The sequence below is a fragment of the Triticum urartu genome, chromosome 1 (assembly GCF_003073215.2).
Source record: "Triticum urartu cultivar G1812 chromosome 1, Tu2.1, whole genome shotgun sequence".
NCBI lineage: Eukaryota > Viridiplantae > Streptophyta > Magnoliopsida > Poales > Poaceae > Triticum > Triticum urartu.
The window spans coordinates 536,373,972-536,446,060 of NC_053022.1; the positions used below are offsets into that span (position 1 = coordinate 536,373,972).

The following is a 72,089-nucleotide window of genomic DNA, read 5'->3' on the forward strand; positions in this document are numbered from 1 at the left end:
CCCTCCGGTTTATATAGACACCGGATAGGGTTAGGGTTACATAAAGTCGGTTACAATGGTAGGAGATCTTGAATATCCGCATCGCCAAGCTTGCCTTCCACGCCAAGGAAAGTCCCATCCGGACACGGGACGAAGTCTTCAATCTTGTATCTTCATAGTCCAGGAGTCCGGCTGAAGGTATAGTCCGGTTACCCGAACACCCCCTAATCCAGGACTCCCTCAATACCGATGACAAAGGGAACAACGTATGTTGTTATGCGGTCTGACCGATTAAGATCTTCGTAGAATATGTATGAGCATCCGGGTTCCGCTATTGGTTATTGACCGGAGATGTGTCTCGGTCATGTCTACATAGTTATCGAACCCGTAGGGTCTGCACGCTTAAAGTTCGGTGACGATCGTAATTAGGGTTTTTGTGTTTTGATGTACCGAAGGTTGTTCGGAGTCCCGGATGTGATCAGGGACATGACGAGGAGTCTCTAAATGGTCGAGACATAAAGATTGATATATTGGAAGCCTATATTTGGATATCGGAAATGTTTCGGGTGAAATCGGGATTTTACCGGAGTACCGGGGGTTACCGGAACCCCCCCGGGGGGTTAATGGGCCTACATGGGCCCTAAGGGAGAAGAGGAGGGCCGGCCGCACGCCCCCTCCCCCTAGTCTGAATAGGACGAGGAAGGGGGGGCGCCCCCCTTTCCTCTTTCCCCCTTCCCCTTTCCTTCTCCAACAAGGCAAGAGGGGGGAGTCCTACTCCCGGTGGGAGTAGGACTCCTCCAGGCGCACCCCTAGGGGCCGGCCGCACCTCCCCCTCTCCCTCCTTTATATACAGGGGCAGGGGGCACCCCATGACACACAAGTTGATCTTCGTGATCGTTTCTTAGCCGTGTGCGGTGCCCCCTTCCACCATATTCCACCTCGGTCTTATCGTAGCGGTGCTTAGGCGAAGCCCTGCGTCGGTAGAACATCGTCACCATCATCACGCCATCGTGCTGACGAAACTCTCCCTCAACACTCGGTTGGATCAGAGCTCGAGGGATGTCACCGAGTTGAACGTGTGCAGAACTCGGAGGTGTCGTACGTTCGGTACTTGGATCGGTCGGACCGGGAAGACGTATGACTACTTCCTCTACGTTGTGTCAACGCTTCCGTTGCCGGTCTACGAGGGTACGTAAACAACACTCTCCCCTCTCGTTGCTATGCATCACCATGATCTTGCATGCGCGTAGGAATTTTTTTGAAATTACTCATTTCCCAACACAAGACACATCCGTTAGCTTAGCATTATGATCGTTTAGTTTTATTGCTACTGCTTTCATTATGACTTATACATATTCCTCTGACTATGAGATTATGCAACTCCTGAATACCGGAGGAACACCTTGTGTGCTATCAAAAGCCACAATGTAACTGGGTAATTATAAAGATGCTCTACAGGTGTCTCCAAAGGTGTTTGGTGAGTAGGCATAGATCAAAATTAGGATTTGTCACTCCATGTATCGGAGAGGTATCTCTGGGCCCTCTAGGTAATGCACATCACTATAAGCCTTGCAAGAAATGTGACTAATGAGTTAGTTGCGAAATGATGCATTACAGAATGAGTAAAGAGACTTGCCGATAACGAGATTGAACTAGGTATGATGATACCGATGATCGAATCTTGGGCAACTAACATACCGATGACAAAGGGAATAACGTATATTGTTATGCGGTTAGACCGATAAAGATCTTCGTCGAATATGTAGGAGCCAATATGAGCATCCAGGTTCCGCTATTGGTTATTGACCGGAGAGGTGTCTCGGTCATGTCTACATAGTTCTCGAACCCGTAGGGTCCGCACGCTTAACGTTCGATGATGATTTGTATTTATGAGTTATGTGTTTTGGTAACCGAAGTTTGTTCGGAGGCCCGGATGAGATCATGACATGACGAGGAGTCTCAAAATGGTCGAGAGGTAAAGATTCATATATTGAAAGGTTATATTCGGACATCAGAATGGTTCCGAGTGATTCGGGTATTTTTCCGGAGTATCGAGGGGTTACCGGAACCCCCCGGGGAAGTATTGGGCCAACATGGGCCTAAGGGAGAGAGAGGGAGGCCCGCGAGGGGTGGCCGCACGCCCCCCTCCTAGGGAGTCCGAATAGGACAAGGACGAGGGGGCGACGCCCCCCGTCCCTTCCCTCTCCCCCTCCTTCCTATTCCCTCCGGTGGAGAAAGGAAAAGGGGGCAAATCCTACTTCGACTAGGAGTCCAAGTAGGACTCCTCCCCATGGCGTGCCCCTCCTGGCCGCCGGTCTCCTCCCCCTTTTATATACGGGGGCGGGGGGCACCCCAAAGGCACACCAAGAATTCTCTTAGCCGTGTGCGGTACCCCCTCCACAGTTTACTCCTCCGGTCATAGCGTCGTAGTGCTTAGGCGAAGCCCTGCGTGGATCACATCACCGTCACCGTCACCACACGGTCGTGCTGTCGGAACTCTCCCTCGACGCTCTACAGGATCAAGAGCTCGAGGGACGTCATCGAGCTGAACGTGTGCTGAACACGGAGGTGTCGTACGCTCGGTACTTCAATCGGTTGGATCGTGAAGACGTTCACTACATCAAACGCGTTAACCTAATGCTTCCGCTTTCGGTCTACGAGGGTTCGTGGACACACTCTCCCCATCTCGTTGCTATGCATCTCCTAGATAGATCTTGCGTGATCCTAGGATTTTTTTTGAAATTGCATGCTACGTTCCCCAACAGTGGCATCTGAGCCAGGTCTATGCGTAGATGATATGCACGAGTAGAACACAAAGAGTTGTGAGCGATAATAGTCATACTGCGTACCACCAACATCTTATTTTGATTTGGCGGCATTGTTGGATGAAGCAACCCGGACCGACATTACATGATCGCGTTCATGAGACTGGTTCTACCTATGTGCTTTGCACACAAGTGGCTAGTGGGTGTCTGTTTCTCCAACTTTAGTTGAATCAAATTTGACTACGGACGGTCCTTGTTGAAGGTTAAAACAACACACTTGACGAAAAATCGTTGTGGTTTTGATGCGTATGTAAGAACGGTTCTTGCTAGAAGCCCATAGCAGCCACGTAAAACTTGCACCAACAAAGTAGAGGACGTCTAACTTGTTTCTGCAGGGCATGTTGTGATGTGATATGGGCAAGACATGATGAGATATAAATTGTTGTATGAGATGATCATGTTTTGTAAAAGTTATTGGCAACTGGCAGGAGCCTTATGGTTGTTGCTTTATTGTATGAAATGCAATTGCCATGTAATTGCTTTACTTTATCACTAACCGGTAGCGATAGTCGTAGAAGCAATAGTTGGCGAGACGACAACGACGCTACGATGGAGATCAAGGTGTCAAGCCGGTGACGATGGAGATCATGACGGTGCTTTGGAGATGGAAATCAAAGGCACATGATGATGATGGCCATATCATGTCACATATTTTGATTGCATGTGATGTTTATCCATTAGGCATCTTATTTTGCTTAGTACGGCAGTAGCATTATAAGATGATCCCTCACTAAATTTCAAGGTATAAGTGTTCTCCCTGAGTATGCACCGTTGCTACAGTTCTTCGTGCCGAGACACCACGTGATGATCAGGTGTGATAAGCTCTATGTTCACATACAACAGGTGTAAGCCAGTTTTGCACGTGCAGAATACTCGGGTTAAACTTGACGAGGCTAGCATATGCAGATATGGCCTCGGAACACTGAGATCGAAAGGTCGAGCTTGAATCATATAGTAGATATGATCAACATAGTGATGTTCACCATTGAAAACTACTCCATCTCACGTGATGATCGGACATGGTTTATTTGATATGGATCACGTGATCATTTAGATGAATAGAGGGATGTCTATCTAAGTGGGATTTCTTTAGTAATATGATTAATTGAACTTAGTACCTGATAGTTTTTGCATATCTATGTTGTTGTAGATCAATGGCCTGTGCTACCGTTCCCTTGTATTTTAATGCGTTCCTAGATAAAGCTAAGTTGAAAGTTGATGGTAGAAACTACACGGACTAGGTCCATAACTTGAGGATTATCCTCATTGCTGCACATAATAATTACGTCCTGGAAGCACCGCTAGGTGCAAGACCCACTGGAGGAGCAACTCCAGACATTATGAACGTCTGGCGGAGCAAAGCTGATGACTACCCGATAGTTCAGTGGGCCATGCTTTACGACTTAGAATCGGGACTTCAAAGACGTTTTGAACTTCATGGAGCATATGAGATGTTCCAGGAGTTGAAGTTAATATTTCAAGCAATTGCCCGAGTTGAGAGATATGAAGTCTCCAACAAGTTCTATAGCTGCAAAATGGAGGAGAATAGTTCTGTCAGTGAACACATACTCAGAATGTCTGGGTACCATAACCACTTGACTCAGCTGGGAGTTAATCTTCCTGATGATAGTGTCATTGACAGAGTTCTTCAATCACCGCCACCAAGCTATAAAGGCTTCGTGATGAACTATAATATGCAAGGGATGGAAAAGACAATTCCCGAGCTCTTCGCGATGCTAAAGGCCGTGGATGTAGAAATCAAGAGCGAGCATCAAGTGTTGATGGTTAACAACACCTCTAGTTTCAAGAAAAAGGGCAAAAGGAAGAAGGGGAACTTTAAGAAGAATAGCAAGCAAGTTGCTGCTCCCAGGAAGAAGCCCAAGTCTGGACCTAAGCCTGGAACTGAGTGCTTCTACTTCAAAGGGACTGGTCACTGGAGGCAAAGCTGTCCCAAGTATTTGGCGGATAAGTATGATGGCAAAGTGAAAGGTATATTTGATATACATGTTATTAATGTGTACCTTACTAATGCTTGTAGTAGCGCCTGCGTATTTGTTACTGGTTCTGTTGCTCATATTTGCAACTCGAAACAGGGGCTACGGATTAAACGAAGATTGGCTAAGGAGAGGTGACGATGCGCGCGGGAAATGGTTCCAAAGTCGATGTGATCGATGTCGGCACGCTACCTCTACATCTACCGTCGGGATTAGTTTTAGACCTGAATAATTGTTATTTCGTGCCAGCGTTGAGCATGAACATTATATCTGGATCTTGTTTGCTGTGAGACGGTTATTCATTTAAATCAGAGAATAATGGTTGTTCTATTTATATGAGTAATATCTTTTATGGTCATGAACCCTTGATGAGTGGTCTATTTGTGTTGAGTCTCGATTGTAGTGATACACATATTCATAATATTGAAGCCAAAAGATGCAAAGTTAATAATGATAGTGCAACTTATTTGTGGCACTGCCGTTTAGGTCATATTGGTGTAAAGCGCATGAAGAAACTCCATGCTGATGGGCTTTTGGAATCACTTGATTATGAATCACTTGATGCTTGCGAACCATGCCTCATGGGCAAGATGACTAAGACTTCGTTCTCCGGAACAATGGAGTGAGCAAATGACTTGTTGGAAATAATACATACTGTTGTATGCGGTCCGATGAGTGTTGAGGCTCGCGGCGGGTATCATTATTTTCTAACCTTCACAGTTGATTTGAGCAGATATGGGTATATATACTTAATGAAACATAAGTCTAAAACATTTGAAAAGTTCAAAAAAATAAAGAGTGAAGTGGAAAATAATCGTAACAAGAAAATAAAGTTTCTACGATATGATTGTGGAGGTGAATATTTGAGTTATGAGTTTGGTCTTCATTTAAAACAATGTGGAATAGTTTCGCAACTCACGTCACCTGGAACACCACAGCGTAATGGTGTGTTCGAATGGCGTAACCATACTTTATTAGATATGGTGCGATCTATGATGTCTCTTACCGATTTACCGCTATTGTTTTTGGGTTATGCTTTAGAGACAACTGTATTCAAGTTAAATAGGGAACCATCTAAATAAGTTGAGATGACACCATATGAACTGTGGTCTGGCAAGAAACCTAAGCTGTTGTTTCTTAAAGTTTGGGGCTGCCATGCTTATGTGAAAAAGTTTCAACCGGATAAGCTCGAACCCAAATCGGAGAAATGTGTCTTCATAGGATACCCAAAGGATACTGTTGGGTACACCTTCTATCAGAGATCCGAAGGCAAGATATTCGTTGCTAAGAATGGATCCTTTATAGAGAAGGAGTTCCTCTCGAAAGAAGTGAGTGGGAGGAAAGTAGAACTTGATGAGGTAATTGTACCTTCTCCCAAATTGGAAAGAAGTTCATCACAGAAATCAGTTCCAGTGATTCCTACTGTTGGGGAACGTAGTAATTTCAAAAAAATTCCTACGCACACGCAAGATCATGGTGATGCATAGCAACGAGAGGGGAGAGTGTTGTCTACGTACCCTCGTAGACCGGTGCGGAAGTGTTGACACAACGTAGAGGAAGTAGTCGTATGTCTTCCCGATCCGACCGATCCAAGTACCGAACGTACGGCACCTCCGAGTTCTGCACACGTTCAACTCGGTGATGTCCCTCGAGTTCCGATCCAGCAAAACGTTGAGGAAGGGTTTCGTCAGCACGACGGCGTGATGACGGTGATGATGTTCTACCGACGCAGGGCTTCGCCTAAGCACCGCACGATATGACCGAGGTGGAATATGGTGGAAGGGGGCACCGCACACGGCTAAGGAACGATCACGAGGATCAACTTGGGTGTCATGGGGTGCCCCTTGCCTCAGTATATAAAGGAGGGAGAGGGGGAGGTGCGTCCGGCCCTATGGGTGCGCCTCGAGGAGTCCTACTCCAACCGGGAGTAGGACTCCCCCCTCTTTCCTTGCTTGAAAAAGGAAGGAGGAAGGGAGAAAGAGGATAGGGGGGCGCCGCCCCCCCCCCTTCCTTGTCCTATTCGGACTAGGGGGGAGGGGGCGCGCGGCCTGCCCTGGCCGGCCCTCCTCTTCCCCCTTATGGCCCATGTAGGCCCAATAACCCCCGGGGGGGTTCCGGTAACCCCCCGGTACTCCGGTAAAATCCCGATTTCACCCGGAACGTTTCCGATACCCAAATATAGGCTTCCAATATATCAATCTTTATGTCTCGACCATTTCAAGACTCCTCGTCATGTCCGTGATCACATCCGGGACTCCGAACAACCTTCGGTACATCAAAACACAAAAACCCTAATTACGATCGTCACCGAACTTTAAGCGTGCGGACCCTACGGGTTCGAGAACTATGTAGACATGACCGAGACACGTCTCCGGTCAATAACCAATAGCGGAACCTGGATGCTCATATTGGCTCCTACATATTCTATGAAGATCTTTATCGGTTAGACCGCATAACAACATACGTTGTTCCCTTTGTCATCGGTATGTTACTTGCCCGAGATTCGATCGTCGGTATCTCAATACCTAGTTCAATCTCGTTACCGGCAAGTCTCTTTACTCGTTTCGTAATACATCACCCCGCAACTAACTTATTAGTTGCAATGCTTGCAAGGCTTGAGTGATGTGCATTACCGAGAGGGCCCAGAGATACCTCTCCGACAATCGGAGTGACAAATCCTAATCTCGAAATACGCCAACCCAACAAGTACCTTCAGAGACACCTGTAGAGCACCTTTATAATCACCCAGTTACTTTGTGACGTTTGGTAGCACACAAAGTGTTCCTCCGATAAACGGGAGTTGCATAATCTCATAGTCATAGGAACATGTATAAGTTATGAAGAAAGCAATAGCAACAAACTAAACGATCAAGTGCTAACCTAACGGAATGGGTCAAGTCAATCACATCATTCTCCTAATGATGTGATCCCGTTAATCAAATGACAACTCATGTCTATGGTTAGGAAACATAACCATCTTTGATTAACGAGCTAGTCAAGTAGAGGCATACTAGTGACTCTTTGTTTTTGTCTATGTATTCACACATGTATTATGTTTCCGGTTAATACAATTCTAGCATGAATAATAAACATTTATCATGATATAAGGAAATAAATAATAATTTTATTATTGCCTCTAGGGCATATTTCCTTCACCTACACCGATTAGTGAGGAAGCTAATGATGATGATAATGAAACGTCATATCAAGTTACTACCGAACCTCATAGATCAACCAGAGTACGATCCACACCAGAGTGGTACGGTAATCCTGTTCTGGAGGTCATGTTACTAGACCATGACGAATCTATGAACTATCAGGAAGCGATGATGAGCCTATATTCCGCGAAATGGCTTGAGGCCATAAAATCTGAGATGGGATCCATGTATGAGAACAAAGTGTGGACTTTGGTTGACTTGCCCGATGATCGGCAAGCCATAGAGAATAAATGGATCTTCAAGAAGAAGACTGACGTTGACGGTAATGTTACTGTCTACAAAGCTCGACTTGTTCAAATGGTTTTTGAGAAGTTCAAGGAGTTGACTACGATGAGACCTTCTCACCCGTAGCGATGCTTAAATCTGTCTGAATCATGTTAGCAATTGCCGCATTTTATAATTATGAAATTTGGCAAATGGATGGCAAAACTGCATTCCTTAATGGATATCTTAAAGAAGAGTAGTATATGATGCAACCAGAAGGTTTTGTCAATCCTAAAGTTGCTAACAAAGTGTGCAAACTCCAGCGATCCATTTATGGACTGGTGCAAGCCTCTCGGAGTTGCAATATACGCTTTGATAGTGTGATCAAAGCGTATGGTTTTATAAAGACTTTTGAAGAAGCCTGTATTTACAAGAAAGTGAGTGGGAGCTCTATAGCATTTTAATATTATATGTGGATGACATATTGTTGATTGAAATAATACAGAATTTCTGGATAGCATTGATACGTCTCCAACGTATCTATAATTTTTGATTGTTCCATGCTATATTATATCCTGTTTTGGACATTATTAGGATTTATTATACACTTTTATATTATTTTTGGGACTAACCTATTAACCGGAGGCCCAACCCAGAATTGCTGTTTTTTTGCCTATTTTAGGGTTTCGTAGAAAAAGAATATCAAACGGAGTCCAAACAGAATGAAACCTTCGGGAACGTGATTTTTGGAATGAACATGATCTAGAGGACTTGGACCCTATGTCAAGCAATCAACCAGGAAGGCACGAGGTAGGGGCGCGCCTACCCCCCCCCCCCCCGGGCGCGCCCCCCCCCCCCGGGGGGCCCCTGTTGCTCCATCGACATACTCCTTCCTCCTATATATAACTATGTACCTCCAAACTACCAGATACGGAGCCAAAACCCTAATTCCACCGCCGTAACTTTCTGTATCCACGAGATCCCATCTTGGGGCCTTTTCCGGAGCTCCGCCGGAGGGGGTATCGATCATGGAGGGCTTCTACATCAACACCATAGCCTCTCCGATGAAGTGTGAGTAGTTTACTTCAGACCTACGGGTCCATAGTTATTAGCTAGATGGCTTCTTCTCTCTTTTTGGATCTCAATACAAAGTTCTCCCCCTCTCTTGTGGAGATCTATTCGATGTAATCTTCTTTTGCGGTGTGTTTGTTGAGACCATTGAATTGTGGGTTTATGATCAAGTTTATCTATGAACAATATTTGAATCTTCTCTGAATTCTTTTATGTATGATTGGTTATCTTTGCAAGTCTATTTGAATTATCAGTTTGGTTTGGCCTACTAGATTGATCTTTCTTGCAATGGGAGAAGTACTTAGCTTTGGGTTCAATCTTGCAGTGTCCTTTCCTAGTGATAGTAGGGGCAGCAAGGCACGTATTGTATTGTTTCCATCGAGGATAACAAGATGTGGTTTATATCATATTGCATGAGTTTATCCCTCTACATCATGTCATCTTGCTTAAAGTGTTACTCTGTTCTCTTGAACTTAATACTCTAGATGCATGCTGGATAGCGGTCGATGTGTGGAGTAATAGTAGTAGATGCAGGCAGGAGTCGGTCTACTTGTCTCTGGTGTGATGCTTATATACATGATCATACCTAGATATTCTCATAACTATGCTCAATTATGTCAATTGCTCAACAGTAATTTGTTCACCCACCGTAATACTTATGCTCGCGATAGAAGCCTCTAGTGAAACCTATGGCCCCCGGGTCTATTTTCCATCATATTAATCTTCCAATACTTAGTTATTTCCTTTGCCATTTATTTTACTTGCATCTTTATTTCTCTTTATCATAAAAATAGCAAAAATATTATCTTATCATATCTATCAGATCTCACTCTCGTAGGTGACCGTGAAGGGATTGACAACCCCTTTATCGCGTTGGTTGCGAGGAGTTTATTTGTTTGTGTAGGTGCGAGGGACTCATGCGTGGCCTCCTGCTGGATTGATACCTTGGTTCTCAAAAACTGAGGGAAATACTTACGCTGCTCTACTGCATCACCCTTTCCTCTTTAAGGGAAAACCAACGCAGTGCTCAAGAGGTAGCAAACAAAAACTTGAAATTATTGAAAATAAAGTTGCTACCGTAGAGTTAATTGAAAATTTTGATAAAAAGATCCACAACCAAATTACTCAATATGGATATAAAGTAAGAGTTACTTTGAAAAATATGAAGGAGAAGGAACCCATAGTTAATGAAAGAAAAAATCGTGATTCCACTAGAATCGATAAACTTGAGGGTATCATTACGAACTTGGGAACCGCTTTTTCTTCCGTAAAGAATACCCCAAAACCCCCAATTAAAATTGCCAAGCTTATGTATGTTCCTAAAAATAAGGGTGAATCCTCTAGCAAAGAAATAGCGGATCTCAAATCTATAAGTATTCATCCTAATCTTTTTACTATCATTAAGGAACCATTTGCTACTAATGATTTTTTCGATTTTGTGCCTAGAAGTTTGATTATTTATAAAAGGAAATAAAACTCCTAAAGAAGATAGATGTCTCATTAAATAATTACCAACTGAGGATACCTAGACTATCTTCGGTTTTATGCCTAGCTAGGGGCGTTAAACGATAGCGCTTGTTGGGAGGCAACCCAATTTTATTTTTATTCCTTGCTTTTTGCTCCTGTTTAGTAATAAATAATTTATCTAGCCTCTGTTTTGGTTGTGTTTTTTGTGTTTAATTGGTGTTCGTGACAAGTAGAACCGTTGGGAAGACTTGGGGAAAGTCTTTTTAATCTTGCTGTAAAAAACAGAAACTTTAGCGCTCACGAGAACTGCTGCCATTTTTATTTGGAAAGTGATATTTAGTTAATTCTTTGTGAAGATGATTAATAGAAAAATTACTCACGTCCAAAAATTTATTTTAGAACTTTTGGGGTTCCAGATCTTGCGTTAGCTACAGATTACTACAGACTGTTCTGTTTTTGACAGATTCTGTTTTTCGTGTGTTGTTTGCTTATTTTGATGAATCTATGACTAGTAAAATAGTTTATAAACCATAGAGAAGTTGGAATACATCAGTTTTAACACCAATATAAATAAATAATGAGTTCATTATAGTAACTTGAAGTGGTGTTTTGTTTTCTTTCGCTAATGGAGCTCACGAGATTTTCTACTTTAAGTTTTGTGTTGTGAAGTTTTCGAGTTTTGGGTAAAGATTTGATGGATTATGGAACAAGGAGTGGCAAGAGCCTAAGCTTGGGGATGCCCATGGCACCCCCAAGATAATCTAAGGACACCTAAAAGCCAAAGCTTGGGGATGCCCCGGAAGGTATCCCCTCTTTCGTCTACTTCTATCGGTAACTTTACTTGGAGCTATATTTTTATTTACCACATGATATGTGTTTTGCTTGGAGCGTCTTGTATTATTTGAGTCTTTATTTGTTAGTTTTACACAATCATCATTGCTGCACACACCTTTTTGAGAGAGACACTCATGATTCAGAAATTGTTAGAATACTCTATGTGCTTCACTTATATCTTTTGAGTTACATAGTTTTTGCTCTAGTGCTTCACTTATATCTTTTAGAGCACGTTGGTAGATTTTTTTTATAGAAACCATTGTTCTCTCATGCTTTACTTAGATTATTTTGAGAGTCCTACAAAACAGCATGGTAATTTGCTTTAATTATGTTAGGCATTCAAGATTAATAATAAAATTTTCTTATGAGTGTGTTGAATACTATGAGAAGTTTGAAACTTGATTATTGTTTTGAGATATGGGGATGGTGATATTAGAGTCGTGCTAGTTGATTAGTTGTGAATTTGAGAAATGCTTGTGTTGAAGTTTGTGATTCCCGTAGCATGCACGTATGATGAACCGTTATGTTAAGAAGTCGGAGCATGATGTATTTATTGATTGTCCTCCTTATGAGTGACGGTCGGGGACGAGCGGTGGTCTTTTCCTACCAATCTATCCCCCTAGGAGCATGCGCGTAGTACTTTGCTTCGATAACTAATAGATTTTTGCAATAAGTATGTGAGTTCTTTATGACTAATGTTGAGTCCATGGATTATACACACTCTCACCCTTCCACCATTGCTAGCCTCTCTAATACCGCGCACCTTTCGCCGGTATCATACACCCACCATATACCTTCCTCAAAACAACCACCATACCTACCTATCATGGCATTTCCATAGCCATTCCGAGATATATTGCCATGCAACTTTCCACCGTTTCGTTTACTATGACACGCTCCATCATTGTCATATTGCTTCGCATGATCATGTAGTTGACATTTTAGTTGTGGCAAAGCCACCGTTCATAATTCTTTCATATAAGTCACTCATGCATCATTGCTATCCCGGTATACCGCCGGAGGCATTAATATAGAGTCATACTTTGTTCTAGTATCGAGTTGTAATCATTGAGTTGTAAATAAATAGAAGTGTGATGATCATCATTCATAGAGTATTGTCCTCAAAAAAAGAAGAAAGGACAAATAAAAAAGGCCCAAAAAAGAATAAATAAATAAATAAAAAGGGGCAATACTACTATTCTTTTTTCCACACTTGTGCTTCAAAGTAGCACCATGATCTTCATGATAGAGAGTCTCCTATGCTATAACTTTCATATACTAGTGGGAATTTTTCATTATAGAACTTGGCTTGTATATTCCAATGATGGGCTTCCTCAAATGCCCTAAGTCTTCGTGAGCAAGCAAGTTGGATGCACACCCACTTAGTTTCTTTTTTTTTTGAGCTTTCATATACTTATAGCTCAAGTGCATCCGTTGCATGGCAATCCCTACTCACTCACATCGATATCTATTAATGGGCATCTCAATAGCCCGTTGATACGCCTAGTTAATGTGAGACTATCTTCTCCCTTTTTGTCTTCTCCACAACCACCATTCTATTCCACCTATAGTGCTATGTCCATGGCTCACGCTCATGTATTGTGTGAAGATTGAAAAAGTCTGAGAACACCAAAAGTATGAAACAATTGCTTGGCTTGTCATCGGGGTTGTGCATGATTTAAATACTTTGTGTGGTGAAGATGGAGCATAGCCAGACTATATGATTTTGCAGGGATAACTTTCTTTGGCCATGTTATTTTGAAGAGACATAATTGCTTAGTTAGTATGCTTGAAGTATTATTATTTCTATGTCAATATTGAACTTTTGTCTTGAATATTTCGGATCTGAATATTCATACCACAATTAAGAGAATTACATTGAAATTATGCCAAGTAGCATTCCACATCAAAAATTCTGTTTTTATCATTTACCTACTCGAGGACGAGCGGGAATTAAGCTTGGGGATGCTTGATACGTCTCCAACGTATCCATAATTTTTTATTGTTCCATGCTATATTATATCCTGTTTTGGACATTATTGGGCTTTATTATACAGTTTTATATTATTTTTGGGGCTAACCTATTAACCGGAGGCCCAGCCCAGAATTGTTGTTTTTTTTGCCTATTTTAGGGTTTCGCGGAAAAAGAATATCAAAGGAGTCCAAACGGAATGAAACCTTCGGGAACATGATTTTTGGAATGAACATGATCCAGAGGACTTGGACCCTACATCAAGCAATCAACCAGGAAGGCACGAGATGGGGGGCGCGCCCACCCCCCAGGCGCGCCCTCCACCCTCGTGGGGCCCATGTTGCTCCACCGACGTACTCCTTCCTCCTATGTATACCTACGTACCCCCAAACTACCAGATACGGAACCAAAACCCTAATTCCACCGCCGTAACTCTATGTATCCATGAGATCCCATCTTGGGGCCTTTTCCGGAGCTCCACCGGAGGGGGTATCGATCACGGAGGGCTTCTACATCAACATCATAGCCTCTTCGATGATGTGTGAGTAGTTTACTTCAGACCTACTGGTTCATATTTATTAGCTAGATGGCTTCTTCTCTCTTTTTGGATCTCAATACAAAGTTCTCCCCCTCTCTTATGGAGATCTATTCGATGTAATCTTGTTTTGCGGTGTGTTTGTTGAGACCGTTGAATTGTGGGTTTATGATCAAGTTTATCTATGAACAATATTTAATCTTCTCTGAATTCTTTTATGTATGATTGGTTATCTTTGCAAGTCTCTTCGAATTATCAATTTGGTTTGGCCTACTAGATTGATCTTTCTTGCAATGGGAGAAGTGCTTAGCTTTGGGTTCAATCTTGCGGTGTCCTTTCCCAGTGCCAGTAGGGGAAGCAAGGCACGTATTGTATTGTTGCCATCGAGGATAACAAGATGAGGTTTATATCATATTGCATGAGTTTATCCCTCTACATCATGTCATCTTGCTTAAAGCGTTACTCTGTTCTCTTGAACTTAATACTCTAGATGCATGCTGGATAGCGGTTGATGTGTGGAGTAATAGTAGTAGATGCAGGCAGGATTCGGTGTACTTGTCTCGGACGTGATGCCTATATAAATGATCATACCTAGATATTCTCATAACTATGCTCAATTCTGTCAATTGCTCAACAGTGATTTGTTCACCCACCGTAATACTTATGCTCTCGATAGAAGCCTCTAGTGAAACCTATGGCCCCCGGGTCTATTTTCCATCATATTAATCTTCCAATACTTAGTTATTTCCTTTGCCATTTATTTTACTTGCATCTTTATTTCTCTTTATCATAAAATAGCAAAAATATTATCTTATCATATCTATCAGATCTCACTCTCGTAGGTGACCGTGAAGGGATTGACAACCCCTTTATCGCGTTGGTTGCGAGGAGTTTATTTGTTTGTGTAGGTGCGAGGGACTCGTGCGTGGCCTCCTACTGGATTGATACCTTGGTTCTCAAAAACTGAGGGAAATACTTACGCTGCTCTACTGCATCACCCTTTCCTCTTCAAGGGAAAACCAACGCAGTGCTCAAGAGGTAGCAAGCATAAAATGATACTTGAATAAGACTTTTTCAATGAAAGACCTCGGTGAAGCTGTTTATATATTGGGCATCAAGATCTATAGAGATAGATCAAGACGCTTAATTGGACTTTCACAAAGCAGATACCTTGAGAAAGTTTTGAAGAAGTTCAAAATGGATTAGTCAAAAAAGGTTTCTTGCCTGTGTTACAAGGTGTGAAGTTGAGTCAGACTCAATGTCCGACCACTGCTGAAGATAGAGAGAAACTGAAAGTCATTCACTATGCCTCAGCCATAGGTTCTATCATGTATGCAATGCTATGTACCAGACTTGATGTGTGCCTTGCTATAAGTTTAGCAGGGAGGTACCAAAGTAATCCAGGAGTGGATCACTGGACATCGGTCAAGAACATCCTGAAATACCTGAAAAGGACTAAGGATATGTTTCTCGTTTATGGAGGTGACAAAGAGCTTGTCGTAAATGGTTACATCGATGCAAGTTTTGACACTGATCCGGATGACTCTAAGTCTCAAACCGGATACGTATTTATATTGAATGGTGGAGTTGTAAGTTGGTGCAGTTCCATGCAAAGCGTCGTGGCGAGATCTACGTGAGAAGCGGAGTACATAACTGCTTCTGAAGCAGCAAATGAAGGAGTCTGGATGAAGGAGTGCATATCCAATCTAGGTGTAATACCTAGTGCATCGGGTCCAATGAAAATCTTCTGTGACAATACTGGAGCAATTGCCTTGGCGAAGGAATTTAGATTTCACAAGAGAACCTAACACATCAAGAGACGCTTCAATTCCATCCGCGATCAAGTCAAGGAGGGAGACATAGAGATTTGCAAGATACATACAGATCTGAATGTTGCAGACCCATTGACTAAGCCTCTCTCATGAGCAAAACATGATCAGCACCAAGACTCCATGGGTGTTAGAATCATTACTATGTAATCTAGATTATTGACTCTAGTGCAAGTGGAAGACTAAAGGAAATATGCCCTAGAGGCAATAATAAAGTTGATACTTATATTTCCTTATATCATGATAAATGTTTACTATTCATGCTACAATTGTATTAACCGGAAACTTAGTACATGTGTGAATACATAGACCAACAGAGTGTCCCTAGTATGCCTCCACTTGACTAGCTCGTTAATCAAAGATGGTTAAGTTTCCTGACCATAGACATGAGTTGTCTTTCGATGAATGGGATCACATCGTTAGAGAATGATGTGATGGACAAGACCCATCCGTTAGCTTAGCATTATGATCGTTTAGTTTTATTGCTATTGCATTCATCATGACTTATACATATTCCTCTGACTATGAGATTATGCAACTTCCGAATACCGGAGGAACACCTTGTGTGCTATCAAACGTCACAACGTAACTGGGTGATTATAAAGATGCTCTATAGGTGTCTCCGAAGGTGCTTGTTGAGTTGGTACAGATCAAGATTAAGATTTGTCACTTCGTGTATCGGAGAGGTATCTCTAGGCCTCCTCGGTAATGCACATCACTATAAACCTTGCAAGCAATGTGACTAATGAGTTAGTTGCGAGATGATGCATTACGGAACGAGTAAAGAGACTTGCCGGTAACGAGATTGAACTAGGTATGATGATACCAACAATCGAATCTTGTGTAAGTAACATACCGACGGCAAAGGGAATAACGTATGTTGTTATGCGGTTTGACCGATAAAGATCTTTGTAGAATATGTAGGAGGCAATATGAGCATCCAGGTTCCGCTATTGGTTATTGACCGGAGAGGTGTCTCGGTCATGTCTACATAGTTCTCGAACCCGTAGGGTCCGCACACTTAACGTTCGATGACGATTTGTATTTATAAGTTATGTGTTTTGGTGACCGAAGTTTGTTAGAAGTCTTGGAAGAGATCACGGACATGACGAGAAGTCTCGAAATGGTCGAGAGGTAAAGATTCATATATTGGAAGGTTATATTCGGATATCGGAATGGTTCCGAGTGATTCGGGTATTTTTCCGGAGTATCGAGGGGTTACCGGAACCCTCCGGGAAAGTATTGGGCCAACATTGGCCTAAGGGAGAGAGTGGGAAGCCCACGGGGGGTGTCCGCGTGCCCCATCCTAGGGAGTCCGAATAGGACAAGGAGGAGGGGGCGACACCCCCCTTCCCCTTCCCTCTCCCTCTCCTTCCTATTCCCTCCGATGGAGAAAGGAAAAGGGGGAGTCCTACTTGGACTAGGAGTCCAAGTAGGACCCCCCCCCCATGACGCGCCCCTCCTGGCCGCCAGCCTCCTCCTCCCCCCTTTATATACGGGGGCGAGGGGCACCCCAAAGGCACACCAAGAATTCTCTTAGCCGTGTGCGGTGCCCCCCTCCATAGTTTACTCCTCCGGTCATACCGTCGTAGTACTTAGGGGAAGCCTTGCGCAGATCACAACACCATCACCGTCACTACACCGTCGTGCTATCGGAACTCTCCCTCGACCTTCTGCTGGATCAAGAGCTCGAGGGACGTCATCGAGCTAACTGTGTGCTGAACACGGAGGTGCCGTACGTTCGGTACTTGGATCGGTTGGATCGTGAAGACGTTCGACTACATCAACCTCGTTAACCTAACGCTTCCGCTTTCGGTCTACGAGGGTACATGGACACACTCTCCCCGTCTCGTTGCTATGCATCTCCTAGATAGATCTTGCGTGATCGCAAGAAATTTTTTGAAATTGCATGCTACGTTCCCCCAACAGATTCCCAATTTTGGGCTGAAATTGGTGCTTCCTAAGGTGATGGGGTCGCTTGGAGGGGACTTGGTGATGCCGACTACGACCTCAACGTTGTCGTTGGAGCCCAGTCAGCCACACGCCTATGTGGACCGTGGAGGTTTGGACGTTGCTATTGCTCTCTCACCTGAGGTTGTTTCCCATATGGCATCCGTGGGTGCCGATGTTGATGAGATAGGTGCTTTCGCAGCTACTTCTGAGGCACCGAAGCCCATTCGGTCGCCCATCTTTGACCGTGACGCTATGTTGGCACGTATTGACGAGGTGGTCTTCGTGAAAAGGCTTGACCGTTTGCTCGCCTCCTTGGAGGCAACTTGTCATGCGTCTCGCAATGCGATTGCTTGCCTCCTAGTGGATGAGGTTTCTACAGGCAAAATAAAGAAGGTGAAGAAGGCTCTCAGGAGCATAGGAAAGAAGAGTGGCGCCATTGATAAAGCGTCTGCGGCTGCTTAATGGAGGATACTCAGTCTCTTCGTCCTCCATCTCCGAGCGGCTCGTCTACGTGGCGTCTGATGTATTCAACATTTGTTTTGTTGAGGGTTTCTTTGCAACATAGAAGTCCCAGGGTTTGTGGTTGTTGCGTGTTATGTATGTTTCTCGGGTTGACCGTGAGGTCATGGAGTTTCTTTTTTAGCGAGTAGTCCGCATGTGATCTATATGTATCGGTTTTCGCCTGGTTTTCTGTTAATTAACCGGGAAATTCTCTTCTTCTTAATTAATCGATGAGGCAAATCTTTTGCCTCCGTTTCGAAAAAAGATCATTTCTTTCCTTCTGTAGGTTTATACTTGGAAATGGTAAGAATGTGAGATTCTGGGAAGAGCGGTGGATTGGGGATAAACCTCTTAAAAATAATTTTCCTAGGCTCTACAATATGTGTTTTCATATAAACAAATCTTTCAATGAGATTTTGAGCAAAGGAGTAGATCTTGTTCAATTTAGGAAGAGCTTGTACGGTGACTCATTAGATCTCTGGAACCATAGTAGAGAGGTTTGTGATGGTGCGGCTTTAATTGAACAATGAGATTCAATCAAATGGTCTCTTAATAAAAATGGCGTATAATCTGTAAAATCTTCTTATAGATCTCTTGTTGAAAATGGGGCCAAATATCCCCATAACCTCATATGGAAAGTAAAAATGCCTCCTACAGTTAAAGTTTTGATGTGGTTGGTCCTACACAATAGCATCTTGACCAAAGGTAATTTGCTTAGGAGGGGTTGGATTGGAGATAAAAAAAATCTCGTTTCTGTAGGATGAAACAATCAATCACCTTATTTTTCATTGTTCAATTGTTAAGTTGCTCAAGAACAAAGGAATTATTGTTTTGATTTGCATAATATTCCCGATAATGTTCAAGTTTAACCTTCTGATTAAAGGTGTTCAATAAAACGAAATAAATCTAGTGTTTGTTGGGATTACTGTTGTTTTTGGAAAATTTGGAGATTGGTAAATGGAGTCATTTTTTTAATAACAGGGTTACCGGTCCTGGTACACCAGTAAATCTAATAATCAAAATGTTGCATGATTGGAATATTTTGTAGAGAAACCAAGAAAGGAAAAAAAAATGAGGTGGAGGACTTGAGATGATCGCTGGTGAGGTCTTCAAAACTATGCTTGGATGGAGGATGGTCAATAGGATTGTTGTTGGATTATCAAAAAAAGGACGTCCTTCTGCCAGATTATTAAAATAGAGGGAGTAAGTTAATAAGTTACTCCTAATTAGGTGAGTTACCATCACATGTCTTATGTCAAACCAAACATGCATGCACGTGTAAGCAGGAGTACATATGTAGCAGTGAGCTCACCTATGATCACAGATCACGCGGAACTTATGTGTGCTCTCTCCCGGCCATGCACCAGGAAGATTCTCGGAAGGTTCACTCGGTTTGTTGCGTAAAAGACAGGAGAACTGACAAGTCACTCGATCGGCCACATTAATAGTGTGCATTCGCAACCACATGAGCACGCCGACGTGCCATTTTCCACGCGCGTGCGTACGGTTGCGTACGGCCGATCGGCGATGATTGGCCAGTCCCTACGTAGGCGATCGACTAAGCCGATTAGCGACCGGCCTGGTACGCACGCATGTGCTCTCGGCGTGCCAACTTATAACTGCTCACATTTTGTTGCTTGCCCGAACACCTACGTGACTGGCTTGCAGGTCTGGAACTCGTATCCGGCCGGCGTGATGTTCTGTTAACGGCAAGGCGTAGCTCAGCATTGATTCTCAGAAGGACAGGTGTGGTTTCCACAGCAGGAAAAGGGTCGGCAACAAGTAAGCATAGCTGCACACCTGTCGTGGTGAGGAGCAAGGCGATCCCCGAACGGCTGCGCCTACCCGACCAGCCTGCGAACGCCAGAGAGCAACCTAGAGACGCAACGCATGGAGGAACAGATGGCAGCCGGGGCGGCGTATCGGTCGGAAGGCGTTGGTTGCGCTTTGCAGGTTGCCGCAGCGACGCCATGAGTCTGGACTTTGGCCGCGCATTTCTTACATCATGAAAAGGGCTATCTTTTTTTTTGCATTGAATGAAAAGGGCTATCTGAAATAAGAAAGCACCACTGTTGTAATAATCTATACCTACTAATAAAAGAAATACGTATTTTTAGTCCGTCATGCTATTTTATAGAAACCCCCTTAATGTTTCTGACATTAAACCCACAGTACATATCAAATGGTTTTTAAAATACGCATATCTTCTAAACCGTAACTCCAAATTTAACGTGTTATATATGGAATTTGCTTAGAAAAATATATAGAATCTAGATATGATGTTATTTTACCTGTTAACCATTTAAAAAAATACTATCTAGGGTGCAATCTTAAATCAACAATGCATCATCCGTCTTTCTTTCATATCGGTACTGATTCGGATTGTGGATGAACATCTCAGCAAAATCAGGATTAGAGACGAAATTGAAGACCACTGTCCGTTTCTTTGTACGTATTAAATCTACATGCAAGCCGTGTTTAAATAGAAGACATGTGTAATCTTGAACTTGCACTTTTGTACAAAGACCATCTTTGTTTGGGCCGTAGTTACAAATACTCATATTATAGACCCTTTTTTGAAAATTAAGAGCGTGGGGTATTCTTTTCTTACGTTGCAACACACGGAACCTTTTGCTAGTTAAGTAAAAAGATAGAGAATCGTTAGTACTATCTCTGTCCTCATTTATAACTCTCCTTTGTATTTTGTGCCAAATTTTGACTAGAGATTTAACTAACAAAATTAATGCATGTTATAAAAAATTATATCTCTGCCTTTGTATTTAAACATAGTTTTCAATTATATTATTTTTTATGACATGCGTCAGCATTTTGTTAGTTAAATTTAAGGTCAGGGGACTAATAAATCAGGACGAAGGTAGTAGTACTAATCTGGTGTGTATGCTCGTTGATCACTTGATGTTGAAGCGCTTGAGTGGTTAGCCAACTGCCATATCCAACATCCCAAGTTGCAAGCAGAAGCAGCTTATGCAAATGGAAGGAAATATCTCAGAGTTCAGATTTGGATGACTCTCGTTGGAGTCGGCCAAAAGGCCCAATCTCTGCTGCGTCCCATCGCATCAAGACGATCTCCCCTATCATGCCGATGCCCACACAATAATCTCTATCCTAAAAGCAGTTCTAGCACTATTTTGTTTGGCAGCATCCTAAACGAAACTCGGTACTGAATGCAAAAAACGGGTACCTTTTCAGTTGGTCAACTTCTTCACCGTCTAATAGACTATCCGCCGACCTCAGAGTTAAATGTCAACGTTACCAAGAGATCAAAGTTCAGGCTCTCTTTTTTCTACCTGTTTTGTTTTAAGAGGACGCTGACTCTCTTTCCAAGAGAAAGATTACTAGTTTAGACGTTGAGCCTGTTGGCTGGAACACAGAGCAAAGCAAGCGCACACCTTTTCTTTTCACTACATATAGAGTAGTAGTACTATTTTGCAAGCAACAGAGGTTTGACATCCCTCCAAGACCGAAAATACATCTCTGCACCTGAGCTCATCTACACCCGCGCTGGCGAAAAAAGTAAAAGAACTAGAAAAATTCAAAAAATTACAATTTTTTTTGTGCGGTAGACAATTTCACGCGTGTGGTTTGCTCCAATTTTCAAATCATTTGGACATCTAAGTAGCTCTCGGCAAAAAAAAAACAAATTGATGGTCTGTAAAAAGTTTACTGTTCATGTACTGTTTTGGCGTGATTTGTCTTTTTTGCTGAGAGCTGCTCGGATGTTCAAATGATTTAAATTTGGAGCGGGCATCACGCATCAAATTTTTCTACAACACAGAAAAAATGATTTATTTTGATTTTTTTACGATTTTTTTCTAACTAGGTGTAGATGAGCTCGGGCACCGAAACGTCGTACCTCCAAGACTTGCTTTTCAGACCACTGATTGGAAATGATTTGTATGTTCGTGTTTTTTCACAATGCACATACGGAACAGTTTTTCTTCGGAAGTTTGATGTATCATCTATGGAACTCGAAATGAATTACTAGCTGAACGTTATGTATAAGTAAAAGTAATCGTATGCGTCGCTTCATATCTGCCGACGATCCTATCTATCGCGCTGATCATACCGGACACACCGTTGGTCTCTCGTTCAACTACACCGGGCCATTCAACCTCGCGGGCGCACCGTTCAAAAAGGTTAAAGGGCCGCCACCTGCTATGTACAGAGCTGAGTTGGGGGTGCCGTTGGCAGCCAAAAGCAAGTCTGTGAAGGTTCAAGAATTCTACGGTATGTGCTAAATCTTCGCAGAATTCATTAATAAAATCCTACAATGCAAGGAGGGGCTAGTAGAATGATTTCCCGTTTAAATAAATAAATAAAAAAAATGCTAAATTGAAGCCAATCAAAGAGGGCCTAGTAAAAAGATTTCACGTTTTATGCTCTGAATTGGAGTAGGCAACGTGGCTACTAGAACCAGGCGACGTATATGTTCTGAAATAGAACTAGTACTAGCGTGGAAATGTAGTCAATGTATATGTTTATGTTTTGACAAGTGTACAGCTGCTGAGCTTGCTTGTTGCCGATCCGCCCTTCCCGTTCCTCCTTGTGGAAAGCACCACACTTGTCCTTCTCGGCGTACGTCAATGCCCGTAAAAAACACCACGCCGGACGCGAGTTCCTGGCCTGTAACTGCCGGATCAGAGACGCATCGCCGTGAGGGATTCCGGCAATGGCAAGCATGTTAATAATTGACACCATACCATTGACTGACTGGTAAACATACATAGCATACACCATCATTCAATTCTTGTTTATCCCGTGCCGCCCTGCAGCAACAACAGCGGGGCCGGTCCACCGAATATTTGGCCCGGTGCGAATCAAAATAAATATAGTCATTTACACTAAACAGTAGTGCTTATTTAGAAATAGTTTTTTGTAAAATCATAGTTATATGTAATTTTAACATATTGCACCTTAAAATTAATTGAACAAAATCCACTTAACTATAAGAAAAAAATAAATTAAAAATTTACTTGTTTTATCCGATTAATTTGTGACTATTGCATGAATATAGCATATATGTTTTTTTGTGCATTCTTAAAAAAAGCACACTTTTTTCAGTCGAGGTCTTATTAGAGATCTCTATAATGTATCCCTAAAAAATAGATCTATATAGTGTATGGTATATGAAATATCTTGATAGCGGTCTTTGATCAGACTTATGCAAATAAAGAAATCTAGATTACACAAGATGTTTACGAGGACCTTGTCTCTTATTCATTGACACACTACTTTATTATTTTTGGTCAAATGTGTCATACATATTATAATGGGTTTTGTAATCTAATGGTTATGTGTGTCTACTCCGTGCCACTTGTAAATTCGTTCACTTGAGGAAGACTAGTAGCCTAACTTGACTTGATTTATATTTTGGACTATAAATTGATTCGTCTGTTTGTCTAGATATTCAATTTTTGTCACATAAATGTAAGAAATATTTAAGTCTGTCACGTTGCTGTGACTAAACCCCCAACCAAGTCGGCCCAACACTAGAAATCATAGGTGCAAAAATTTATTTGGTGTCTTGTAACAACCCCGTCAGCGGCTAGCTAGCTAGCACGCACGCACGGGTGCGACGCCGATGCTGCTGGACAACGGATCCGGTCGGGGAGGCGCGTGTGCTCCGGCAAGGAGACGCGATGGATGGCGGCGCGTGTGCGCCGACAAGGAGGTGTGGTGGACGGCGGCGTGGATGCTCTGACGAGGAGGCGCGGTGGACATTGGCGCGAGTTTGAACGCACGGGAGAGAGATGTGCGATTTATTTGGCCACCATGTGGGGTAGCGGCAGATACGAACTGACAGAAAAGAGAGCTCATGCGTCCGCTTTGTGTCCGACTCCGACCCAAATCTGACCCTAATTTGGTACGAGATGGGTCAGAAAGGACACAACATAAAAATAGACCTCTGCTTTGGGCTGTGTTTTTTGTTCGCACGGATTCAAACAGACACGCTTGGATAAAATGGATCGGTGTGTTGGAGTCTTGGAGTTGCTCTTATGTCATCTTTGGTCGGGGATTTCCTCGTGCTGGAGGAGCATTGACCTATTGACCTCTCGTAGTGGGCCCCGACGTGGCTCTTTTCATTTTGTGTAGACATCTCGTATTATTTCTGTCATCCTGCGCTCATGCTCCACGGCATTAGATAAATCATGAATTCTGGAGTTGATAGTAGGCCATAGTTGAAATTATTTCGCTTTCAGGGTAAAAGTTCTAATTCTTTTTTTTTGCAGGGAAAAAAGTTCTAATTCTTGATGCGTCAGTTTTAAATTCTTAAAAGTGGAACAATATAAAATGGAAATCATAAATAAAAGTTTGGAACCAGGAAGAGTCACCCATGATTCACGCCAACCAAAATTTGACTCTCAAATACGTGATCGGTTGACAATTCGAAGCATATTTGTTTCCAGAAAATCCACAAAATATTACGGCGTTCCATCCCTGGATTTCTTTTTAATTTATAATGGTTGCTATGCTGTAGGATTTGCGTTGATGCATTTTTTTATTCGTATGTGTGTGGAATCAAGGGAATCAGAGAGGATAGAACTACTCACGCCCTTGCCATTTTTGCTGGGACTATGCTGCACCGCAACGCCATGGACCGTGGTTACTCCAAGTTCAGTTCAGCCTCGAACTCACTGCCGCCCCTGCAAAGCGCGTGTGCCTCCTTCCGATCAGAGCGCTGCTACACAGTCGACGGGGTCTGGACGATCTTCAGACGATGCAGCACATCTTGCCATCGATGCGTAGAGCAAAGGTGAACAGGACCGTTCAATTCTTCAATCGTGTGTACAGTAATTCCGTTCCGATCATTCGGCCGCGCACGGCCGCGCTTGCTGCCATCTGTGCCACCTTCCGTCCCTCGGTTGCTCTCCCTCTCCGGCGTACGTCCACGAGCTGACGACTTACAGGTGGCCAGGTTGGGTAGCGTAGGTGGACTGGTGCAGCCGTCGGGGCATCGCCTTGCTCGTGGCCACGACAAGTGTACAGCTGCAACGTACTCTGGCTTTTGCTTGTCGATCCGATATGCAAGCCAGTCGGGTCAGAGACGGGTCGCCGTGAGGGATTCCGGCAAGCACAATAATAATCGGCACCAACGCACTGACCGGTGCGATCCAATCAACTCGCGGCCTCATGATTGGCTGGCCGCTGGGTTTGCTCGCACGTTGCACCGGCGCGCCTAGCTAGCCAGCTCGCTGCGTTGACGCCACCGGGCTCATACTGACCTAGTGACCTGGGGTCCCTCCCAAGGGCGTACGTGACGCTCTACCGATGATCATGGGTGGGTGGTCATTGGCTGCTCGATCATTTTGTAGTACTCATGTGGCTAATGATTGGTGCGTGCAGATATCTGTATTTACACACGTGATTTGGTATGACTCCGTTTCCTTTGAAACATGGTTAAAACAATGTGATGAGTTTGTGGATGTGCTACTCTATCCGCAATCTTTTGTGTCGATTGGATCACCAGACTCAAAATCCTGACCATGCTGCTCTCAACGGGTAATGCTATGTGTTGGTTCGGAAAAGCATTGGAGTTATAAAATTACAATTTTGTCTACTAAAGCCGAATATTTAGGCTGCACAATAAAAAAAACATACATGTGAATTTATCTCAAGAACACACTCACAAATATACAATTTTTATACGCGTTTGTCTTAGTCAATCCCCCACGATGAAAGCAAACATGTAGTGCAAAGCATCGAGCCGGACACAGGGATGATTTGGCCAGGTTCGCCATCCCCGAGGAGGGCGATCCTAGAATGAGCCGGAGAGGTGGCATTGATTGATGAGTGCGGGTGTGATGGTGGGTTGTCGACGGCCGGGAAGGGGGTTTGGGGGGATGACCAGGGTGGCGGTGCGGAGGCACCGACATCGGTTGGAGGGGAATGGCAGTCCGATTGAGAGTGGCGGGAGGGTGGCCTATGAAAACCAGATAAGAAGAATCGGCTGACATGAACCTTTTCCAGTTTCCCGAAAAGTAAGTGCTTCCTATTTTTCTATTTCATATAAGATATTTTTATTCATCCAAGAGTTTAAGTTTGTGATGGAAATTGACAGTCAAGTTCCGCTCCATTCGGCGTGAATGCTGAGCCATGTAAATAAAAGTTTTGTTTTCAGAGACCGTGACACTGTTTATTAGAGTACAAGTCACGTTACTTGAGCTGTTGTGTCGGTGGAGGACCAGCACGGCACGGGATAAACAAGGACCGACCCGACCGATGAAGCTGACTTAACACTCGCCGTTTCATCTCCAGCTTTCTCCCGTTGCTAATAATTTGCCGTACGTGTCGACTCGCTCTCTAAAAATCAACCAGCTATAATCTCAAAAATAAAAAACGAACCAGCTAGCTACTTTTCTAGCGGAACTTGACACCACCGATTCTCTAGAATAACTAGTAAGTATGCACATACAACGCACGTCTCGACTAAAATATATTCCATTATAAAACACATTATTCTATTATAACATAAACCTACTTTCTGTGAAGCTGAAATCTCATGCAAAGAGCATATAATTTCTAAGTCCTTAAAATGACTGAAAAATATCATGCTTTATGAATACATGCTCAAGTCCATTGCGTAACAACTACCGAATATCATTAACTAATTGATACAAATTCAGTCCATGAAGAAAATTAAATTGTGGCCAAGTATATTTGCATTATGCACCCCCCCCCCCCCCCCCCCCCCCCCCCCCCCCGGTCCCCGTACTGCATCTTGGCAACAAACGCCATCACCAACACCTCGCGGTCAACCATGGTACTATATAGATGCAGATATAATTGTTTGTCATATACCGCAGCCATGACCTCTTAAGCAGCATAACTGACATCATTCACGTGTTATTCATAGTTAGAGTAATCATTTGATCTGAACTGAACTAAATTTGATGTATAATATTCCCAACCAAAGAAAAATATTTTTTCAATCTTATTTTCTTCTAGTTGGTACCTACAAATGTGCCACTGGCAATAGGCACTGGGAAAACAGACATGTAAGTGTGTATATAGAGGCAATGGAAATTAGTAGTTTCCACAGAAGCTGATCAAATGACGTAATTCATCAAAGCTCTGAGATACAAGTTTGCGCATCTAAGAAACAAAACATTGCTAGTTCATACAGAAACAAACCATCAAGTTGTATCAATAAGACATCCTCGCCCCTGTGGTTGTACGAAGCAATGTCAGGAACACGTGAAACCAGTCACAAAACTCGCTAACAGACAAATCAGTTGCACAAATCACTAAAGGTGGAACCACGCTTACTCATAATCTAAAGGTCCTGGCCAATATGTAATTCATTTATGGTCATTTAGTGTTAATCCTTTCATGACAAGGTTCAGAGCAACGAAGGTAATTGCAACCTGTTATTTCAAATAGTAAGCTTCTCTTGTGAACATTCACAATAAAGCACATACCCAGTTTTAAATAGTTTGGAAAATAACAACAAAACATTGGGATTATAAGTCGAATAGCTCTTAGTGAGAAAGAACAAAATCCAATAGTAGTATGAAACCGAAAAGAAAAACAATAAAAATATCCAGACTACGATGACCTCCTAATTTCAATAATCTCCTCGTTCCCCTAGAATTCCCCTTATCCCTCTCAAATTTAAAAATCCAGTTCTCCGTCATGGTAGAATGAGCTCTCGGCGCGTCCTCACCGTCGCCAAAGGAGCAATGGACGCAGAGCAGTACACGTGAAGATGGAGCCCGAGTGGTCAGCGGCGGCTGGGAAACAAAGCAACACATGCAGAGGGAGCCCTCACTGTCCGCGGTGGCCGGGATACAAAGCAACACATCGCGAGAGCCCTCCTGCTCGGAGGCGGCTGGGAAACAAATGAGCTCTCTTCCTTTTGTATCCTTGAAAAAAAAGAGTTAGTCAGACCTGACGCGCCTACGTTCTGCAAACGACTTGCAGTCTGGCACCGCAGAAGAGCCGGTGGTGAAATAATTTCGACTTTCAAATGTACTCCCGTCGGTGGTGTGGGCTAGTTTCTTCTTTGGGTGGAGAAGAAACGGACAGCCGAGCCAATGCATGTAGATGTAGGGTTACTTGGCCGAGCGGTGAAGTGGAATCAAACAAACCCAGCGGCGGCACGCATGATGAGTACGATGGACGGGGTGAGCGGCGATGCGGTTCACGGTGCCCATGGACGCAACGCATCCGTCCATGCTTTCGGTCTCGGCGGCCCGGCGCCGCAAAAGCCCTCGCCACGCTTTCGGTCGCCGCATCGGCATGGGCCAGCACCACCTGCGCTCCGTCCATGCCTTCCCGCGACGCCACTTGTCGCCGGCCCGACGTGGCCGTAGGTACTCCGCGTGCATGTGTCACTTGTACGCTAGCTAGCCGAGCGGGACAGCAGCCGGCGTCGGCGTCGAGGAGCGTGTGCCGTGGTGGTACTAGCCGGCGTCGACCAGGGAATCTCGTGTGCGGCGTCGAGCGCCGCAGCCGCAGCCAGTGAACGTGCCTGCATATGCGTTAGGGATCGAATATTCCCTGTCGTCCTATTCCTATTCGTATGTGTGTGCCTGCATAGGCGTTATGCGTTAGGAAGTGGAACGCCGCATGTGATGGCAAGGAGGACAGACGCGCGCGAGATATTTGCTCGGAATTTTCCGTCAGGTCCAGGAGCTTTCTTTTCCGGTGAACAAGAACTTCATTTAAGGAGGAATTCTGGGGCAGACGCACAGGAAACAGTCCGGTGGAGAGAAGACCCAGCTGACCAACTCCGTTGAGGTGCACCCGCTGACTTCGATCACTTCCGTTCGTACGCGACCCAGCGCGACTTTGACGAGTCCGTAAATTGCTTGCACCTTCCGAGAATCATCGGCTGAGCTCAAAAACACTCTCGCCATTACTTACATAGAAAATCTGAGCGATCCGACACGGTTTTTGCCTTTTCCGGCTCCTAGACGAGATTATTTGACGCAGGCTAAGCATAGGCAGAGCGCGAAGCCAGGTCAGGTCAAGCACAGACCGCTTTCGCGCGTTCCCACTCACCGTCCAACCCAATCCATGGCTGCCGCGACCGCGTGCTCGAGAACCCAAACAGCTTGCTTCCCACGCCTTTTCTTTCCCTTGGGGATTTCCAATCTTTATCGCGCACGCCAAACACCTTCCATGTTCCAAACTTGCAATCTCCCCAACTTTTCCTCCCCCAAAGTACCAAGCCTATATATACGCTCACCCGCCATAAAAGAAGCCATCGCCACAAGCAAGCTCGACACAACACAATCCACCGCATCCCAATTGCCACCAGCAGAGGAAGGAAAGAAACGAAAACGACCATGCCCGTGAGCAAGCAATGGACGCGGGTGCGCACGCTCGGCCGCGGCGCCTCGGGGGCCGAGGTCTTCCTCGCCGAGGACGGTGTGTCCGGCGAGCTCTTTGCGGTCAAGTCCGCCGTGGGGGCGGCGTGTGCGGCGGCGCTGAGAAGGGAGCATATGGTGATGGCCGGCCTGAGATCCCCACGCGTCGTCTCCTGCATCGGCGGCCGCGGCGCCCGCGACGGCTCCTACCAGCTCTTCCTCGAGTTCGCCCCCGGCGGCTCGCTGGCGGAGCAGGTGGCCAGCAGCGGGGGCCTCGACGAGCGCGCCGTCCGCGGCTACGCGGCCGATGTGGCGGCCGCGCTCGCGTATCTCCACGCCACCGGGATGGTGCACGGGGACGTCAAGGCGAGGAACGTCGTGATCGGCGCCGACGGCCGCGCCAAGCTCGCGGATTTTGGGTGCGCTAGGGAAGCCGCCGCCGGCGGACCGATCATCGGTGGCACGCCAGCGTTCATGGCGCCGGAGGTGGCGCGCGGCGAGGAGCAGGGACCCGCGGCCGACGTCTGGGCGCTCGGCTGCATGGTTGTTGAGATGGCCACCGCACGCGCCCCGTGGAGCGGCATGGACGGCGACGCGCTCGCCGCGCTGCACCTGATCGGGTACACCCAGGCTGTTCCCGAGCTGCCCCAATGGCTGTCTGCTGAGGCCAAGGAATTCTTGGCCAAGTGCCTTGTCAGGCAGGCCAGCGACCGGTTCACGGCGGCGCAGCTGCTGGAGCATCCGTTCTTGGCCGCCGCCGTTGTCGACGCGAAGCCGCAAGCCGTGGAGAGCAAATGGGTGTCGCCCAAGAGCACGCTGGACGCGGCATTCTGGGAGTCGGAGTCTGACACCGACGAGGCGGACGACGAGCCGTCGCACGGCGCGGCCGAGAGGAGGATCAGCGCATTGGCCTGCCCTGCGTCGGCGCTCCCCGACTGGGACTCCGACGAGGGATGGATCGACGTGCTCTCCGGGCCAACGGAAGCAGTTGCCGTTCCCGCCAAGGTGACGTGTGGCATCATCGTGGACGACGCGATCACCAGTGAAGAGGAGTCAATCGACCCAGAGTCCGGTGCTCTCGACATTACCGTGGACGTGGAGTACAGCAGCGTGCTAAACGCAGGGCAAGAAACATATGATGATGGTTCAGTCAGTCATCATCAGTCACCGGAGAATTTAGCTTCTGACCAATTAGTGCCATGTAAATTGTTACCACTGTTATTTGGCAACAGAATTAGTAATGCAATCGATTTCGTTCATGCCAAAAGCACTCTGCTTCGCAAGCGCTGCTCCTCTGTTTCTTTGCTCTTACTCGTGCTCTGCTCCCCATTGCGACACGATTGATCGGCAAATCGCGTGAATTCACAAGCTTGCCGGCGGAAAGGATGGAGTCGACGCGGAAAGCGCAGCGTCACAGCCGGCGGACGTACTGGACTAGAAAGAATCCTCGACGGAAAGTACTGCTGCATGGTCAAGAACCACTTGCTCAGGCAGAGTCGACGGCCGACGAGTGAAAGCCAAACCTTTTTCGACAAGCGAGCGTCGCGTCCAGAGATTACTTCGCCAGGTGGAGATCCATCCAGCGCCCTACTCCGGTGTCCTCTCGCCGCTGCCCGACGCACTCGCCGACTCGTCGTCGTCCTGCACTTCTGGATCGCGTGTCGGCGAATTTGACACGTACTCCATGCTGCTCCACTGCATGTTTCTAGACTGACAAGAACTGGTAGGCTCGTGTTCATCTTTTTTCCATGTAGTACTACTAGCTAGTCCACACGGCAGACGCCACGCAGAGAAGTCTATTTTTTCTCTCTGAAAACTAGACATGTTTAAAGCATCTACAGCGAACCTCTCAAACTCGTCTCATACGTCTGGGTGGATCACCCGGTCATAATTTTTTGATTTAGACGCCCCCCCTCCCCCCAAACGGCCCTCAAACGGCCGGGCTGACCGGCACCCCCATATCCAGCCACGTCAGACCCGACAGCACGCCCCGACCTTAGATTGCACCAAATCCATCCCGAAAACCAGCCGGATCCATTTGCTATCCCCTTACTTCTTCGTCTCACACTCCGCCGCCGCGCCGACTCCGCAGCCGTTCCCACGCTCTCCGCCGCGAGCTTCGGAAGAGCGCTCCCATCGTCGCCAGCCCAGACGCCACCATAGTATGTCCGGCAACTCTCCTGCTCCGCCTTGCGCTTGATGTGTTTGATACATTGACCGACGGGGATTATTGTGATTTTGTTAAGTAAATGATGGATTCCGATGCTTTGTCAGACGAGGAGTATGGACCGACGGAGCTTGACCAAATGATTCAAGATGAGTTCTTCGGTTCGTCGGATTCGGACGAAGAAGTGGATATGATCATGCTCATGAGCATGCAAGAGGAAATGGACCAGCAGGTGGAGCATATTCTCAACTTTAAGGGCTCAATCAAAGAAAAAAGAGTGATCAACTGAAACAGGGTGTCCGGAGCAAATCTACTGCACAATGACTACTTTGCTCCCACACCTGCTTTCCCGAAAGATCCATGGTTTTGTCAATGTTTTCGCATGGCGAAACCATTGTTTTCGCCCATTGTGGATAGAGTGGAGGCACATGATGACTACTTCAAGCTCAGAAGGGATTGCTGCGGCCAACTCTCTTTCTCGGCCAAGTAGAAGTGCACGGCTGCTCTAAGGATGCCTGCACTTGGTACTGTCGCAGACGCCGTTGGTGAGATGATCAGGATGAGGGAGAGCACGTGCCTGAAGACTACTATCAAATTAGCCCGCGTCGTGGTTTAGGTGTTTGGACCTGAGTATCTCAAAGAACTAAATGCGCAAGACAGAGAGAAGTTGTTGGCCATTGGAGAAGCAAGGGGGTTTCCAGAAATGCTCAGATCAATTGATTGCATGCATTGACAATGAAAGAACGCCTCAAAGGTCTGCGGGGAATGTATCAAGATCATACACGAGAGGCCACCATCATACTAGAAACAGTGGCATCATATAACTAATGAATTTGGCATGTTTTCTTTGGATGCCCGGTTCTCGCAACGACATCAACGTGCTAGTACGCCTGTACTCTGGGCTCTGGCTTAAGACATGCATGCATCAATGCATGGTTGGTTTGACGTAAGACATGTGATGTCTACTCATCTAACTAACTAATTAACGAGCACTTGGTGCCTTGTTGTTGCCGTAGGAGCCACCGAGCGTTAAGTCAATTGATCGGTCACATTACTCAAATCGGGTGTGGTTGGCAGACAGTTGGCACCGAGATTGCGTGCAGTGAACCGGGAAGTTTACTGAAAATCTGTGGCAAACGTCGGTATGACAAGCGAAGGATATTCTAACACGTTTTTTTTGAAAAAAAATTAAAAAAAATTCTAACACGTATCAAGATTATTATGCAATGTTCGCCCCAAAAAAGATAATTCTACTAAGTACGCAACTAACCGGTGGCAGAGCTGGACAAGGTTGCTTGCCTGCCAAGCTTAGGATATGTGGTGATTTTTTTTTCTCGAAAATGTCTATTATCAAAGTTCAGCAGAAGTACAAAGCATCTCGAACATAATAAAAATTACATTGAGATTCCAAGACCCCAAACAACCACTACTGCCGTCAGAATGAGCTGCGGACGCGCCGCTGTCGCCGCTCCTCTACTGGAGCCGGCTTGACCTTGTCGATGATGACCGGAAAGTCTTCGTGCACGTGCACATAAGGGCCAGCGTCCTGGAGCCGCAGTCTTCGACGTTGAACCCTTGCATAGATCTGAAACACTTGACATCAAATGTCGTCACAAGACGAGAAACCCTAACCTCACCGCCCCAAAGAGACGGCAGGAATCTACGCGAGAGCCCCATCGATTCCATCCAGACGACGAATTCAAGGAGGATCTGAGCTCGGAAGACAAACTTGAAGAAGTAGCGTCGCCATCCGCCATCCGCCCGAGCACCGCACCTGCGAGGACTAAAAACTCTAACCTAAACTACTAACCGGAGCGGAGGCACCGAAATTCCCCTCCCCGCCACTGGCGACTGAGCGTTGGGCGGAAGGGAGGCGAATCCACAGACTCGCCGGTGAAATTTGGAGGGAAGAGTTTGTCCTAGCCGCTTAGGGGTGATTGTTGATAGCAACGAATTTTGAACAGTCGCACGGTCTTCACAAGACAAATTTTACCGTCAGTGGTATCTACAATCAGGTAATATCTAAAAATGTCTACTCGTACTTCCAAGCATTAGACCCATGATACCAACGATTATTTTTTGTTCGGGAATGATGATAGCAACGAATGATTGCCCATGACCCATGGAAGGGCGTCACGTTCCTCGTAGGGATCGAGCCCAGGTCAGCATGATGAGCACCATGGCGTCAACACACTAAGAAAGAAGACGACGATCCTAGCTGGGAGTGCAACTACTCCGGAAAGGCAGCGGCTGTCGAATCATGATGAGGCGGCGAGTCGATCGGGTGGCGCCATGTGCGCTGTGCAAAACGCTGGATTGCAGCCCACCAAACTGCACCAGATACGATGTTACTATTGCCGTAGCTCCCCCGGAAGTGCCAACTGGTTTCTCTCCTGTACACATGGCGCGCTGCGACGCCGGGACACATGGCTGCCGTCGCGCTGCCCACATGTGCTGCGTTCAGTTAGTTAGTTTCCTTGTCAGAGTAAGCAAACAGAGCATTACAGTTGGCCTATGATCACGGGTGACGCCGAATTGGTTCGCGATCAGCAGCGACGCGCCCGCGACAGAGAGAAGTGTAGGGCACCGGGCCATTAAGATTCCGTGGCTCTTTACTCGGCCGCTGCGTAAAAGGCAGGACAAATGCGGCGAGCGTTTAGAAAGATAGGCAGCGACGCGGCGCACTGGGGCGAATCGACGACACACGGCGCAGCAGCACGGCTCGGGTTGGCATCGCTTCGCTTGGCGGACAGACGAGCACGACCAAGTGCAGAGCGCAGTGGCGCGCGTGTGGGTGTGGCCCAGCCAGCGACTCCTTGATCGACGCCGTCCGCAGCCACTCCACTGGCGCCCGCGCGGCGTGCATGAGTACGTACGCAGCTACCGCTAGCACGGTCAGACGCGACTACCTGTGGCCTGTGGGTAGATATGCATCGTTGGCTGGTCGCACATCCAATGATCAGACCAAACATCACCCAACAGAAGCTCAGTAGTTTTCATCCACTAGAATGTCCAAACGGAACAGCCAAGCTACAAAGTTGTCTCTGGCCTCCCCCATGACAGGCCCGTAAACAGTAACTTGTGTCCATGTTTCATTGTTGTGTTTAGAGGCCAACTTAATTACTACTACTTCCATCCTGGTTTACTAGTTCCCTTTCTATTTTGTACCCGAATTTTGATTTTAGATTAACAAACAAAATGTTAATGCATGTCACAAAAATAATATCACTCGAAATTACGTTCAAATACAAATCCAACGATTTAATTGTTGGTGACATGCACTGACATTTTGTTAGTTCAATTTATGATAAAAAAATTGACACAAAATAGGAAGTGTGCCAATAAACTGGACGGAGGTACTAGTCCAAAAGGCTGGACATCAATGAGAACCCCATGCAGCCTGCAGAGTTCCAAATCACAAGGATACCACCAGAAGACCCGGGGATGCGCTGGCAGCAGAGTTGCCAAATCTCTTGGGGCAGAAACCCTTGATAGATCTTGCATCAAAATGCTGCATTTTGGTTTCTTGCAAGCACACCATAGTACTACTCTGACTTTATTCAATTTTTTCCATGTCATTTAAGGGGAAGGTGGATTAATTTTAACCATGCCAGATGGATTTCCAACCGAGTTTTAGCGGATATTCTCGTATGCGATCATGGATGGCATGATGAACTTTCTCCATGAATTTCAAGCGGCGACATGTCACTATATAGTCACAACTTGCGGCAACTATCTTGCTCCCTAAACATAAATAGGCCATGATCATTAGATGATTTAGACCCAATTGCCTCCTAACTATTTCTGAATACTCGCGAAGGTGGCAACAATAAGATCTAAGCAGGTTCATTACCACGTGGTTCATCCGAGAAAGCATCCTCGAAGGATTTCTAATATTACATTCACAAGATCCATAAGAAAAAAAGATGGGAGTAGTTGTTTTGAGAATTGATTTTGAGAAGGCAGACAATAAGGTTAAAACAATAAAAAGTGGTGGTTTCTTTTCAAACCCTCGGGACGAAAGGATTTTTACTTCTTTCTGACGTAAGTGCATGGAATTATTTATATTATGTCAAAGTGCTCTATATCACAATAACTTAGGGATATATTTATAAACAAAGAAAGATCTCCGCAAAGGGGATCCTCCGTCCTATATCTCTACTATTAAAGAGCAATAGGTCGTTTGCTTCCTCGCCTTTAGGTTTTTTTTCTCTCCTTTGATTACACCCCTTCCAACAGATTTACTGTCAATTCTAATTGTCCGGTATCAAATCTGCTACCTTTCGTAATATGGATTGTTATTATTATTATTATTATTATTATTATTATTATTATTATTATTATTATTATTATTATTATTATGTTGGCAAATTGGAAAAGTACTAACCCTAGTAATTTATTTCCAATTTTGCCTTCCCAACATCACATCCCCGCTTATTGATTTATTTCCAAACTTGTTTGCCCGACATCACATCTCCTTCCATCAGTAATATGAACACTAGTTCTTTTTTTTTGGCAAATTGGAAACGCGGTACTCCCACTGATTTAATTCCAGTTTTATTTATCCAAAGTGTGTGTGTGGGTGACAATGGAAGGGGGGTTGTGACCGAATGAGCCACTGAGATATGGGGATTGAGGAGGCGGAGATGGTGAGTGAAAGGTATACTGGAGAAACAATTGATATGGACCACAAAACTATGTATGCTCTCGTTGCAACGTACGGACAATTAGCTATTTTTTTAGAATTTGATACGCCAACAAATTTGATTGATAGAGCGTAGTCAGAGAGTCTAATTCATAGGATGGTGCCTCATCTTGTTGGTGATTGATTCATCCAATCTGGTATAAGCCGATTAAATCATTCTATTTATGGTCAACGACCTAAGAAAACAAAGAATATAGTACTTTTAAACTAAAACCACGACAAGTATAGTTTTTGAAAGGAGGGAGTATTGCCTATTTGAGCAACACACGGTTCGGAAAAATATTATAAGAGTGAGATTTTGTACTTCACGAAGGGACAGGGATGGCGTTGGAGGTCAATCGACTAGAGGGGTGAATAGGGCATTATGAAGTTTCGTTCAATTTTTTGTTAATCATGCAAGAATGAAGCTTACAACTCTGCCAAGTGCTCCTACTAAAAAGACGGCGTCCTCGGTGCTAGATTTGAAGATGTTGGTCGTCTAGTTGCTGCTTGAGTTGCTTCCCTGGTTGGCAAGTTCAGATGTGTTTTTTTTCATTTGGGTCGAGCATCTCATGTCTCCCTGCTTAGGCAACCATGTTCACATCTTTTGCGTTCGTGCCATGGGTTGCACCATCACTGTACTCACTCTAACTTCTATCAATGAAATCACGCAAATTTGCGTATTCGTGAAAAAAAGTCCTACTAAAAAGAATTAGGACTAATCTACAAACATGTTTATTTATAAGTGTGTGCTTTTGTTGCATCACTTGTACGATCGCTGAATTTTGCACCAATTACGTAAAACACATAGAACAATACCTTGGACTAAATCCAAAGAACCATCTGCCCATGTGAGCACCGGTTTTGTGGCGCGTAAGGCTTGGTGTAGGCCTGTACCAGTAGGGACAGCCCGGTGATGGCCGGCCTTGACGCACCGACTCCACCGGCGTGACGGTCGAATCGGCTGCTCTTCTTTAAGAGCATCTCCAACAGGCACGGCAAAACGCATGCCCACACGGTAAAAACAGTTTTTCGCGTGCGCTGGTTGGTTCCGCGTGCTCCAATGGTGACGGGAAATTACCGCGCGCGGGAAGCATTTGCGCGCGTGCGGGAGAAAGCGCCACGCGGCACGATAGATTTGGCGCGTCGCTTCACGCGCGCCTATAAAGTTTCGCGCTTCGCCACGCGCACAGAACAGCCACGCGCCCTCCTCCTCGCAACCTCTCCGCTTCACCGCTTTCTACGCCACCATCGCGCCACCATGTCGCCGCGCCGCCGGGCTTTCGCGGCGTCCGCGAGCGCCCCAACGGCTGGTACTCCGCCGAAATACGGTCCGGTGACGTCCGACTCGGCCTCAGGACGTTCCGGAGCGCGCGCGAGGCGGCCCGCGCGTACGACGCGGCGGCGTGGCGCTTGGAGAGGCCCTGGTCGCAGATGAATTTCCGGGACGTCTTCATGCGCGAGGAAGCGCAGCGCCTCGCCCCTCCGCCGCGTCTCATCACGGACATGGACCGTGCCGACCACTCTCGGCGGCAGCGCCGTCTCCTCGTCGCCGAAGAGGACGAGCGAGCCATGGCGGAGTGGCGCCGTCGCCACCCAGAGGACGTCGACGCCGGGCGTGCCTACTGGGTGGAGAGGACGGCAAGGCGCCGCTCGGAGCGGGCGGACCGGCGTCAGCGGAAGGCAGTGGCGAACGAGCAGTGCGACATCGTCTCCGCAGATGGGAGGTCGTTCTTCACCTCGGACGATGAACGTTGGGACGACATATGGCTCTCAACCTCGGACGACACCGACGAGAGTGATGATGGTGATGATAGCGACTTGGAGTAGTTTTATATCTATGTATACCGTAGTAGTTTCTATCTATCTATCTATCTATGCCGTAGTAGTATCTATCTATCTATGTATGTCGAACTATCTATCTATCTATGCCGTAGTAGTTGCACCGATGTAAAATATCTTTGTATCGTTTTTTTATCTATGTAATTTTAATTTAAAAAATATTGTAGCATGAGCGTGCGCTGCATTTTACCGCGCCTGCTGGAGCTGCGCGTGCGACTTTTCAGCGCGGCTGCTGTAGCAAACGATGCGCGCCACGCCAAACCAGACGATGGGCACGCGCCAAATCCGTTTTTACCGTGCGACGCGTTGGGCGCGTGTTGGAGATGCTCTAAAACGTGGTTGGCCTCGTGCTCTGCCCGCCGTGTGCCGTGTGGACTAACTCAGCAGAGAAACAGATAAGCACGAGCCTACCAGTTCTCATCAGAGAAACATGCATTGCGGAGCATCCACGAGTGTAGGGGGTACGTGTCGACTGCGCTGGCACACCCACAAAAAACAAAAAGACTACGCCGGCGCACAGCCGACACGACATCCACAAGCGCACGGCGAGTCGACGAGTCCCGGTGCGCGGCGAGAGGACACCGGAGGAGTGGTGGCTGGATGAATCTCCACCCGTGACCCGGCGAAGCAATCTGTGGACGGGACGCTCGCTCGTCGGCCGTCGACTCCGTCTGCTGGACCCACGTAAAAACAAGAGGTTTTTGACCGTGCCTGCAGTGACGCTGCGCTTTCCGCGTCGACCCCAGCCCTTCCGCGGTGGAAGATTCACCGTTGGCGCCGTGGCGCACAAGCTCTGAGTCCACGCTGGACTCCCTTTCCTCCGTCCGAGTCACGGCCACGCGACGTGCTGCTAGTTTACTGTTCGTGTGGCCTAATTTTCCTCCGAATTTGCCGATCCATCTGATTCTAATTCTAAGTCCAACCTAATTTTTCCTTTAATTCGTCAATCATTATCTTTTTTTTCCGGGTGAACCCATCATTATCACGTAGCAATGGGGAGCAGAAGTATGAGCGGACAAAACAGAGGAGCGGCGCCAAGCGGGATACTGTTTGTGTATCAACGAATTCGATTGCATCAGTGGTTATGTTGCAAAACAGTACTGTTTGCACTGATAATTTACAAGTGCATGACACTAATTGGCCAGAAACTAAACTCTTCAAAAACTGGTAATGCCTAACGACTGGATCAGCCTCATATGCTTCTCCTGCGTCGAGGAAGCTCCTGCTGTGCTCTACGTCAACGGCAATGTCGGGAAAGCCCGACTCTGCATCTAGTACTGATTCTTCTTCACTTGTGATCGCGATAATGCCTGCGATGATGCCAGTCGTCTCCTTGGCCGGCACGGCGTCTGCGTCCGCTGCTTCGGTTGGTGCGGAGAGCACGTCGATCCAGCCCTCGTCGGAGTCCCAGTCCGGGAGCGCCGAGGCAGGGCAGGCCAATGCTCCGATCCTCCTCTCGGCCGTGCTGTCGTGCTCCGCCTCCTCGGTGTCTGACTCCGACCCCCAGAATGCCGCGTCCAGCGTGCTCTTGGGCGACACCCATTTACTTTTGCTCTCCACGGCTTGTGGCTTCGCGCCGTCAACGGCGGCGGCCAAGAACGGATGCTTCAACAGCTGCTCCGCCGTGCACCGGCCGCTGGCCTGCCTGATCAGGCAGCCGCGCAGGAAGTCCTTTGCCTCAGCGGACATCCACTCGGGCACCTCGGGCACGGCCTCCGTGTACCCGATCCGGTGCAGCGCGGCGAGCGCGTTGCCGTCCATGCCGGTCCACGGGGCGCGGCCTGTGGCCATCTCGACGACCGTGCAGCCGAGCGCCCAGACGTCGGCCGCGGGGCCCTGCTCCTCGCCGCGCGCCACCTCCGGCGCCATGAACGCCGGCGTGCCGCCGATGATCGGACCATCGGCGGCCGCTTTCTTAGAGCACCCGAAGTCCGCGAGCTTGGCGCGGCCGTCGGCGCCGATCACCACGTTCCTGCCCTTGACGTCCCCGTGCACCATCCCGGCGCCGTGAACGTACGCGAGCCCGGCCGCCACGTCAGCGGCGTACCCGCGGACGGCGCACTCGTCGAGCCCCCCGTTGCTGGCCACCCGGTCCGCCAGCGAGCCGCCGGGGGCGAACTCGAGGAAGAGCTGGTAGGAGCCGTCGCGGGCGTCGCGGCCGCCGATGCAGGAGACGACGCGCGGGGAGCGCAGGCAGGACATGAGGCCCTCCTCCCTCTTAAGAGCCGAGGCGCACGCCGCCGTCGCGGACTTGACCGCGAAGAGCTGGCCCGACACATCGTCCGCGGCGAGGAAGACCTCAGCCCCCGAGCCGCCGCGGCCGAGCGTGCGCAGCCGCGTCCATTGCTTGCCCACGGCCATCGCCATGTTCCTTCCTTGCTCTGCGTTGCGAATTGGGATCGGGATGGGGTTGTTTCTGTTGGCACTCTGTTGTCGAGCTTGCTTGTGAATTGTTGATGGGTTCCTTCTTTTTGTGGCGGGTGCGCGTATATATAGGTTTAGGGGTAGGAGAGAAGAAAAGTTTGGAACATGGCGAAAGTGTTTGGCGTGTGGGGGGACGGGTTAGGAAAGGAAATCCAGAAGCGAAAAGGCGTGGGAAGCAAGCTGTTTAGGCTCTCGGCACGCGCTCGCGGCGGCGGCGTGCTCCTGTGACTGTGGGTGGGAACGCGCGGTCCGGGCATGACCTGACCAAGCTTCGCGCTCAGCCTCTTCTTGCCCCGCGTCTCATAATCTCGTGTCCGAACAGGAAAACCATTAAACCGTGTCAAATCTCTCGCATCCCGGGTCGACTTCCGCCCGGATTTTCTATCTAATGGCGCGTGTGTTTTGAGCTCAGCCGAGGAAATTTGCTACTACTAACATGGAGTAGTTGTCAAAGTCTTGGTCGCTCGTAGCGAGACGGGGTGTGTGAAACAGAGCAGGGTCTGCGTATGTAAACGAATCGTGGGTGGAAGTCAGCGGGTCCACCTGAACTCAAGGGGGCGGAGTTGGGCACTTCGGTCTCCTCGGCTGGTCGTTTGCCATTGTGGCGTACCAAGTCCACCGCCGCGGTGCACTGCACCGGACAGCTTTGTGTGCGCCTGCCCCCAACATCTACATCTAGAACCAAGACCGACGGAAATATACTCCTGAACGCGGCAGCAACAGTCATTTCTGAAACATTGTAAGCGACGTCCCGACCCCAGTTTTCTTTACCCCGGAGGAAGAATTCACAGCTGGTTACAGGCGTGATTCCTCGAATTCCATAGCTGGTGACGATTCACCGGGAAAGTTCCCTTTCATCACCGGGAAAGAGTAAAAAGCTCGTCGTGGACGGCCTTGAACGCGGGTGGCTCCTCGACGTACCAGAGAGAGAGAAATCCGAGCAAATATCTCCCGCGCGTCTCCTCGTCCGCGGCATCGCATGCGCCGTTCCCCACATCAGAATAGGATGGCCTGAAATTGGAAGAAATATTCCATTCCCAGTGCATATGCAGCCACGTCCTCGACGCCGATGCTACACAACACACGCAATGTCCACGACACTCGGGTGCGGCTGCGAAATCGCATCCGACGTGTCGTTGCAGTGTCCGGCCACGTCGAGCCGGCCCAGCCGTGAACAAGTGGCGTTTGTTGTGCTTCGTGACGGTCGACTTGCTGTTGGCCCAGGCCGATGCGGCGACCGAAAGCCGGGCGTGGCGTCGTGGACGCGCCTACTTTCGCCGTTTTGCGGTGTGGGGCGGCAGATCATCACGCGAGTCCGATGCGTTGCTTCGCTTTGTTGGCCAGTGTCGCCGCTCACTCGTCCTCCACCAGCCGCCACTGCCAACACTAGACGCTCCTCTGGTGCATGCCGCCATTGGATTGTTTGATTCTACTTCACTTAACCGCCCAGCCAAGCCAAGTAACTCTAGCATGCCTTGGCCGCAGTGGCGTAGCCAGGATTTTCGGTCAAGATGGTACAATTGATATATACAATATTTATACTAAAAAATATATAACATAGCAATATATGTAGCGGAGGCGTAGCTATATGTGTTAAGATGAGGGGGCCAATACCCCTCTCCCCCAGCTTTAAACTTATTTTTGAAAAAATAAAATGAAAATACTTGGATAGGAGATTTTATAGCCTTCACCCCCTGCCCTCAAAAAAATGTTGACTTCAGTGCTGGCCTCTCTTTGGACATTGTTCAATTCTTCGGTTCGTCCCAGCCCCAAAAACTTTCCATGTTGGTTTCTTAGCCAATAACGGGCGGCAGAATCCTCTTCCAATTATTTGACGCACCAATATTGACATATAGCGAGCACATGAAGGATCCAAACTGACATGTCATCTTGCTCCGCCATTGCATGCTAGTATAGAATGTATCAATAGAATGTATGTGTAAGTTTGATTTTTGCAACAATTCTACAATAAAAAAACCTCATAGTTAAACCTTGAAGGCAAAATCAAACTTTGAATTGAAGATGGAAATCATATTTTAAATTGGAAAGGTGTGAAGTCGGCGGAGTTCTTGCCTTGGTGTTTAGCTCTACCCAGTGCATGCATTACTAGCCATCCGCTTCGCTGGCACTCCGCCGCCTTATGCCTACCTGGCGCAATGCGTCATCGGCTTCTGTCACGCTGAACACTAGGGTTCGCCGTCGTGGTGTGGTCTGTTGGAGACTTCGGGTGATCAAGTCCATCCTCTAGCGTACAAAAAAACTGCTTTAAGCATACGAGGGAATGTTTCTTGGGTAAAGCGTACAATGAGAACGTAGGAAGGAACGAGTGAGCTAGTTATCAGATTCATAGTTTTTGGACTTATACCTTTGATGTGCACTGTGGCCTAATTTTTTTTTTACAAATATACTAAAGTACCGGGCCGATGTACAGGATGGTCCTTGGACCACCCTGTCCACCCTCCAGCTACGCCACTGCTTGGCTGCCCAGTTTTCTCCATCAGTAGAAGAATGAAACCCACACCACACTATAGAAGGTAAACCTTCTAAAAAGAAAAACCACAGAGTCTGTGGCCCTATTTGGATCCATGGGTTAGAGTTAGTTTGAGCTAGTTTAGGCTCAAATAGCCCTAATTATCCAAAGATAGGACTAGTTTGAGCTAGTTTCATCTAACCCATCCAAAAAGCTATGCCACCTAAAAGATGCTAATTGAAGCTAGTTCTTTTAGTGTATTTATTATTAATCTAACCTTGTCATCCAAACACCTATTTAGCTAGAGTTAGTTTAGTAGGGTTAGTCTTAAGCTGGAAACTAACTCTAACGTCTAGCTAAGTTAGAGTATCCACAGCCTATGATGATGCACTTGAAACTCGAAATAATTTCACTAGAGAGGCTGCCGAGCTGTGGTGGCAAACTGCCAGTCGGTTGCAGAAACTAACGTAGACGCGTCAGATCTGGCTGACTGACGACGCGAAAAGGAGCGGCGGCAGCGTTCTTCCCACGGCTGCTGCACATGAACTCGATGTCCAGATGTGCACCCCAAGTCACACAGCCACGTAAGTCAACCTTCACCGTAGTTGTACTTTAACTTAATTCCCTTGTCAACTTAATAATTGTATATTCCTCGCAAAAAAGAAAACTTATGATCGCACAAGTAAATCATCACTAATTAATTTAGTACTACCCTGCAGTGTTCCAGTGCCGACTGCCGGCGGCCATGTACTAACACTATTTAATTCGACATTCAATTTGTTAATGATAGTCTTTCTTTCTGGCGCCGATTCTTGCTTTTCGTTGGAAAAGGAAGCCTAACTGTGAAGGAGGTGGCGGCCCTTTGACCTTACTGAACGCCGGTATGATATGCGCCGATCGAAATGATATTGGGCAGATATGAAAGCGACGGACATGATCACACTAACTCGATATGTATGAGCCGTCTGCTGCAGGTAAGTTTGAGTTAGATGAAGCGGCCAAGCCAACTTCTACTTGAAGTGACACTGAGCTGGATGCAACATCCAGCAACTGTTGCCTGCGTGCGTGCAAAGAACATTCAGCTAAACTCATTCGGAGCCACATACATCGAACCTTCAGAAGAAGAATTGTTCCGTCGTCTTGGACAGTACTACAAAAATGGACGTAAATTGTGCGCAGTTGAAAGAAAAAGGTCTGCCTGCTCGAAAAGTCCATTCTGCACCCGAGCTCATATGCTCCCGCATGAACAGTAAAATCGAAAAAAAATCGAAAAAAATTCAAAAAATTCCAATTTTTTTGAGAGAAACATTGACAAAAGTTCTAAGTGCCTGCAAAAATTCATCATGAAATCACATTCCTGTAAGGCGTGGCAAAAAAAAAACAAATTCAGTGCTTCAAAATGCATTTGAAAGTAGCGTTTTCAGAGTACTATTTTTGTTTTTTTGACACGCTTTCTAGGAATGTGATTTCATGACGAATTTTTGCAGGCACTTAGAACTTTTGTCAATGTTTCTCTCAAAAAAAATTGAAATTTTTTGAATTTTTTTGATTTTTTTTCAATTTTACTGTTCATGCGGGAGCATATGAGCTCGGGTGCAGATTAGCCGCGTCCCCTGCCTGCTTCGCTTTCTTTGCTTTGTGTTCCAGCGAACATAGTCAACGTCCAAACTACTCTTTCTATAGGAAAGGTAGTCAACGTCCTCTCAAAATTGGGCAGGTACAGTGGAAAGGGCACCTGAATTTGATCTCGAGGCAGCTAGCCCACATCGTTGACATTTAATTTGAAATTCTGCGGGTAGCTTAGAGCCTGTTTGGTTCATAAGTTCTAGGACTTTTTCTAGTCCAACTAAAAAGTCTCTAGTCTCTAAGAAGTCCCTCCCTGTTTGTTTCCAGAGACTAAAAAGTCCCTAGTCCCTTCCTAGAGGTTATTAAATGACCATGTTGCCCCTAATATATAGAAAAATAACAATCAAACAACACCATGGGATGACGGGCCATTGAATGCATGGAGAGACATTGTTGGAAAAGTCTCAAAAAGTCTCAAAAAAGACTCTCCTTAAGAGTTTTCTTCATTTAGTCCCAAATGCCTAGTTTAGTCTCTAAAAAGTCCCTCTCGTTTGATAAAAAAGTCTCTAAGAGGGACTTTTTCTAGTCCCTACACAAAAAAGTCCCTGGAAACAAACACCCCCTTAACCCGGGAAGAGGTTGACCAGCTGAAGGGGCGGAGCCTTTAAAGGAGTAGTTATAATTGTGTGTCCATCAATTATAATTGCGAGTCCATCACTAGTTATAATTGTGTTGCCATCGGTATGACTGCAGAAATCATCTAATGGGATGGAAATGCGGTATGTTAGACATGGCGGGAAGCTCGCTAGTTACAAATTGAAGCGAACAGCCGGCCGGCCGTGGCGCACAAATTAGGGACGATAGCTAGGATGCATCCAGATAAATGAGAGATCGAGAGAAGGAGGTTTACAGAGAGGAGATCAAAACCTATTTAACTCAGTTCTATCTCTACGCTATCTACCTGTATAACACTATCCCTAATTTAAACCCTATGAAACTTTATCAAGGTTGAGATTGTATTTGAAATCATCTAACATTCTCGCTGTGACAGGTTTTGTGAAACCATCAACAACCTGATCCCCGGCTAGAATGAATCTGATGCCTGAGTAACTTGCGAGCTACTCTTTGGCAAAGTGAAAGTGAATTTCAATGTGTTTTGTGCGTACATGAAAAACAAGGCTAGATGAGAGATAGGTTACACCAATGAGCATCCACATCTTGTACCATATGCCGGGAGCTAAGAGCATCTACAGCCGGAGATCTCAAACCGGTCTTAAACGCCCAGGCAGGCTGCCCGGTCACGAACCAGACAAAAAACCCGACCCACCTTGGCGACTCAATCCGGCCTCAAACGCCAGGGCTGTTCAGCGCCCCCTCATATCCAACCCAAATGTAGGACGGACATGGGGGCGGCCCGGGCACGCCCGGAAGCGTCCGCCACATCAGCAAGGCCCACCCCTACCCCACTCCGTCCCCACACAAACCCAATCGAAAACCCTCGCTCACTTCATTCTCCTTTCTCACCCCTGTTGGAAATATGCTTTATTGGCAATAATATTGTATTATTTACACTTCAAGAAACCTGTTAATTCATGACAGATTTCCGATGACGTTTTCAGAAACTGTCATGGACATCCTGCTACAGCCCTACAAGCCCGCGCAAGCCCGCTAAAGCCCGTGTAACTGCTCCGCGTATAAAAAGCTAACCCTAGAACCCTCCTCCGCCCACTGCTCTCTTCCCCTCCTTCTCTTCCCCTCTCGATTCTCCTAGCCGCCACCCACCACGCACCACCTCTTTTCCTACCTCCTCCCACAGATCGCCGCCGGCACTCCCCCTCCCCTCCTCTCCCTCCCCTCTCACCTCGCATCTCCGACAACTGCCAGATCTGCCGCGCCCGCACCCGTCCATCCCATTGGCAACCCGTCTCTCTCCCTCTCTCTCTCTCATGAGACCCCTCACGCCGTGGCCAGCGGCCGCAGATTCCGGTGACGTCCTCCACCGCGCACCATGCTCACGGGCTGGTCTACGACCCCTCCAACCCCCAGTCCGTCTGGATCCATCGCTCCTGGTCTCTGGCGTCACCTGCGAACCCAATCTCGTGGCTAGGGTTTCGGCTGCGGCTTCGCATCTATCGTCGGCGAATCTTCGGCGGCTCCTCTCCGTCCCACACCACGCAGCTTCGCACCCTATTCGCCTCGTGGATGGCGCCCCCAAGATCGGTGCGCTCGCGCCCATTGGTCTGGACTGCGGCGACCACCGTGCTAGAGCAGAGTGGCGTGGTCACCAAGGTCAAGGGCTTGGGCGGCTGCGCTGCATGTGCACAGCGGCAAATATGCAGGGTGAGTTTCAGTTCCCTTCCACGCCCTATTCGTCATTCTCAATTTCCTATGGCTGATTTTCTATACGGGCACTAGATCTGAAATTAGATCATGTTGCTCCTGATTTTTTGTCACGCATGGTTACTACTAGCTCCCCCGTTTCTATGGTAACATGCATTGTTAATTGATGTGCCTAGTAACTTCTCGTGAGTGGACAGTATTTCACTCATCTTTTCCTATCTTCTGACTTTAGCAGCCGGAGTAATGAAACATCCCATCATATTTCAAGTAGATGCCGGCCTGCCATTAGAAAGAAGGCTGCTCTATGCCGATTTTATAGCATGTACCCAGATGTTGTGAATATTGATGGACTGGAGTTAGAAAACATATTTAGCTGCATGTTTCTTTCTGTGATTTTTTATCATAAACGTCTGAATCTCTGGATTGCAGTATGGAGGTGTGATATAAATTATGAAGCATCTACCTGGGGTCTGGCCAAGGAAAATTATATGCTAAGCCGCATTTCATAAGCCACAAATGCATATTACATAATCTCTGATGTGAATACTAAGTAAGAAACAAAATCATATAATTTTCTAAACTAAAATCTGGTGGAGTTGCTATGGTTGGAGAATTATGTTTTGTTTTTATTCTGTGTGATGAAACAAAACATGTACTCTCGGTGGTAGTTTTAATCAACGCTTGTGTGGCCTTGGCAGAACACATTATTGTCGTTATCTTCTTTATTAAACTGACTTATGTCACATCCATCATCGACTTTGCTGTGTTGTTCAAAGAAATATGTATACCTGTTGTTCAACTTGGATGCAATTTTTCTGCACATCCATTTATTTTAAAAATAAATTTGGTTATTATTTCAGGTTAAGGCAATCAGAGCTCTTCAAATCTTCCCTACCATTAAGGATCCTAAGTGCAAGGCGAGCTTTGTTTGAGGTACTACTCTTTTTACTACTGTACAACACAGTTGACATAGACAAATGGTTCATGGATTATAATGTTTCTTGTGATTCTGCAGGTTTTACAGCGTATTTTGATGTTCACTGATGTTGTTAAAAAATCAGCAAGAATAATGCCTCACTTGCTTTCTTGTTGAATCTCTTGCTCTAGTGGGTTTATCTTCTCGCTTATGTCCTGGATTTCACTATTACGTGACTCTCTTTCTCTGAATTATTGATACAAAACTTGCCGCCTATAGGTGCAGATGTTGACACCTTCTTACTGTAGATGTGCCTTTCACATGTTTTGCTGAGATGTTTCATCACGTCAAAACAAAAAACCTGGCCTTATGAAATTCCATCAAAATAGCTTAGTGATTGCTACTGCAAGGCGTACATGTAAGTCCTCCAAGATCCCACATCCTACTTAATTAATTGTGTGCATGAATTATTTTAGCTTTTAAAAACTAAGGTGACTTCTTACTATTATGTATATGCGTGCCAGTTAGTTCAACTTCCATACACTTAATTAAGATTACAAAAGAAATAGAAATGCTTCTGATTTGCGCTGAAGATGTTAAATATGAAATTATTGGAGGATATGTGCTAGGATTTTATACTTAAGCAATGCTTTTTGTTCATGGTGATACTTTTTTGTTCCCCTATATTGAGCATATATAAATGCAATCTGTACAAGACGAGCAATTGAAAAAAAAGGAACTTCAGACTTTGGCTTGTAACTTAACAACCTTGCATTGCTCAATACACTACTAGAGTGGCCATCACCCATTGGTTCATATGTTCTGATTCGGCTTGTACCTTAATAACCCTGAAGTAAATTTTTAAGCCATGTATAGACTATATTTGTAGTTCTTGTGCAAGCCGATGAGGTTTGCTACACATGCGCAAGCCTTCTTCCTACTGTTGTCACCTTGTATAAATATATACTAGTTCATTTCAATTTCATTATTGTTTCCTGTTTATAAATAAGTACTATGCAAGTGTTTGTTTACTATTTGTCAGACCTTTAAGATGTACTTGTAGCATAAACATTAACTTTCATGTCGTTGCTCGTCGACCTAGTTATCGTAAACTTCAAATGTTCATGTGTCAACAAGTTTACACATCATGGAGGGATATTGTTAGTTAGTGATGCCATTTTGTTGGCCTTTATATGGCCTCAACTACTGCTGCCATTGTACTTGGAGTTCTATGATATTGTGTTTTTTTGTTACTTTGTCATTTGACTTCATTCACACACTTTTCTTGGATTAATTTTAAGCAACCTCGTGTCTACTCTTCTTTTTATAGTAGATACAATGTTAAACTATATAATGTCTGGAACTTTGCAAATACTTTTTGTTGGACAAACAGGATTTGGGTATCGGATTATGCTAAAAATGTACTGTGTCAAAGTCTGGCCAAAAGAAATGGGGTCGACCAAATTTAAATTGCGCTTTAAATTGTGCCTAAATCCATGACGACTTTTGTGACGAAAAATAGTATCCACGTAGCCAGCCATGTCACTTGAATTGGTCAACTGAAAATCCGACGTGGCGTTAGTCTATGACGGATTTGTTCCGTCACCAAGGTTTGGGCCTGGGCGGGCCTGGGGCAGATCCATGACGGTCAAGAACCGTCAAGGAAAGCACAATATCAAATTATGATGCGATATACATGACGGATTTCAAATCCGTCAAGGATGGGCACCCATGACCATTTTTCCTTAATCTGTGACGGACAAGATCCGTCACGTATTAACATATTTCTTGTAGTGTTATTTCCATGTTTATAATTAAGAGTTTATATTTTATGCTATAACTGCTATGATTATGAAATATGTGATTCAGCGAAAAACTCATAAGCACGCTTGCAATCTGTAGAGAGGCCGTGCTTTTGGTCTTTTGTTTAAGAGATCACTCGTGAACAGTTCCAGAGACCTTGACGATCTACACCAACTCTTCTCCCACTGCATTTCGAAGTTGTTAACATCCGATCTAAACCTCTAAAGCATCTTCATAGTGTTCCTAGGATTGTGTTCGTAGGATGAATTTTTTGTTTTCTAATACGTTTCCCGACAACTCTTCTCTTCTTCTTTTCTCCTTCGATTTCTCCGATTCCAATGCACCGTGACGACTCCGGCGAGCTTGTTGAGCGTTGGCAGCCGCTTCGACTCCAACCTTGATGTGGACGAGGAGTTGGCCGTGCGCATTGCCCTCGAGTGGTCGACGGTGGACACAGGGGCAGTTTCGGATATGCCCCTCGCTGCTCCATGCGCCTTCAGTGTAGTTTAACTCTTGTTTTCGTCAACAAGTAATGATTGTATATTCCCCGCAAAAAATCTTATGATTGCACAAGTAAATTTTCACTAATTAATTCAGTACGTACTCTACTCTGCAGGGTTCAGGTGCCGACTGCCGGCCGCCAGGTACTAATTCGACATTCCATTTGTTAGTGATAATCTTTCTTTCTGGCCCCTGTTGCTGTCAAGCCAAAAGGCAACGATTCTTGCTTTTCGTTGGAAAAGGCCCCAACTGTGAAGCAGGCGGCGGCCCTTTGACGTTGCTGAACGCCGGTAGCGGCCAACAGTGCACGCGGTATGATCTGCGCCGATCGAAACGATATTCGGCAGATATGAAAGCGACGGACAAGATCACACGAACTCGATATGTATGAGCCGTCTGTCGTTGCAGATAAGTTCGAGTTAAATGATGCGGCCAAGCCAACTTCTACTTGAAGTAACACTACGCTGGATGCAACATCCAGCAACTATTGCCTGCGTGAGTGCAAAGAACATTCAGCTAAACTCATTCGGAGCCACATACATGGAACCTTCAGAAGAAGAATTGTTCGGTCCTCTTGAACAGTTCTACAAAAATGGACGTAAATTCTAAGTTTCTAACCATTTCCAAAAGTGGAACGCTTTCAACTCAAACCTGTTGCTTGCCAATTGCGCGCAGTCGGAAAAATAGGTCTGCGTGCTTTGTTTTTCTTTGCTTTTTTGTTCCAGCGAACATAGTCAACGTACAAACTAATCTTTTTATATGAAAGGTAGTCAACGTCCTCTCAAAAAACGGGCAGGTACAGAAAAAGGGGGCCTGAATTTGACCTTGAGGCCGATAGCGTACATCGTTGACGTTTAACTTGGAGCTTGGTGAGTAATTTAAGCCCGGAAGAGGTTGACCAACTGAAGAGACGGTGCCTTAGTATATTTCCTGGAGTACCGAACTTCTATTGGAGCATCTCTAGCATACCCTTAAACCGCAAAACTGAAAAGACGGGTTTCAGTTCGCGAAAAACGCATTTTAAGTGTTGGTTTGAGCTGCGGCTGTGTAAACCCCTTAAACATGGACTGTAAAATCGATTATTTGTGTATATTCTTCCCCACGTCTTCTTCTCCTTCTCGTCCATGTCCACGGTTAGCTAGCTCGCTCATACGAAGCCGGCGGACAGCGCACGAAGCGACCAAATACGGAGCCGCCGGCGTCGCTCGCACAAGGCGCCCAGCGTCGCCGTTGCTGCTCGAATCGGTCCAGAAGCTAGCTAATGCTGGCGTTGAATCGATCCAGGAGATTCTTAGGAAGTGAACTCCAAGATTCTAAACTATTTTCATAGTTTGTATCTCCCTCAAGGCTACAATGATATGAATGAACTATTGCAGTTTGTAACCCCTTGAGTGGCAGAAGCAATGAATGATAGTCTTGAAAGCGAGTTCACGACAGAGGAAGTTAAAATATCTCTATTCCAGATGACTCCGTCGGAGGTTCCGGGTGTTGATCGTTTCACCACCGGATTTTTCAAACGACATTGTTACGTCGATCATAGGAGAGGATATGGTGACAGCGATCTTGGAGTTCCTCAATGAGGTTGAGTTGCCGTTGGGTTTAAGTGACACTGCCATTACACTTGTACCCAAGGTACGCAACCCACAAAAAACAAACTAACGTGGTGTCAATGTTTGGAACTCCGAGCCTGAAAGAACCAATTGTCGCAAACACCGAGATGATCATGGCAATGACTGAAGCAAGATGGTGGCCAGGTTTGCTCGGATCTCTTGACTGCATGTATTGGAGATGAGAGAAGTTCCCAAAAGCTTTACAAGGGCAATATCAGAGTCATGTTAAGAAACCCACCACGATTGTTGAAGTAGTTGCATGACATGATCTTTGGAGTTGACACACTTTCTTTGGCAATGCCCGAAGTCTCACAATAACATCAATATGTTGCAACGATCGTATTTTTGCCAGGTGAAATCCCAATCCCCAGAAGTGTGAATACGAATCTTGACAATCTCCTCTTCGTCATGATGATAGAAACGATACTTAGTCAAATTTTCATCCCAAGTCATCCTCCCACTAAAAGAAATCGAAGACTCACTTCAACCTAGTATTATGCCATTTAGCTGAAATTTTAATGCTATGAAACAAGAGGTGGATATTTCTGTGGAAGCTTTTACTGAGTGGTAGCTTTGTTTGCTGACGGCGGTGGGCCGAATTACTAGTGGCACATTTGATTATATTGGAGAAAGGAGAGCATAGGTAGAAAAATGCAAGGTTGGTTTGAAAAGAACTTTGGCATGCACAGGGCGTGAAGTACTGTTCTAATCGGTAATCCAGGGCATCCCTGTTCATGGGTGAAGCAGGAAAAGAGATCCGATGGGATCAGCTTTATGGCAATGGTGTCATTTAAAAAAATATAGTGATTCAACTAAATATAGTGATGGATTTTTAAAAATCATTGGTGTCACTTGACACGAGAGGCTATACTACTACAGCTTTGGTGAATTATATTGTAAAATCATCCTTGGTGCTGCTGTGACTCGGAGCGAGCGTCATATGCTCTAGAGGAAGCAATCACATTGGAGACTTCAACATGTGAGAAACTGTTGTGGACCGCTCTTTTACAAGACAAAATGTTATTTGGAACTGATAGATGCAAGGTAATTATTACAGTTATGCATGATATCTGCACTGCCCTGAATTTGTACCACCTGGATGGTTTCTAAATGTTGTTAGCAGCCTCATGGCTAATTTTAACCGAATTTCAGTTAAGCAATAAAAAAAGGAACTTGATTCGAAGCACGGAGAGCATGGTGCATAGTACATAGTACGTGTCACGCGCGCCAGCACGCAGCCGACACGCGACCCAGAAGTGCACGACGAGCCGGCGAGTGCGTCGGGCAGCGGCGAGGGGACGCGGGCGGTCGTGGCTGGATGAATCTCCACCTGGCGAACCAATCTCAGGATGCGACGCTCACTCGTTGAAAAGGTTTCGCTTTCACTGGTCGGCTCGTCGACTCTGCTGGACCCACGTAGCCCAACAAAATAGTTTTTGACTGGCCGCGCGCTAGTGTAGTACTAGTACTACTTTCCCAAGGATCGTTTCTAGTGCGTGAGCTGCTGTGACGCTGCTCTTTCCGCGTCAACTCGAACCCTTTCGCGGTGGAAGCCGCCGTGTGCAGCGTTGCCGGCAAGCTTGTGAATTCACGCTGGATTTCCTCCGTCGGAGTCATGGCCACGCGACCTAGTATTGCCTAGTCGTACAGGCGAAGTAGCATGTAAATTTCTTCCGCCTAATCGTACAGGTGAAACATAGAGCAGCAGTACGAAAACGGAGTGCTTGTGCAAGAGCGAGATCATTTGCATTACTCTTTGTGTTGCAAAGCAACAATTCGGTACATGATAATTCGTGGCAAGCTAAACACTCAAAAGACTGACGATGCCTAACTGAATCGTCGTAGGCTATATTGCCATCGCCGTTGTACTCCACGTCCAAAGTAATGGGGAGAACGCCGGACTCTGCGCCGCTGGGTTCTTCGTTTGTGATCGCGCCGTTGTCCAGGTCGGTCATCTCCTCGATCACCAGGGGCACTGCGTCGGGTGCTTCAGTTGGCGCGGCGAGCACATCGATCCATCCCTCCTCGGAGTCCCAGTCCGGGAGCGCCGAGGCAGGGCAGGCCAATGCCCTCATCCTCATCTCGGCCGAGCTGTCGTGCTCCGCCTCATCCGTGTCTGAATCCGATTCCCAGAATGCTGCGTCCAGCGTGCTCTTCGGCGACACCCATTTGCCCTCCATGGTTCGCGGCTTCGCGTCGACGGCAGCCGAGGCCAGGAACTGGTGCTCCAGCAGCAGCTCGGCCGTGCACCGGCCGCTGGCCTGCCTGACAAGGCATCTGGCCAAGAAGTCCTTCGCGTCGGCGGATAGCCATTCGGGAACCTCGGGCACGGCCTCCGTGTAGCCGATCCGGTGCAGCGCCGCGAGCGCGTTGCCGTCCATGCCGCTCCACGGCCCGCGTCCAGTGGCCATCTCGACAACCATGCAGCCGAGCGCCCAGACGTCGGCCGCGGGGCCCTGCTCCTCGCCGCGCGCCACCTCGGGCGCCATGAACGCCGGCGTGCCGCCGATGATCGGCCCGCCACCGGCTCCCGCCTTCCTCGCGCACCCAAAATCTGCGAGCTGGGCTCGGCCATCGGCGCCGATGACGACGTTGCGCGCCTTGACGTCCCCGTGCACCATCCCGGCGCCGTGGAGGTACGCGAGCCCGGCCGCCACATCGGCCGCGTAGCCGCGCAGGGCACGCTCGTCGAGGCCCCCGACGATCGCCACTCGGTCGGCCAGCGAGCCGCCGGGGGCAAACTCGAGGAAGAGCTGGTAGGAGCCGTCACGGGCGCCGCGGCCGCCGATGCAAGAGACGACGCGCGGGGAGCGCAGGCCGGACATGATGCACTGCTCCCTCCTCAGCGCCGCCGCGCAAGCCGAGCTCGCCGACTTGACCGCGAAGAGCTCCCCGGAGGCGTCGTCGGCGGCCAGGAAGACCTCGGCCCCCGAGGCGCCGCGGCCGAGCGTGCGCACCCGCGTCCATTGCTTGCCCACGGACACGGCCATCTTCTTTGCTCTGCGTTGCGAATTGGGATCGGGATGTGGTGGTTTCTGTTGGCACTCTGTGTTGTCGAGCTTGCTTGTGGCCTGCTGAATTGTTGATGGGTTCCCTTTTTCTTTGGCGGGTGTGTGTATATATAGGACGGGGAAGGAGTACTTGTGGAGAGGAAAAGTTGGAGAGATTGCAAGTTTAGAACATGAAAGGTATTTGGCGTGTGCAGGGACTAAGAAATCTAGAGGCGAAAAGGCGTGGAAAGCAAGCTGCTTCGGGTCTCGGCACGCGCCCGCGGCGGCGGATGGGGTTGGGCGGTGAGTGGGAACGCGCGGGCGGGGAGCTTGATCTGACCAAGCTGAGCGATCCTCCTATTCTTACCACACGCGTCAAATTATCTCGTGCCAAAAACCAATCTCGGGCTGGTTCTGCCCTAGCCACCGCCACAACCAGGCGACTAGAGAGGCGGATCTTCTTCCACCGATCTCCACTGGTCAGGACGTTGGCCCTCTCTCCCTTCGGCTGCTGCTTTGGCAGCAGGAGGGAGGGGAGATCCCGTTTCTCTGCTCTGTAGTTAGGGTTTGGATTTGTAAGTCGTGGTGCGTCGTTGTGGTGGTAGAAACAGCGTCCAGACGAATAAATCTTTCTCAACTCTACTCCCACACTGGCGGTGCTTATCATGGCGGCGTCTCAAAGTTAATGGCATCATGTGTTTGCCGGTCCTTCAGATCGGTGACGTTAGGTTTCATGGTTGGTGTCGGCGAGGCAGCGGCGGTGACTCCATCAAGTGCATCTCTCCTCCCGCTCTGTCCCCATTGCTACGGCGTTATCTCCGACGTCATGCTGGAGCAGGGAGGTTTTGTCGTCCAGGAGTACACGCAGACGGTTGTCTATGCAAGTGACAGCTGGAAGATGGTGCATATTGTGCTGAGTTTATGGTTGAAGGCTGAGTTTCCTCCTCCGGCGTCATAGTCGCGTGGGTGTGTCAGTTCTGGAGTTCGATGACATGTTCGGGGACATATTGCCCCGGTCTGATTCTTTCAACGGCAATGGTTTTGCTTCAAACAAACTACTTTGGAGGTCCGTAAAGCTGCTGATCAGTGATGGTGCCGCGTCGAGCTCGTGTGAAGAGGTGATCTGTCTCATTTTTCTAATGGAGAGGGACAGGCGCTGGTTTTTTGCATAGGATTATTCTATCTTTTCAGTTCTGTAATATTGATGTTTACATAGCTTGTAACAGAATTTTTATTGTATTAATGAAACACGTATTATCATGCAAAAAAAATTATCTCGTGCCGGAGCCGGAAAAGGCAAAACTCGTGTCAAATCTCTCGCATTTTGAGCTCAGCCTAGGATTCGTCGAAGGCACTCACTAGTAACCTGGGGGGGAGACTAACTCGCTACTCGCTAGTGCAACGGTAGTCGACAAAGTCTTGGTCGGTCGTTGCGAGACTGGGGACTGTCAGAAACGGAGCAGTGTGCTGGGTTGGCCGCGTCTTAGAGTAAACGGATCGGCCGTCGAAGTCAGCGGCTGCACCTGAACGGAGTTGGCCAATTGGGTCGCCACGGTTGGTACTTTGGCACTGTGGTTGGCCTTGGCCAAGTCCACCACCGGACTGTTTCGTGTGTGTCTACCCCCAACACTCATCTAAAACCAATACTCTGACGGAAGTACTAGGTAACACTGAACGCAGCAGCAACAGCATTGCCTTTCACCGGGAAAGCTCACGGCGAGAGGCCTCAGGGTCAGACGTTGGTGTCTCCTGGACCGGAGAGAAAATTCCGAGTAAAAATATCTCGCCCGCGTCCACCTCCACATATAGGAGTGGAGTAGGAATGGCAGGGAATATTCGACCCACATGCCCGTGCATATGCAGATGCAGGCACGTTCACTTCACTGGCCGCCGCACACGCGACGTCCTCGACGCCGGCGGGTGCTGCACCGCTCAGCTCAACTCGCATCGGCCACGTCGAGCCGCGAACAAGTGGCGTCGCGCGTGGGCAGGGACGGACGGAGTGGGGGGTTGCCGCCGCCGCTGGCCCATGTCGATCGATCCCGCCAAGTGGTGGACGCGCGGTGCCGCCGAAACCGAAAGGCTGGAGACGCCGGTCCGCAGATCGTCGGGTGAGCCGGATGGGTTGCTTTGCTTGCTTGGCCAGCGTGAACACAGCACGTCGCCGATCACTCCTACGTGATGAATGCCATCGTGCGTGCTGCCGCCCATGGATAGATTGATGGATTCCATTTCACTTCACTTCACTTCAACACCGGGCCAAGTAAAGCTTGCTGCATGGCTATGTCTTGGCCGTCCATCTTCCTCCGACTCAACAAGAAAGCAGAACAGGCTTTGATGGTACACTTGAGACCCACGAAATTATTTCACCACAGGCTGTGGCTGCGCAACAAAAGTAGGACGCGTCAGATCTGGCTCACTGACGACGCGCAAAGGAGCGGCGGCAGCGTTCTTCCGACGGCTGCTGCACATGAGCTCGACGCCCAAAAGTGCACCCCAAGTCACACAGCCGCACAAGTCAGCCTTCACTGTAGTAGCACTTCAACCAAACTTAACTCCGTAGTCAACCAATGATTGCATGCACAGATTACCACTAATTACATTTCCTCCAAAAAGAAAAGGTAAAGCTCGCCTCTTCCTTCAAAATTAATATTAAATACTACTCGTTTCGTTTCTAAATATAAGTCTTCTTAGAGATTTCAACATGGACTACATACGGAACAAAATGAAAAGTCAATCTGAACTGGTGCAGTTGACGAGCGGCCTACAGTGGGCCCGGTATGATTCGCAAGATCAAGACGGTCTTCAGGAGATATGAGAGTGAAGGATTTGTTGGCAGTGTGTATCATGCTATTCAGAGGCCGGACATTCTTTAGATGCGGTTGTATCACCATGATAAATAAATGAGAAAAGTATACTTTTCGTCCCTCAACTTTTCGTGAAGTCTAGATTTGCTTCCTTAACTTCAAAACTGGACAACTTGCACCCCCAACTATCGAAATCGGACAAGGTTCGTCCCTTGACCCTGTTTTGACCGGTTTTTGGTGTTGACTCACCCCGGTTTTGACTGGTGCTCACTCATATTCCTCTAAATTTTTTATATCCGTGAACTTTTTGAAATTCACATACACTTTTCAACTCCGCGTAGTTTTTTCAAGGTCGTGTATTTTTTTAAAAATAAACATATTTTTTTTCAAATCAGCGAACTATTCTGAAATTCGCGTACTTTTTTCAAATCCGTGATTTTTTAACATTTACGCACTTTTCCAAATCCCCGTATTTTTCCCAAGTTTGTGTAAATTTATCAAATCCAAGTATTTTTCAAAGCCGTGAATTGTTTCTGAAATGTGCATACTTATTTCAAATTCACATGCTTTTCAAAGTCCGCTTTTTTTTCAAATCCATGTTGCTTTTATAATCCATGAACTTTGTATGAAATTCACGTACTTGTTTCAAGTTGAAATAATTTTTGACATCCACATATTTTTGCGCAAAAGAACTCCATATCCGCGTACTTTTTTTCAAGTTCACATACAATTTTCAAATTCATGAACTCTTTCAGAAAAATGTACTCGAATATGAAAGGTGCATCAATTTTAAAAAACTAAAACTTTAAAAAACTAAATGAACTTTAAAAAACATATGCATTTTTGAAAAAATACATGAACTTGGAAAAAAAGTACGCCGGTTTTAAAAAAGTACACAAATTTTAAAAAGGTTCACGTATTTGAAAAAGTAACCGAATTTGAAAACAATACGTGAACTTGGAAAAGGTAGGCAAATTTGAGTCGGAACGGTCAAAACTGGGGTGGGGCAGCATCAAAACCGGTCAAAACCGTGATCAAGGATGAATCTTGTTCGGTTTGAGAAGAAGGGTGCAAGTTGTCCGGTTGTGAAGTTGAGGGACTAAATCTGGACTCCGCCAAAAATTGAGAGACGAAAAGTATACTTTTCTCTAAATAAATTCAATGAAATATCCTTTATCAAAGAAAAGAGAGTGACGGACACGAACTCGATTTGTATGCTAAAAGAAGATAAAGTTGAGTTAGAAGAAGCGGGCTACTTTTACTTGAAATGACATCCAGCAACTATTAATACCCTGCGTGGAGAGAGCTTTCAGCTAATCCATTTCGAGTTCCATACATCGAACCTCAGGCAGAAAAATTGTTCAGTGCACTTGAACAGTACGGGACGTAGACTCTGATCATTTTCAAAAGTGGCATGAACAGTTAGCCTTGGAAGGATGTCAGACCCCTGTTGCTTGCAAATTATGCGCAGTAGAAAGAAAAAGTGTGCGCGTGCTTTGCGTTGTGTTCCAAACTAATCTTTCTATTGGAAAGAGAGTCAACGTCCTCTAAAAATGGAGCAAGTGTAGAAAAAGGGTACCTGAACTTTGATCTCGAGGCGGCGTACATCGTTCACATGTCAACTTTGAGCTTGGTGAGTAGTTTAATCCGGGAAGAGGTTGACCAGCTGAAGCTACAGGCATCAGTGTGATTTGGGAGATCATCTGATGTGATGGAAATGCAGTGGAGGTATGGCCTTTTGTCCGACTCCACCGAGGATCGTCCAAATCCGAACTCTGATATTAATCCTTCCGTTGGCATAAGCTCAAATACACTCTCCCCGCCAAAAAAATGGATGCATTCTGGTGAACAGTAAAATTTTAAAAATATATAGTAAACAAATTCATCAGCGAAAGTCTAATTCTAACCCGAGCTCAAATGCATTCTGGCAAACAGTAAAAAAAATAGTAGACAAATCCAAAAAAATCTGAAATTTTTTATGATAGACTTTGACAAATGTTTTGCACGATTAACAAATTTTAAGCACAAAATGACATTTGTGAAAGTCATGGGAAAAAATTAGTACTCTAAAATGTTTTGAAAACAAGCATTTTTGGAGCATCAATTTCTTTTTCTTTGCCATGACTTCCACATATATCATTTCATGTTGATATTTTGCAAGCATACAAAACATTTTGTCAAAGTTTACCAAAAAATCAGAATTATTTTCTGAATTTTTTACTATTATTTTGGATTTTACTTTTCAACAGGGTGCATTTGAGATCAGAAGCAGATATTACACGTCCGTTCAAGACACACAATTATGTTGTGTCCATCAGTATGATTGGGGAGATCATTTGATGGGATGGAAGTGCAGTAGAGCTATGGCCGGCCTTTTCGAAAACAAAAGAGTGGAGGCATGGCCTATTGGCCGACTCCACCAAACATCGTCCAAATATCAACTCCTGAGATGATTCTTTTCATTGCCATTAGAGCATCTAGCCGGGCGCACCAAACCCCTCTTGTATGCCCGGGAAGACGGCCCGGTCATCATTGACCAATCCAAAAAACCAACTCACACGGATGCCTCATACCGGCTTCCAACGTCCGGGTTGACGGGCATCCCTCATATCTAGTGTAAATATGTGGCGGTTATGGAGAGTCCTATACGTGTCTGTAACATCGGACCAGACATGCCAAACCCACCTCAAATTGCACCAATCTGTAAGTGCATTTAGTGCCACCGTACCCCTAGTTGGTTTTGAAGTATTGACGACAAACTTGGTTGAGGGACTAATGTGTTTGTGAGAATTGCAGGATAACACAGGTAGTACTCCCTCATTGATTCGGTTTAGCTACAAGAGATGACCCCTAAAAATGTGTGAAGACATTGAAGACAATGGTGGTTCATGAAGACATTCACGATGAAGATTATGACTTATGAAGACATTCACTTCAAGACTATGGAGTGCGAAGACATAGTTGTTTCATAGTTTCCTTTTCTTCTTTGTTGAGTCCAACTGACAAAATGGCAGACCCTTTTTTTGTGATTGTTTTGTAGGCAAAATGATGGATTCAGATGGTTCGTCGGATGGGGAGTATTAACCGACAGAGCTTGATGAATTAATTCAGAAGGAGTTCTTCGAGATCGTCAGGTGCATGCACAGCTACTCAGTGATCGTGTGGAGCATATGTGGACCTACAATGATAACCAAATAGCTAATGTTTGATTATGCATTTCAATAAATTTTATGTTCGAACTTTGTATTTTTGGCTACCAACAAATGTTTTTTTACGTGTGATGTCGTGGATTTGTCACGACAGATATCCTCGTGAAAAGGACTTAATCATGAGGCCAATGCATCTATGTGATAGCTTGAGAGGGGATGAGTGGGATGAGAGATGCGAGGTTTTTTACCCAGGTTCGGCCCCTCACGGTGGAGGTAAAAGCCTACATCCTGCTTCATTGATATTGATGAAGATGATCACGATACAGGGGTGCTCTATTTCGAGAGCTCTTGACTTGTCTGTCTATCTAGACTTGTCCAACTTGTTCCTCTTGGGGTGCCCCGTCCCTTCTTATATAAGTTGAAGGGGCGGGTTACATGACTAGTCCTAGTAGAATTAGGATTACTCTATTAAAAGTATAGTCCTGGTCTTGCTTCCTTTGTAGGAGAATGTTTCTTATGCCTTTCATCTTAAGCCGGCCCACCATAACATAAGCCGGCCTCCTCACGAGCCGCTTTCTGGATCGTTGGGTCTTGTCAATCGTCTGACCTGCCTACCGGGTTATTAATGAGCCGCCGAGGTTCGGGCGGGTCTCCAGTGAGTCGCCAAGTATAAGCTGGATCGCTGGTGAGTCGCCAAGTCCGGCCGGGTCATACCGCGGGGTATATCCCCGACATTAGCCCCCTTTTTAATTTGGATATCCATGTTAAACTGATCCTGCAAAATAAACACAAGAACAAATTTGATAGGTTGTGCTCCAGGTTAAAAGTTCTTGTAAGCCGACACCTGATCATCCTTAAGTCCTTGTCATTTCCTTCTTCTGGAAAATCCGGGTCAATAGACCAGCTTTATAATCAATTTGCTGACATTGGTTTCTCACAGAAATATTGTGAAGAATAATTCATTTGATTCAGCTCCCAATGCTTAAAAAATATTGGTCTTGAAATACTCATCTGAGTTTCAGCCGGCTTGAAGATGTAGAACTTGTCGGTTTATCATTGCAAAATTGCCGGTTTGTAAATATTGATGGCACTGGGTCATAACTGTTGCTAACATCAAGTTTGAAGATGTACCTCTTTTATATGCATATCACTTGTAGCCCCCAAGTCTTAAGAAGGGTGCCTTGTGACAGCATAAGACTTGCTTCAATATCAATGTTGCAACCTTGAAGAAATCCGGGTTTGTTCATCTCAGTCACTAGTCATAAACTGAATATTCCACATATGTAGCCCCCAAGTGCCGGGTTGTCATGCTTGCAGCAACCTGCGAGTTGTAATTGCCTTATGCTCATAAAAACTTCAACCAGTGTAGCCCCCAAGGACCGGGTCATTATGCAATGATGAGCAGGGACTTTGTAGATATGATCATGTAGACTTGAACAACAACGTGTCCCTTTTGGGGTGCCCGCCCCTCCTTATATAAGTTGAAGGGGCGGGGTACATGACTAGTCCTAGTAGGATTAGGATTACTTTATAAAAAGAAGAGTCCTAGTCTTGCTTCCTTTCTAGGAGAATGTTCCTTATGCCTTTCATCTTAAGCCGGCCCACCATAACATAAGCCGACCTCCTCACGAGCCACTTTTTGGGCCGTTGGGTCTTGTCGATCGTCTTACCAGCCTGCCGAGTTATTAATGAGCCGTCGAGGTTCGGGCGGGTCTCCAGTGAGTCGCCAAGTATAAGCCGGGTCGTTGGTGAGTCGCCAAGTCCAGACGGGTCATACCGTAGGGTATATCCCCGACATGTGATATTCACAGGTATAATGGGCGTGCATGGATTTGCTTTTATTTGAGGGTTTGCATTTGATGAGTGTGGCCGCCCGACATCCAATATGAGGAGACGTCCGCGGGCTATGCTCTTAGGAGGACGCCCTACATTGATTGACCGGTCTCTCCTATCTCTTGAGCACTTGCGTTGGTTTTTGATACGTCTCCAACGTATCTATAATTTTTTATTGTTCCATGCTATTATATTATCAACCTTGGATGTTTTATATGCATTTATATGCTATTTTATATGATTTTTGGGCCTAACCTAATAACCTAGAGCCCAGTGCCAGTTTCTGTTTTTTTCCTTATTTTAGAGTATCGCAGAAAAGGAAAATCAAACGGAGTCCAATTGACCTGAAACTTCACGGAACTTATTTTTGGAAGGAAAGCAACCCGGGAGACTTGGAGTCCACGTAAGGGAAGCTACGAGGAAGCCACGAGGCAGGGGGGCGCGCCCACCCCCCTGGCACGCCCTCCACCCTCGTGGGCCCCTCATGGCTCCCCTGACATACTTCTTCCGCCTATATATCTCCATATACCCTAAAACAATCGGGGAGCACAATAGATCGGGAGTTCCGCCGCCAGAAGCCTCCGTAGCCACCGAAAGCCAATCTAGACCCGTTCCGGCACCTTGCCGGAGGGGGAATCCTTCTCCGGTGGCCATCTTCATCATCCCGGTGCTCTCCATGATGAGGAGGGAGTAGTTCTCCCTCGGGGCTGAGGGTATGTACCAGTAGCTATGTGTTTGATCTCTCTCTCTCCTGTTCTTGAGGTGATACGATCTTGATGTATCACGAGCTTTGCTATTATAGTTGGATCCTATGATGCCCCCCCCCTCTACTCCCTTGTAATGGATTGAGTTTTCCCCTTGAAGTAATCTTATCGGATTGAGTCTTTAAAGATTTGAAAACACTTGATGTATGTCTTGCCGTGCGTATCTGTGGTGACAATGGGATATCATGTGATTCACTTGATGTATGTTTTGGTGATCAACTTGCGGGTTCCGCCCATGAACCTATGCATAGGGGTTGGCACATGTTTTCGTCGTGATTATCCGGTAGAAACTTTGAGGCACTCTTTGAGGTTCCATGTGTTGGTTGAATAGATGAATCTGAGATTGTGTGATGCATATCGTATAATCATACCCACGGATACTTAAGGTGACATTGGAGTATCTAGGTGACATTAGGGTTTTGGTTGATTTGTGTCTTAAGGGTTACTCTAGTACGAACTCTAGGGCTGTTTGTGACACTTATAGGAATAGCCCAACGGATTGATTGGAAAGAATAACTTTGAGGTGGTTTCGTACCCTACCATAATCTCTTCGTTTGTTCTCCGCTATTAGTGACTTTGGAGTGACTCTTTGTTGCATGTTGAGGGATAGTTATGTGATCCAGTTATGTTATTATTGTTGAGAGGACTTGCACTAGTGAAAGTATGAACCCTCGGCCTTATTTCCTATCATTGCAATACCGTTTATGCTCACTTTTATCATTAGTTACCTTGCAGGTTTTATATTTTCAGATTACAAAAACTATTATCTACTATCCATATTGCACTTGTATCACCATCTATTCGCCGAACTAGTGCACCTATACAATTTACCATTGTATTGGGTCTGTTGGGGACACAAGAGACTCTTTGTTATTTGGTTGCAGGGTTGCTTGAGAGAAACCATCTTCATCCTACGCCTCCTATAGATTGATAAACCTTAGGTCATCCACTTGAGGGAAATTTGCTATTGTCCTACAAACCTCTGCACTTGGAGGCCCAACAACGTCTACAAGAAGAAGGTTGTGTAGTAGACATCAAGCTCTTTTCTGGCGCCATTGCCGGGGAGGTGAGTGCTTGAAGGTATATCTTTAGATCTTGCAATCGAGTATTTTAGTTTCTTGTTTTAGCACTACTTTAGTTTATAAAAGAAAATTAAAAAAAATGGAATTGAGTCTACCTCATACGCTTCATCTTTTTAATATCTTTCGTGAGTATGATGGGAAGGAAAATTGTGCCAAAGTGTTAGAAGAAGAATGCATTAAAATGTTTGGCACTAAATCTTTGAATGATGAGCATGATTGCAATGTTGTTAGTATGAACTTCTTGAATATCCACGGTACTAATGATGATTGCACTAGTTATGATGAAAATGTCTCCTATAAACATGTCAATTTTTGTGGAGTGCATTGGATTTGTAAGTACACACCAAATAGGGAAGATAAATATTGCAAGAGGTATAAGTATTTAGAAACTAAATTGTTGCAAGAAAGGCTAGATGATTGTGCTGAAAATTTAAATTTTCTCGGCCGTACTTGTGAGCTTTGCAATGAACGTGGTCATTTAACCATCCGATGCAAATTGTTTCATGATCTAATCGTGTCCAAAAATTGTGATGAGTTGATTTCCCTTGCACATTATAATGAACTTAGCTTGCTTATGGTTTGCGAAGAAATGAAACATATAACTGGAGATCTTCCAGAATTTGCCCGTTATAAACTGCTTGGCTTTGATCTAGAGGAAATTTATATGTATTGTGTGGTAAATTGCATTGAAAATCCTTATATTGCCAATTACATAAAGAAAAGAAAACAAATAGAGGATGAAGAGAATACTAACGAAAGGGAAGAGACTTCCCAATACCCTTCTATTATTTATTATGATGAATCAGGTAACAAGGTGGAGCCTCCTATTCAACCAATCTCATTAATAAGGAGCTCCAAAAAGAGGATTGAACCCACACATGATGTGGTGAAGAATAAGAAAAGAAAAAGGAAGAGAGGTAAAAAGATATCTATCCCAAATAATGATGCTCATATTACTATTATGCCTCATGAAAATATAATTGTGGAAGATAATGATACTTCTTATGATCTTGAAAATCTTTTTGGCACTTGCTTGGAATAATATGATAATTGCTATACTATTGGTGTTATCCATACTCTTAATGATGAGAGTGATTATGCTTATGATATGAAAAGGCCCAAGCTTGGGGATGCTATGTTTGATGAAGATGATGTTTTCGGTAATATATTTGCTGCAATTAATGTTTGTCCCAAGCTTGGGGAAGCTATGTTTAATGAAAATATTTTTAGTCTCCCAAGTTTTGACATGCAAATTTATAATGATGATAGCATGCCTCCTACCTATGATGATTATTGTGATGATACTTATGCTATAAAAAGTAGTGATTATATTTATAAAACTTGTCATGATTATGATTAACCTTTTTCTGAACATTACTCTTTTAATGTGGAAACAATTTATAGTATTCGAGTCTCTTATGATACTCCCACTATTCCGAATGAGAAGAATCTTGCTTATGTGGAGAGTAATAAAAATTCTATGCTTGTAGATCATGAAAAGAATGCTTTAGGTGTTGGTTATATTGTTGAATTCATTCATGATGCTACTGAAAATTATTATGAGGGAGGAATATATGCTTGTATGAATTGCAATAATATCAAGTTTCCTCTCTATGTGCTTAAAGTTTTAAAGTTATGTTTGTTTTGCCTTGCTATGCTAGTTGATTATTGTTCCCATAAGTTGTTTGATCACAAAATCCCTATGCATAGGAAGTGGGTTATACTTAAATGTGTTAGTCATATTCTTCATGATGCTCTCTTTATGTTTCAATTCTTATCCTTTATGTGAGCATCATTGAAATCATCGTGCCTAGCTAGGGGCGTTAAACGATGGCGCTTGTTGGGAGGCAACCCAATTTTATTTTTGTTCCTTGCTTTTTGTTCCTGTTTAGTAATAAAAAATTCATCTGGACTCTGTTTAGATGTGGTTTTATATGTTTAATTAGTGTTTGTGCCAAGTAGAACCGTTGGAAAGACTTGGGGAAAGTCTTGTTGATCTTGCTGTAAAAAACAGAAACTTTAGCGCTCACGAAAATTGCTGCCATTTTTTATTGGAGAGTGATATTTATTTAATTCTTTTTTCAGATTATTAATAGATAAATTCCTCATGTACATCAATTTATTTGATAATTTTATGAGTTCCATAAGTATATGTTTGATCCAGATTACTACAGACTGTTCTGTTTTTGACAGATTCTGTTTTTCGTGTGTTGTTTGCTTATTTTGATGAATCTATGGCTAGTAATAGAGTTTATGAACCATAGAAAAGTTGGAATACAGTAGGTTTAACACAAATATAAATAAAGAATGAGTTCATTACAGTACCTTGAAGTGGTGATTTATTTTCTTATACTAACGGAGCTTACGAGTTTTCTGTTAAGTTTTGTGTTGTGAAGTTTTCACGTTTTGGGTAAAGATTCGATGGATCATGGAATAAGGAGTGGCAAGAGCCTAAGCTTGGGGATGTCCAAGGCACCCCAAGGTAATATTCAAGGATAACCAAGAGCCTAATTTTGGGGATGCCCTGGAAGGCATCCCCTCATTCCTCTTCGTTCATCGGTAACTTTACTTTGAGCTATATTTTTATTCACCACATGATATGTGTTTTGCTTGGAGCGTCAATTTATTTTATTAGGATTTGATTGCTGTTATTTAGAACAATGTTTTGCATATTTTATTTCAATAAAAGTGGCATTGATAGCCTTTACTATTCCTATTTTACAAGTCCACATGTTGCTGTTTGAAAACAGAAAGTTTACCGCTGTTGCAATAATTCCCTAGAAAAGTCAGAATGTGATAAAATGTTGAAACCTTTTGAATATTAAGATATGATAAATTTACTACAGTGGGAATGTTCTTTCATAATTTTTGGAGTTAGGGAAGTATGGATCTTGCTGCACTCTTTACAGACTGTCCTGTTTAGGCAGATTGCTGTTATGTTTGCATTGTTTGCATATGTTTGCTTCTTTAATGATTCTATTTGAGGATAGGACTATTAAATATGCAGAGGCATTTAGTATGCAATGTTGAATAATAATTTTAGTGATTTGCTACAGTAGAGTATGATAAGGTTTTGGCAATGGATTATACTAACTTATCTCATGAGTCCTTGTTGAGTTTTGTGTGGATGAAAGCTTTTGAGATTTAGAGAGACTGTGATATGAGAGGAATTAAGGAGATACAGAAGCTCAAGCTTGGGGATGCCCAAGGCATCCCAAGATAATATTTCAAGAAGTCTCAAGCGTGTAAGCTTGGGGATGCCCCGGTTGGCATCCCACCTTTCTTCTTCAACAACTATCGGTTAGTTTCGGTTGATCCTAAGTTTTTGCTTCTTCACATGATGTTTGCCATTCTTAGAATGCTATTTTATTTAGTTTTGCTTGCTGTTTGAATAAAATACAAAGACCTGAAATTATTAAATGTTAGAGAGTCTTCATATAGTTGCATAATTGTTCGACTACTCATTGATCTTCACTTATATCTTTCGGAGTAGTTTGTCATTTGCTCTAGTGCTTCACTTATATCTTTTTAGAGCACGGTGGTGGTTTTATTTTATAGAAATAATTGATCTCTCATGCTTCACTTATATTATTTTGAGATCCTTTTAGAACAGCATGGTAATTTGCTTTGGTTATGAAACTAGTCCTAATATGATGGGCATCCAAGAGGGATATAATAAAAACTTCCATATAAAGTGTATTGAATACTATGAGAAGTTTGATACTTGATGATTGTTTTGACATATGAAGATGGTGATATTAGAATCATACTAGTTGAGTAGTTGTGAATTTGAGAGATACTTGTGTTGAAGTTTGTGATTCCCGTAGCATGCATGTATGGTGAACCGTTATGTGATGAAGTCGGAGCATGATTTATTTATTGATTGTCTTCCTTATGAGTGGTGGTCTAGGACGAGCGATGGTCTTTTCCTACCAATATATCCCCCTACGAGCATGCGCGTAGTACTTTGTTTCGATAACTAATAGATTTTTGCAATAAGTATGTGAGTTATTTATGACTAATGTTGAGTCCATGGATTATACACACTCTCACCCTTCCACCATTGCTAGGCTCTCTAGTACCGCGCAACTTTCGTCGGTACCATAAACCCACCATATACCTATCATGGCATTTCCATAGCCATTCCGAGATATATTGCCATGCAACCTTCCACCGTTCCATTTATTATGACACGCTCAATCATTGTCATATTGCTTTGCATGATCATGCAGTTGACATCGTATTTGTGGCAAAGCCACCGTTCATAATTCTTTCATACATGTCACTCATGCATCATTGCACATCCCGGTACACCGCCGGAGGCATTCATATAGAGTCATATTTTGTTCTAAGTATCGAGTTGTAATTCTTGAGTTGTCAGAAAATAAAAGTGTGATGATCATCATTATTAGAGCATTGTCCAAGTGAGGAAAGGATGATGGAGATTACGATTCCCCCACAAGTCGGGATGAGACTCCGTACGGAAATAAAAAAATAAAAGAGACCAAAGAAGCCCAAATAAAAAAAGAAAAGAGGCCATAAAAAAGAAAAGGCCCAAATAAAAAAATAAAAAATGAGAGAAAAAGAGAGAAGGGGCAATGCTACTATCCTTTTGCCACACTTGTGCTTCAAAGTAGCACCTTGATCTTCATGATAGAGAGTCTCCAATGTCGTCGCTTTCATATACTAGTGGAAATCTATCATTATAGAACTTGGATTGTATATTCCAATGATGGGCTTTGAGGGAGTCCTGGATTAGGGGGTCTCCGGACAGCCGGACTATATCCTTTGGCTGGACTGTTGGACTATGAAGATACAAGATTGAAGACTTCGTCCCGTGTCCGGATGTGACTCTACTTGGCGTGGAAGGCAAGCTAGGCAATACAGATATGTGTATCTCCTCCTTTGTAACCGACCTTGTGTAACCCTAGCCCCCTCCGGTGTCTATATAAACCGGAGGGTTTTAGTCCGTAGGACAACATATAATCATACCATAGGCTAGCTTCTAGGGTTTAGCCTCTCCGATCTCGTGGTAGATCAACTCTTGTACTACTCATATTATCAAGAATAATCAAGCAGGACGTAGGGTTTTACCTACATCAAGAGGGCCCGAACCTGGGTAAAACATCGTGTCCCCTGCCTCCCGTTACCATCCGCCTTAGACGCACAGTTCGGGACCCCCTACCCGAGATCCGCCGATTTTGACACCGACATTGGTGCTTTCATTGAGAGTTCCTCTGTGTCGTCGCCGTTAGGCTTGATGGCTCCTTCGATCATCGATAGCGATGCAGTCCAGGGTGAGACTTTTCTCCACGGACAGATCTTTGTGTTCAGCGGCTTCGCACTGCGGGCCAACTCACTTGTCCATCTGGAGTAGATCGAGAGTTACGCCCCTAGCCACCAGGTCAGGTTTGGAAGCTTAAACTACACGGCCGATGTCCGCGGAGACTTGATCTTCGACGAATTCGAGCCCCTGCCTTGTGCGCCACACGGTCACGATGAGTATGATTTAGCTCTACCATCAGACAGTGTTCAGGAGATCGCATCGGCAACCGCTCTGACCCTCAGTTCAGAACCAGCTGCGCCATCCATGGACGGGTGGATAGACCCCGCCACGGAGGCCGCACTCTCATCGGCGATTGAGCCGAGTATCGACCTTACCCTTCACGAGAGCCGTGACGCCGAACTACCAGATTCCTCCCCGGCGACGGACTTCCAACCGCCTACGCCCATGCCTATCGAATCCGATTGGGCGCCGATCATGGAGTTTACCTCCGTGGATATCTTTCAGCACTCGCCCTTCGGCAACATACTGAACTCATTAAGGTCTCTCTCCTTGTGAGGAGAATCCTGGCCGAACTATGTCTAGCAGGATTGGGATGCAGATGACAAAGAAATTCGCCGCCCACCCACCACCCACTTAGTAGCCACTGTCGACGACTTAACCGACATGCTCGACATCGACTCCGAAGACATCGACGGTATGTACGATGATGCGGGAGACGAAGAGGAACCACTGCCCACAGGGCAGTGGACAGCCACCTCATCATATGATATAAACATGGTGGACACACCCAAAGAAGGCAATGGCGACGAGACAGCAGAGGATGACCCCTCCAAGAAGCAACCCAAGCGCCCACATCAGCGGCTCCGCTCTAAGTCTCGCCAAAGCAAAAGCGGTGACACCGGCATAGGAGATAATACCACTCCGGACAGTGCCAAAGACGACAACAATCCCCTCCAGCAAGATTTAGGGCAGGAGGATGGAGAAGCCAGCCCTCCCGAGAGAGCGGCAGATGGAGAGGCGGAGGATGATAATTACATGCCTCCCTCCGAAGATGAGGCAAGCCTCAACGATGACGAATTCGTCGTGCCTGAGGATCCCGTCGAACAAGAGCGCTTCAAACGTCGGCTTATAGCCACAGCAAATAGCCTTAAGAAAAAGCAACAACAGCTTCAAGCTGATCAAGATTTGCTAGCTGACAGATGGACCGAAGTCCTTGCGGCCGAGGAATATAAACTCGAACGCCCCTCCAAGAGTTACCCAAAGCGTAGGTTGCTACCCTGACTGGAGGAGGAAGCACTCAAACCTACATCTCCAGCATATGATGCGGCTGACTGGCCACCCGTGGCCGCGACAGAGAGGCATTTCAGCCAAAAACTCAGCCCGCACCCCGACGCCACTCAAATAAAAATGACAAGGCACGGGGAAACTTGCCAAACCTGCAAGACGTATTGGAGGACAAAGGAAAACATGCAAGATCGATCTACGGATCACGAGGGCGCGCGACTATGCAAGACGATAACCGTCACGCCGGATACAGTAAAAGTAAATCCGGCCAGGCCGAACACAGCTGGTAAGACTCATTTGAGTTGCGTCACGATATAGCCCAGTATAGAGGCGCCGCACACCCCCTATGCTTCACAGACGAAGTAATGGATCACCAAATCCCAGAGGGTTTCAAACCCGTAAATATCGAATCATACGACGGCACAACAGATCCTGCGGTATGGATCGAGGATTTCCTCCTGAACATCCACATGGCCCGCGGTGATGACCTACACGCCATCAAATACCTCCCACTCAAGCTCAAAGGACCAGCTCGGCATTGGCTCAACAGCTTGCCAGCAGAGTCCATTGGCTGTTGGGAAGATCTGGAAGCCGCATTCCTCGACAACTTCCAGGGCACTTATGTGTGACCGCCAGATGCCGATGACTTGAGCCACATAATTCAACAGCCAGAGGAATTGGCCAGGCAATTCTGGACACGGTTCCTAACAAAGAAGAATCAAATCGTCGACTGTCCGGATGCAGAGGCCCTAGCAGCTTTTAAGCATAACATCCGCGACGAGTGGCTCGCCCGACACCTTGGCCAGGAAAAGCCGAAATCTATGGCAGCCCTCACGACACTCATGACCCGCTTTT

General features: G+C 45.8%; 3 protein-coding genes across 3 annotated transcripts; 1 reads left to right on the forward strand and 2 right to left on the reverse strand.

The window, feature by feature from the left end:
- Positions 1-29,514: 29,514 nt before the first annotated feature.
- LOC125537919 (mitogen-activated protein kinase kinase kinase 18-like) lies at positions 29,515-31,090 on the forward strand. Its single transcript, XM_048701245.1, has 2 exons — positions 29,515-30,881; positions 30,952-31,090. The coding sequence occupies exons 1-2, from the start codon at positions 29,695-29,697 to the stop codon at positions 31,073-31,075; spliced, it is 1,311 nt and encodes a 436-aa protein (XP_048557202.1). The 5' UTR covers positions 29,515-29,694; the 3' UTR covers positions 31,076-31,090.
- An 8,215-nt stretch (positions 31,091-39,305) lies between these two features.
- Positions 39,306-40,952, reverse strand: LOC125527306 (mitogen-activated protein kinase kinase kinase 17-like). The gene has a single exon (XM_048691845.1). It carries the CDS (start codon positions 40,773-40,775, stop codon positions 39,321-39,323), a length of 1,455 nt encoding a protein of 484 aa, XP_048547802.1. The 5' UTR covers positions 40,776-40,952; the 3' UTR covers positions 39,306-39,320.
- A 12,693-nt stretch (positions 40,953-53,645) lies between these two features.
- Positions 53,646-55,142, reverse strand: LOC125527316 (mitogen-activated protein kinase kinase kinase 17-like). Its single transcript, XM_048691853.1, has one exon. It carries the CDS (start codon positions 55,026-55,028, stop codon positions 53,667-53,669), a length of 1,362 nt encoding a protein of 453 aa, XP_048547810.1. The 5' UTR covers positions 55,029-55,142; the 3' UTR covers positions 53,646-53,666.
- Between the last annotated feature and the right edge of the window lie 16,947 nt (positions 55,143-72,089).

Excerpts from the sequence above, each read along its gene's own strand:
- LOC125527316 (XM_048691853.1), bottom strand. The coding sequence starts at position 55,028 with ATGGCCGTGTCCGTGGGCAAGCAATGGACGCGGGTGCGCACGCTCGGC.
- LOC125527306 (XM_048691845.1), bottom strand. The coding sequence starts at position 40,775 with ATGGCGATGGCCGTGGGCAAGCAATGGACGCGGCTGCGCACGCTCGGC.
- LOC125537919 (XM_048701245.1), top strand. The coding sequence starts at position 29,695 with ATGCCCGTGAGCAAGCAATGGACGCGGGTGCGCACGCTCGGCCGCGGC. Across the intron at positions 30,882-30,951 it reads TCAGTCAGTCATCATCAGTC|AGTAATGCAATCGATTTCGT; the intron begins ACCGGAGAATTT and ends GGCAACAGAATT.